The sequence below is a fragment of the Anastrepha obliqua genome, chromosome 4 (genome assembly GCF_027943255.1).
Source record: "Anastrepha obliqua isolate idAnaObli1 chromosome 4, idAnaObli1_1.0, whole genome shotgun sequence".
Lineage (NCBI taxonomy): Eukaryota > Metazoa > Arthropoda > Insecta > Diptera > Tephritidae > Anastrepha > Anastrepha obliqua.
In genome coordinates, this window is record NC_072895.1 from 35,198,084 (window position 1) to 35,268,434 (window position 70,351).

Consider the following 70,351-nt stretch of genomic DNA (forward strand, 5'->3'; position numbering starts at 1 on the left):
TTTGGAAGATCGGCCCGCTTCAAATTTTGGACTAGTTGAATTATGTATGACTTTAAATGAAGATCTTTGCTTAAAATTGCCTAAGCAGAGTTTTAAGATAGGCCAAGTTGTTGAGATCGGCTCCGAATCGAGTCTTTCGGGAATTCGGCAAAACTCTCATTTACAGCTGCAATAATCTCTTCACCGTGGGCAGTGCGTGGTCTATTCTCAATTTTGGCGAGGGTTTGCCGAATAGTGCGGCCTGAGCGCGCGATAAACACTTTTCACAGAGTGTCGATTTTCGCAACACAGTTGTACGATTTGTATGCGTTGTTGAAGCGTAAGTCTTTCCATGGTGAAATTTCAATGAATACTGAAAAAAATTATGTATTTAGTTTGACAGTATTCACGCGTGATCTGTCAAAAAACCTCTATTGGCAAAACCTCCAATCTGATCAGACTTATCGACTGGTGGCGAAGATAGCATACCTATCTTAGTCCATAAACTTCATTTTTGAGATTTTTAACAAAAATTATATTCATTATTAAATAGGCTGACATATTTTATATCACAATTCTAAATACTCGTCTAATGTTACCAACAATAATGTCCTTGCATTGGCAGTGCTTTACATACATGCACATAACGAGAATGGACATGTTAGTTAAATGCAACACTGTTATTTGGACGATAGGAAAGAAGCTTTTACCTACGACATATGTAACTTTAATGGAGTATGCGCAGAAGCGCTGTATATTTCATCCGTCAAAAGCTTTTGGAAAGAAGACAACTGCAAGCAAATATAAGCAAAAAGGAATCAACACTATTCTGTACCCACAAGTATAACAATTCCATACACACATAGCTGCTCTACGTTAAAAAGTCGATTTTTCATACAAAAATTTGTACGGACGAGGAGTGGATGGATGACAAAAGTGAAAATAACGGTAGAAAAGGCCAAAGGACTAGGCACAAATAAACACAAACTAACTAAAAAATAATTCATGTAGCAGTAATAGTTTCAATAAATTTTAAGTCCGATCCGTTGCACAAAAATAGATACTTATTAAAAAAAGAAAAAAAAAAAAAACATATACGTACATACATACATACTTGAAAGTAAAGACGACGAACATCGATACTCGAACAATTCGAAGGCCTAATTATGTGGTGAAGAGCAACTTTAAACTTTAGGTATACTCGTATATATTAGGTTAATCTTATAAGTAAGTAAATCCATTAAGCGGAACCACCGCAGTGGCAAGCTCACATATAACTAGACACATAATGCAAATGATTGCCTTTATCCAGTTAGTGAATTGAAAAGCATGAAAACTGTAAAGTAAGCAGTTCGCTTGGTCGCTCACCCCATTCTGAACGGTGCAACGAACGCGCTGCAGCACTGCACTGAATTGTACGTGGGCGACAATAATTTCTTAAATGCTGGCGCTGATGGCGAACAAATGGTCCTTGTGCATTTCCACACTCACATGGCTGACGTTGCTCTCAGGTAGGGTGTGAAGAAATTCTGTCTCTATGTAATATGAATTTGCAATAATTGTATCGAAATTTCAGTTACCAATTCGGTACGGATAACAAATCTTAAAGTCCCTCACACGTACACTTTAGATCGAAACTCCGAGCCAGATCCGCTGGTGCTGGACTGCGAGTACGAGGTAGAGCCACGTGAAAAGGGATTCGTACTTAAGTGGCTTTTTAACAATCACTCCATTTACCAATGGATACCATCAGTAAAAGGTTTTGCCATGGTAAGCTATGTAAACAACTCTGATGATTCAGATTTTTCAGTTGAAGTACAAAAAAAATATATATTTACTATTTCGAGGAATAATAAGTATCCAATGGTTTAAGCGGGTTAGTTTATTCATTAATATTAAAAAAAAATTAATTTATTAAAAAAATATATATATGTATACATTTACTGTTTCGAGGAATAATAAGTATCCAATAGTTTAAGGAGATTCATATATTCATTAATATTGAATTCCACTACAAACGTGCGTATTTATAAATTTATTTTTATGCAAATCTATTTAACGTAACTATGTGCAATATCTACATAAACTGAATTGACTTAAATTGTTAGCTTTTGCAACACCCAAACTAACGTGGTATTCTCCATGACAAACAAAGCCCCGAAAAACATATATTTTTGAATGTTGCATAAAAATTAAGTATTGCGAATTTTTGTACTCATATTTTCTATTTGCAATTATGTTTGTTTTGGAGTCATCGAATACCCGTCTTAACCCTGCTACTATGTTAGAAAAAAATACACATGTTATGTTCGGGTCTTATTTTGACCCCACATTTTTTTATTGAGAAAATTCAAATTTGTACAGTTTAAAAATATTTTTAAGGCCTGTGATCAATGCAATACGTCGTCGTTAGAGTGGTTGTGTGTCGGTGTAACGGACAAACAGGTTTTTTGCAAGTTATGCACTCAGTAAAGGTCTTTGTTTTCTTTTTCGACGGGCAAAATTTGCACCTTTTCCGTTCAAGGCGCGCATTTTCGTTTTGGAGAAGGCGAATTCGTAGATGGTGATGCACTGTCTTCTTCTCGAATTCTTCGTACCAATGATGCAGAGGCTTCTGCGCGAGGAAGCCGACTACGCCTCTTGATATGTTCTTGAGCTAAAACTTCACCGAGTTCCTCTAAAAATAGGCGCCTTTTGTGCAATTTATTTTTTTGCCATTCAGGATATATTTCGGTCCATATTATAAAAGCGTTTCGAGCAGAAATATCTAGTAAATTAGAAAACACGGCAACTGGCCACCGATTGGCTTTCCTTTTGCACGAATATGTCCAATGTGTCGACTCCACCTTTTGTCGAGTTGTAGTATTCAATTCTTTCCGGAATTTTTTTGGATGATCTTCCAAAATGTTGCTATTATGGTGAAGGGTGCTAAGCAAATAAATCATTCTGCATTTTTTAGGCACATACAAAACTACAGTTTCTTTTTCATGAAAAAAAAATTTATTAAAAGCTTATGCAATTCTTGTGATGTTGCATGAACCGGCAGAAAACGTTTGTTGTTCTTTACTGTGCCAACAATAGAAATTTTCTGCTTTAGCAGTTCTAATGCAAGGTTATGGCTCGTAAAAAAATTATCGGTAATCACATTTCGAAAACGATATGAAGACACTAAGTCTAGAACAACCCGTTCGCCTTGATTCCTTTCAGCATTGTCTCCTACTTTGCCCAAGTATATTTGGAACTGTAAGCAAAATGCGGTGTCAGAATCCGCTGCTATCCACGCTTTCATGCCATATTTCCCAGGTTTGGAATGTATACTTTGAAAGGACATCTACCTCGGAACGGAATAAGCTGTTCGTCAATCGTTATGTTAGCACTTGGAACGTAAAGCAGCTGCAAGTTTTGAGTCCATTGCTCATAAAATGTGCGAATAGGAGCAAGTTTATCTCCTCTTTGTTCTGATCTTCTTCTTTGCCTATCGTCAAATGCTAATATAGTACACGAGAAATATTGCTAAATCGCTCCAAAGACATGATTGCTCTCAAAAACGGACGCCCATGAAACTCGTCCCACAGGGAGTTAAGACTTTCACCGTATGACCGGTAGACTCCTAAAAGATTAATATGTCCGTTATACAATTATAATAGGAATAATAAATAAATAAATACCAATAAGTATAAGAAGTCCCAGGTAAGCATCGAACTCAGTAGCATCTATAGCTTGAAAATTTTCGAAAACAGCACTTCCTTGCAAATTGCTGTAGTGAATTATATCCCTTTTCATAGCTTCTGTAAGGCATACATCAAAAGTATCACGAATTTTTGAAATACGATGAATAACATAAGAAATCACTCCAGGTTTTCCGTGAAGAATATTTTCACTTGCTGCGCGACTTAGACATTGCAAAGAAGGTATTGTTGTCCACTTTATCATCCGATCTTTATCAAAAACTTCTGTGCTATTAGTTACGGTCAATGAAATGAAGGCTTCTGTGCCATTGGAAATGGATTGTTCTGAAGATAAACATTCGTCTTCCTCAAGTACAAAATTAGCATCACAATCATCACTTGCATCGTCTTCAAGGTCACTCAAGAATGCACCAATGTCAGTCATTTGTCCACGCTGACATTATGGCCAAGTAAATACAACAACGAATTTTACCGTATAAATACTAGTATGAATTTAGAAAAAAAGTAGATTATATATTATATACTTACAGTATGTCTAGATTCCATGTTTTATCAAAATCTATCGTCTATAAATTTAGATTTACAATAGCAACTGATCACTACAATATTTAGCACAGAACTGAAAGTATTTGGTTTCGTTGTTATTGAATACAAAAATTATAACTGTAAACGCATTCCAGCATTCACAACAGAGAGGTGTTCCAGACGATGTATTACATTATATATTTACTATTCGTTTTACAAATATGATAGAGGTCATAAAATGACCCGAACATGATATGCGTAAGCACTTGCAATAAACAATTTTCTAAGCCTAAAATGGTGAAAAAACTAATTGAATTCAATATATTTCAACAATTGATGCACTGAGTAGTAAGAACTTTCAAATATATTCCACCAGTTAAAAATACGGTGATGTTATATGTAATTTGGGTCATCAAAAGACCCTAACGTAGTAGCAGGGTTAAACTAAAGTCATATCGCAACATAAACTTCATTGTTTAAGCCATTAAGACTAAAGCCCTATACTTAGTTTTAGTGATTGCATGCTTCAATTAAATGTTTTAAATTTGAACTTATTTAAAGGGCATAATGAAGTCCAAAATAGACACAAAAATATTTACAATGGAAGGCAGTCCCGGTGTCATAACCATAAAGAAGCCAGACTGGAATATGACGGGGGAGTATACGTGCACCGTACAAACATTCGAGTCGACAGATAAGAAAAGTGCTCGCCTTCAAATTATCGGTATGTAATAAGTTCCTCTCATACACATGCATAGGTTTCAAATAAATATGCATAAATGTACATATTGTTGTTACATACACTTTTGGCAGTTCCTGAGTCCGATTTCGTGTTAGAAACGAAAATGGATGGAGAACAAAGTGGCGTAGATATAATGTGCGCGGTGCAAAATGTGTTTCCCCAACCCATACTATCTGTAATGTAAGTGATCTTATATAAATAAAAATTAACTTAATTGTATTTAATTCATATTTCATTTAATTTTTTCACGTTTTGTAGATTTGATACAAAGATAATAGATTCAGTTCTGACACAAACAGATCAGAACTCTAGCGGGCTGTATAGTACGACAGTCAGAACGCGAATTCCACGAGATAAGTTAGAATCGCCTACACCGATCACTTGTGCATTTTTCCTACTTGGCACTAATTACACCAAGAGGAGAGAAACAATTTTCTATGGTAAGTAGAGGTAAGATTTTTTATCACTTTAACGTATTTTTATTTCAATACGAATGTGAACACCGTTGAGCCAATTTTAGTGGAAATATTATCTAGACGCGAGTTAAATTTTGTATACTCTGACAAATTATTGTGCCCTGACCTTAAACTTCACCTAAAATGTATGCAATCGCATGTTCACCTAAATAATATTGTAATGGTGAGTTAATTTGCCTACAATGGTTTTCCAAAGCTCTTATAAAGTGGAGCGGAAGTCTGGAAATATAATAATCTAGTTATAGACATTATTATTATTTGAGTAAAGCAGCCTGGATAAGTAGAGGTGCCTAAGTGCGAAGATTACCAGACAGGTGTAGACCAACCAAAAATAAACTGGGACACTTGTTTGTTCTGACTTCAATTCTGTATAACTGGAAAACGGTTCAATCAAAGTATTGAATTCAGTCTTTTATTATAACAAAAGAAGATAATATAATATTTAAATTACAATATTTGAAAAATTTCCAGTAATGAAAATAATATCTTTATTTTACAACTCCTACATAAAGTGGAACAGTAATGAAAATATGGAATTAAAAAAAAATTTATCTTTGTGCTGTATCCCTTTGCATTAATTACTGCTTGTAGACGTCGCACACTGGGGATTTTTGTACAGAGATGCGGAAAAAAGTATACATCCCAAAAAATATTAACATTTTTACTACTAACGAAGTTGTATATATTTGTGTATGAAAAGAACATGTCTAAAAACTATTTTTTTTTTAAATTAAAAAATAAAAATTTTTTTTAAATTCATAAATTTAAATTTTTTTTTTTTTTTATTAATATAAGCCAGCAAATATTTACGCACAGGATACATGTAAGTTCATAATTCTGAATTACCCTCAAAATGTCAAACCAAAATAAAAAGTGTTTCGTTATCATTATGCACACACTAGAAAGCGTTTAGTTATTATCATTGCCAAAAAATAATCAGTGGCGCCTGGTGGCACCTGCAATTGATTAAAACTGAAAGAGACGTTATTAAGCAACACGTTGATACTAGTTTCTGACCGTAGGTAAATGTAGCTCAACTTGCAGATCCAAGAATATGAAGGAATATGATTTTTTTTTTTTTTTTTTCGTAAAATTAATTATAAATAGATAATCAAATGCTTTACAGCCTTTGTTCTTCCGGCTAAAATATATAAAAATATCGTACCCTAAATGAAAAATAAAAAATTGGAAGTCGACTCAAGCAAAAGGAAAAAAAACCACCTTGGGCTTTGAAGTTTTTTCTTAGTCAGTTCAATACTATAAAAAAATTATACTTTTGACATATCTATAAAAAAAAACTGTAAGTCGGAGTTTAGTAATTCTTTTAAACATTAAACATTGCGTAGGTGGTAAGTTGCAAATTTGACTTTTTTCTGCAAAATCCCCAGTGTGCGTCGTTGCGTGGTGTCTACTGGAGTTTTGATGCCAACTCTTCAAAAATTTTCCCATATCTCTTCAATTGCTGATTTTAGGCAATTTTGCACCACTAATCTGCCATTTCCGCAATTCTTTTCTCATGTGGGTCCACAAGGGCGCAATGGGATTGAGATCTGGGCTCTGATGAGAATGACGCAATACTTCTTTTACATTGTAAAGCAACCATTCCCTTACAATCAGCGCAGTAAACTTTGGATCGTTGTCGTGCATGAAGGTGAAGTTTGCTGGTAACTGTAATATTTCGTCAATTTTGGGAATATGCTCCTTCAATATTTCTAGATCAATTATTTTAGTCATAGTGCCTTCAATAAAACAAAACGAGTCCACTCCATTTGGCCTCATTGCTCCCCAAATCATTACATACATATGTACAGGGTGGCGCACGAATCGTGCTACAAAAACAAAACGTAATAACTTTTTTTCTAATCAATGTATTTAACTTTTTGTTTTTTATTGTATAGATAATTCAATTTTATTTTATGTAACTAATTAGTTTTGAAAATAATAGAACGTAAATGACCTCCATGCTCATTCACGCATATGCGACACCTGATGAGAAATGATGAGAAAATTGTTCATTGCGCACTGAAGGGTTGAAGTCGGGATCGCCTCAATTATTGTTGTGATGGACTGCTTCAATTCAGTCAAATTACTTGGTTTTGCTTTATACACCTCTTGTTTGAGATAACCCCATAAAAAAAAATCTGGTGCAGTGAGGTCAGGTGACCTTGGGGGCCAGCGGAAAGTGGAATTTCTGGATATCAATTTATTTCTAAATTTTCGTTGGAGCTCCTCCATAACCGGTCTGGCTATATGTGCAGTTGCTCCATCTTGCTGGAACCAAATGCTGTTAAAAGGGATACGTCTTCGCCGCAGTTCTGGATAAAAAAACTCCTTCAACATGTTTAAATAACAGTCCCCATTTACAGTCGCTGTTACACCGTTTTCTTCGAAGAAGTATGGCCCGACAATGCACCTTGATGAAACTGCGCACCACACTGTGACTCGTTCTGGGTGCAGTTCCATCTCATGGAGTATTTGCGGATTTGATTGACTCCATATACGGCAATTTTGCTTGTTTACATTGCCGTTTAGATCAAAATGGGCCTCATCAGACATAAACAAGCAATTTATGAAGTTGTTGTCTTCTTCGGCCATTTCAATAATTTTTTGGCAAAATTCCAGGCGAATAGGCAAATCCAGAGGGTTTAATTTGCTTGTGATTTGAACTTTGTACGGAAACAAGTTTAAGTCATCATGAACTATCCGCTGCAATGACCGTCTGCTAACTCCAATTTGCGCCGACAAGTTACGAGTTGAAACTCTTGGATTTGCCTGAATTGACGATGCTACAGCCGCGATTGTGGCTTCGACCCGAACATGGGGATCTCGATGGTACGGTCTGCGTGAGATGCTTCCAGATTCAGCAAACATGTTCACCAGCCTCATAATGGTCCATCTGCTCGGGGGAGTGCCGCCAAACTCCCGCCTAAATTCCCTTTGGACGGAAATGATGGACTGCAAAGCATGGTACCGCTGCACTATCCAAATCCTCTTTTCGGTATCCCAAGCCTCCATTTTTTGTAAATCTAAATACTAATCTGCAAAATAAAAAAAAAAAAGCCGATTACTCACACAGAAAAAAAGTTATTACGTTTTGTTTTTGTAGCACGATTCGTGCGCCACTCTGTATATGCCCGCCACCATATTTCGCAGTACCAAATACATTAGATGGATTAGGCATCTACCTTCATCAGAAAAACCTACGGTCATCATCATCATCATCTCTTCATCAGAAAAACCTGCGGTCATCCGACTCGAATATGTTGAGTTTCGACTCGTCGGGGAAAATACCGTTGATCCAAAATTCATTCGACTTGCTAACGTTTTCTTTAGCATAGTTGAATCTTTTACTTGCATTAATCCTTGAAAGAAGGGGCTTTTTCCTAGGAGTGTACACTCTATATTCGTTACTGTCCAGGAAATTTCTGTTATTTTGTGGGCGACGTTCAATTTTCACGAATTTTGAAGTGATTTGGCAATATTAACTGCAGAAATTTTCGGGTTCTCGTTTATTAAACGCATAATTCTTCTCGTGATCACATTTAAGTCAATTTTAGAAACTCTTCCAGTACCACTTTTTCTAAGAAAATAATGCTTTTCAGTATATTTTTTCAATATATTAAATACTAAACTAACTTTTACAATTCCATTATGAAAAAAAATAACGGACACATTATTTACAAAAATATGCTAAAAAATAAGGGTGTCTCACTTTTTGTTTGACTTTGAAAAACTATGCTATAAAATGCTTAAGTAAACGGAGTTACCGTATATTAAAAAACAATTATGCATATTGGATATTTAAAAATGGAATATATTTAACGCAAGAGATTTCTTAAAAATCTGTGAATAACTTCTTTACTTATATGAATTTGAATTTTTTGAATATTAGTGTCCCAGTTTTTTTTTTTTTTTTGGTTCACTGCTTGTCTATTTTGCACGTTCCTCGTACTAGTTATTTAAAAGCCTGCAATTTCTATTACCAAATACTCCTTGCAAAGGTCTAACATTCACCAAGCTAAACAGCCACAGGATTCGAGTTCCCTGATTAAACGTTCGCGAACTAAGTAAAATTTCAAGGCTTCGAATGTTTTCGCCATAAATACATTTGTATGAAATGATTTTCTCCGACTTCGTTCCTAGCAGATTCCGATTCTGCATAAAATTCTATATTAAGAAAAAAAATCCCCTGAAGCATAGCTCTAAAGCCAATGAAGTGAAAAGGATCTAAAACCAAAATAATTATAATATTGCTATTAACTGTAAAACGAAAATCTTAAAAATAAATTTTTGAAATTTTGTAAAATTTAAGTATTTTTGCTTTTTTTACAAGTTTTAATTCATATTTTCACATATAAAAAATTACGGGCAAAACATTGCAATAATTCGCTTTGTAGCGCTATCTTGGCATTCTTTAAATAAAAAAATAGATAACAAAAATACATTCTTCGTTCCGAAAATTTCAAAATTTATATGAAAAAAATTACATTCATTAAATACTTATATATACATATAAATATAATTGGGGCTTACACCCTTTTTGGGTATTTGGCCGAGCTTCTCCTCTTATTTGAGGCGTGCGTCTTGATGTTGTTCCACAAATGCAGAGACCTAAAGTTTTAAGCCGACTCCGAACGGCAAATGTTTATTATGAGAAGCCATTGATTGCCGAGGGGCGACCCTATTAGAAACATCTTTCTCATTTGCTGTTTCATGCACGGAGATTCGAAACTACACACTTCCGAATGGTAGTCACGCACCAACCTATTCGGCTACGGCTAATTAATATTAATCATTACTTTAGCTTCGTATTAACTAAAGTTAACTCTTTAAATTTGGGGGCTCGAAATTTACTTTCAAGCTATGCCCTTTCTTGGACGTTTATGTAGAATCCAAATCCGCTAGGAGCGATGTTAAAGAACAAAAAAAAGTATCAGCCGTAATCTACTTACCGCTCTCTTTTACTTCAACAGTGTTTAAATCCAGAAAACCAAAACATTGGGAAAAATTTACTGTGCCTTCTTCTTGAACTTACTATGTCTTCTTCCGCAAAAGTAAGAACATATCGCACCCTAAATACAAAAGGGTCACAACTCAAAATGAGCAGATGCTCAAATATGAACGAGACGTTATCAATAAAACGGTCCGCGGATGACATATGGCAAAAATAAATTTTTTGTTTTTTGGTAGGACTGTTATAAGCTTACATGGCAAATTTCAGCGTGATATGTCACATAGTTTGTTTTCTGTGGTACTGTAAATAAGTCAAGCTCGAGTGTGGAAAATTTTGAGTTGTGCCCCTTTTGTATTTAGGGTGCGATATGTATGCATATTTATCTAACGAGTTACCGCTAATAAATTTCGCCATGAATTTTTTAAACAGCGTAAAAGAAGAGCTTGTGGCCATTTCTGCATACGTATCTAAAACATTTTTTTGGATTATGTCACTATTGAGGTAAATGGACGATATAAATAATACTCTTTATATATAACATCGCGTATATGTACAGATTGTTAGATAACTGGTTAATATCTGCTCCAATATGTTGTCCTGATTGTAAAATTATGCGATTTATAGTACAGTTTCGGAGAAAACCCTGTAAAAAAATTTTTTTGTTGTTTGTTATTTTTACAAACTTCATCTTCGGAAGATACTCAGGTGGGAGTCACTCCCGAAAATATTTGAAGGGTTGTAGTTTGTTTATTTCTAACATCTGGAAATATACCTTTATCTGTATTTTAGCAACGCCGATTTTACTCTTCAAATTCATGCAGTAAGTCCTAGGTGAAAAATGAAAATTGATTGATTGATTGATTAATTTCAAAAGTCCTAGGTAGTTGCAGATCTAAAAAAGTGTTTGGGTGAAATTTGCCCCAGTGCGTGGTTCGCACAGAGTACCTTTGCATATACAGTCAACGTCAAAAGAAGGTATACACCATATATTGACAAGTCTAGAACACTATCATCGTCATCAAAATCAATTATGTCATAATCAAATAAACAAATTTTCAGCTTGCTTTTTTTTAGAAGCCGACTCCTACACCACATTACCACATATTGCTCCCAAAGCAAATCACTCCTTATAGAAATAGAATTAAAAACGATAAAAATTCACCTTTGACAAAACTTAGTTTATATAGTTTTCTGAAGTCTAAGATAATTTTCCGATATATTTATTTTAGAACACAAAGCCTATTTCTGATAAAAATTTTCTTATTTTATGTGAACAAAATCCAAGCCTGTTAATTTATTACATGAATAAAATAAATTAACCAATTCATTTTAAATTTATTTCATCTAAATATAAATAAATAAAAATAGAAGTTTATGAATTGGAGTGAAATGTACCCCAGTGTGTCGTTTGCGTAAAAAATATATGTGTGCCTTCCGCAGGTTAAGTGTATGTAGTGAGCTGAAATTAAAGTGATTGAAGAGTTTGCAAAAATGAGCAAAAAAATACTGGAATTGTAAAAATCAATGCTTGTTTACTACTTAGGCCCTGCGGTTCATTTCGGTTCGGCCTTAAGCGGTTTTATACAGTTATATATATTTTAAGACTTAGTATTAGTAAAAAATTTGTAGTAGTCATCTCTGAACTGGATCCTCTGAAATTAAAATAACAAACAGACTTCGTTAAAGTAATGTCAAATGTAGTAATTAATCGAAGGAATAAACAAAATAAATTTTTTTGACAAAATGGCAGTTTCTAAAAAAACAAACCAATTTTTGACCACAATTTCGGCCTTAAATTGTTTATAAAAAAATATTTATCGGTGAGAAAAAATCTTCGATTAATTACTAAAAAATATATTTAAGAAGCTCGTGTTAAAACTTGAGACTAATCAGTTTAGCCGTTTTCGAGACACGTTGGTCACCGGCTTTGAAAAGACAATTTTGAGAAAAACGCATTTAAAGTTTGAAAATCACTTTCAAGCACTATGAAACGCTTTTTCAAATTTGCGTGCAACTTCTACTTCTAATCACCGGAACTTTATTATATTTTCTGTGTGTATTCTTAAATATATGTACATTAAGAAAAAAAAAATCGATTTTATCAAAATTCTAACAGTATATACCGCCTTAAAATTCAATGTTCAGTCGTTGCCTACAAATTTCACAATGGTCCATCATCAAATTATACTATTTTTATAACAAATTCAATAAATATTTTTATTGGGACTTCAGCTGCATTGTCTGTAAATGCACTTTTAGCATTTTTACCGACAACACCAGCTCTATCACACAATAAAAACCTACATAGACAACTATAGAAATAAGAATGTAATAAAGGGTGTTTTTTTTAGAGGTTAGGTTTTCAAGATGAAATAAAACGCATATAATTTAATGTTATGGCCAAGAATTTAGCTTCATTATAAAGATAAGGGTTTGCCATTATGTTTTAAAAATGATTTCGGGCAAGTGGCCGCCGCGGCTGGCTCGAATAAATTCCACCCGAGAGGCCCAATTTTCGACCACTTTTTGCAGCAATTGGGGCCGTATGTCAGCAATAACGCGCCGAATATTCTCTTCCAAGACGTCAATCGTCTCGGGCTTATCTGCGTAGACAAGCGACTTCACATAGCCCAACAAGAAATAATCCAGCGGTGTTATATCGCACGATCTTGGAGGCCACGCCACAGGTCCACGGCGCGAGATAATGCGCTCACCAAAAGTTTCCTTCAATAAATCGATTGTTGCGTTGGCTGTATGGCATGTAGCGCCGTCTTGTTGGAACCAAAGATCGTCCACATCAACATCGTCCAATTCAGGCACGAAAAAGTCATTAATCATGGCTCTATAGCGCTCTCCATTGACTGTAACATTATGGCCAGCTTCATTTTTAAAGAAATATGGACCAATGATTCCCTCTGCCCATAGAGCACACCAAACAGTGACTTTTTGAGGATGTAACGGCGTCTCAGCAATGGTTTGTGGATTATGTTCACTCCAAATGCGACAGTTTTGCTTATTGACATACCCATTCAACCAAAAGTGAGCTTCATTGCTGAACAAAATTTTCTTATGATGCGTCGCGCGAACCGAACCATTATTTTCGTAATAAATTTGCACGATTTGCAAACGTTGTTCAGGTGTAAGTCTATTTATTATGAAATGGCAAACCAAACTGAGCATAAATCAAGTGACAGCTGTCAAAAAGACCATCTACGAAAAAAGTAGTGCCAACTTGAAAACCTAACCTCTAAAAAAACACCCTTTAGATCCCATATATTTTCACATATTTCAGTACTTCTTCCTAAAATGAATGCAGCAGCATCTTCGGCGCTTCCTGGCGCATACCTGTATCCATAAAAAAATTAGTTCCTTGAATGAAATTGAAAGTAAACTCGACCTCGGGTCTACTGATAATAAAATACATAAATAGTACAATTCTGATAGACATTTTTTTTATGAATATTAAAGAATGTATTAATTAAAATATAAAACAAAGCTTATGTACACATAAATTAAAAAAAAAATTCAAATTAATATGTATGTTTATTTTCACTCTATTTCCAGATAAAGCAACAAATATACAACGCAAGTGGACTACTGTTGCCGTAGTAATATCGATTGCATCCTTGACACTGAGCAGTTAGTTTGATAGAACATTTTTGTTCACTTAGGATATTTTTGTTCAGAGTTTTAATGAAAACTGAATTTTGCGGTATTTTCAAAAGTGCTTATTTTGTAAATGCATGTAAATGTCATAACAAAACAAATTAAAAAATTGTATTCATATTTTTATGTATAAGTACGTACGTGTACTGAGCATTAATAAATACGAAAACAAAGGACATAGTTTAGATCAGAAGAAATGTGTTTTTGGCTTTTGGGATTTGATAAAGGTTAAGATTTCAATGTAAAATAAATATTTGGTTTGATTAACGCTCACGCAGTCAGGGCGTATAAGTAAATACGGGCGACTTCTTTTACAACGTATTAAAACTTATTTCCTTTCCAAATTATGATTTAATTATTAAAACTTTGGTCGAACTTCACAGTTTGCTGAAACAAGTTTGGCTTTAAACCCGGTATAATTAATTTTTCAGCATTGAAAATAAGTTTGTACAACCAAAATTAGTTAATTAATTCTACAAAGGCACCCTTAGTTTTTTGTTATCTAGCCAAATTAAAATTTGGTTTTTAACACAGTGCATCTGGAACAAGTAACGCCTATTCCAACTTTCCGTCGTAATATTTGTCCCACCACCAAACAGGTCGTACATACTGAATCTTCCTGTGCGTAGTAACAGTTAAACCGAGTTCATAAATACTTCGGTACAAAATTAGCCAAATCAGTCGATTCCGCGCCGTTCACAGGAAATGAGAGTCTTTAACTTCCCATTGTGGTCTAAATCCTTGTTATATCGCATTTACCCAAGAAGTGAAGCTTCTTAATTATTTTAAGTGCCGAAACTTTTCCGACTATGTCTATCCTGATCATTTATCTGCGTTGTTCATATGAGTTTTCTTTTGTTTGTATGTTTGGGGGGTAAAAGGCAAAACTTTCCTTTACTACCACGATATATTTGAATGGGGGCGGAGAGGGAGGGGGCGTGGCACCACCCACCACGTTCATTAGAAAGAGCAAGGTCACACCAATATAACTGTGAAAGTCTCAACCTCCTAGTGTCCCTATGGAACCCCCAGGAGAAGTTTAAAAATTAGGTTTTTTCCGACCGCATTTGCAGTTTGTACTGAAATACAGTTGAAGAGAAGAGTATATACCAGTCGTCAACCCAGCAAGCATTTAAATTAGATTTTATATTTCATAGGACTTATGAAAACGTTGTTTTATCGTAAAAGTTATGAGTGCCGATGGCGAAAATTTAGGTCAAAAATTGTCCGATTTTGCATTATTTCACTATTTATAAATTTTTTTTTTTTTTGTAAAAATATTTGTTTTTGTAATATACATGTATATTTGAAATCAAAAAAGCGCCCCTATAAATAATAAAAATAACAATAAAAGAATTGTTCCCTTTTGGTTGACTGGGTTTTTCTTAGTTCGCTTTGTTCTTCTCTCTCTCATCGTTCGTTTGACAGTTCGCTCCTCAAATTTATTCTGCACGGTATTACAAACGGGCGGAAGAACATTTGTAATAATAGAATTTGGACTATTATTTAGTAAAAATAGCTTTAAATCGAATCTTAATGTAATAAAAAATGTTTATAAGTGATTTTGTTACTTTTGTTTGTATTTAAATGGAATAAGCGTCTGTAATAGGGCATTTTTTCAAGCTTATTCAAAAAAGACGCATTTTTAACGTTAAATATTGCTATTAATTCTTAATTTTAATTTATAAAAAGTAATATAAATCAAGAGGCTGATATAGTGACTACATTTGCGTGTTATAATTCGGTCCACGCACTTAGACATTTTAAGCAAATATATCGTGGTAGCACAGCAGAATTTACCATATTTCGCAGAGTAAAGTGTTTTTTTTTTTGTTATTAGAAAATGAAGGCCTACCTGTTTACCCTTTAACCACTTTTAGCTAGGATGCTAATTCAATTCGTACGTAATTCGTGAATTGCCCTGTTTCTACGGCGCACTCGTTATTCATTTTGCAGCTCTCCTTTTTGTTGTTGCTCTTTACTTTCCATTAATACTATGATACTTGCCGAGAATATCGGTGATGGGGGGAAAAATCAGGTTAAAATTAAGATTTCGCTTTATTATAAAATATCATAATTAATAAAAAAAATGGCTGGCTCATCCGAAAATTATTTTAAAAAGGAAGCTGATCAGCGCGCTGGCAATCTGTCTCTCAGAATTATTGAGTTCTACCCAAAAAAAATTTTAATAAGATATTTTATAAAAAATTTATAAATTGTTTAGTTCATATAAACGTTTCAAAGGACTAACTTTCTTCCACGTTAGCCTTTCAGAGGTTAATGATTGCTTCACAGTTTTTTATAAGATACAGTTTCTTCAATAGCTGCAACTGCTCCTTATTGAGGTAGAGCAGTTTCTCAGAAAACAATTTGGTCTCCTACACAATTCTTGAGGTGTTTAGCAACGTGCCCGACATACTAATATAATTTTTCACAAAATCTTTTTTTTTTGCCTCCTTTATTAAATTTTAACTCTTTCTGGTTATTATTTAAGGTTTTTTAATTTGGATTTGGTTTACCCTTTCGTTTTGGTTTAACAGCTTATTTCGATAAATTTGATTTTCGATCATTTTTATTACAACTTGGTCTATAAATTTCTTCCCTTTGCCGACATCCATTTCATTTCTCCTTAAATTTGTAATAATATTTATCGATAATAAAGAAAACACAGGGTTGTGCGGATAAAAGTAAATTTCAAATCTAAGATTATTTTGTAATCTCGGATTTCTGTAGAGAAATTTTGTATGGGTAATCTCGCTTTTTTAATCATGAATCGGGAGTTAATCTCGAAAAAGTGAATAATCTAGTTATATGTGACCCTATTATAAGCGAATTTAGATTTAAATTTGGGCTGCCCGAGGACAAATCTTTAATAGAAATAAAAGCCAGAACATTCTGCCGTGACCACGCTTGAGTTGTTTAAGTTTTAAGTGCCGGTTCTTGCTAAATTCTTCACCATGGCTTCCGAACTTTTTAGTACACTTCTGCAATAACTCTTTTATAAGACACTCCCCACCAAACCATGACCATCTGCTGTCATAAAATGTGTTCATCCGCCAACAAAAATATTTTCAAAGCATTTCAGGCGTGATATTGCAACAACTTCTTGGATCTTCGCTATCTTATTTGTTTTAACTGTGGAGTTAAAATATTACCAGTCCACCTTCGAATAGCTGTGATGTAGAGTTCATCATAAATTAACCATGGCATGGGTCTGGGAGACTAGTGTAGCTCTCTAGAAGACTATTCATGGCGACTATTAGGCATATCTAAATTCATGCAAATGACGCAAACCCAGTTTCCGCTATAAGATTACTTCAGTAAGGATAGAGATGAGTGTTACTTCGATCTTTAGTTCCTGGGCGATGCTACGACTACTAACATGCCGGTCAACTTCGATTATTTCTGTGATTTTATCGACATTTTCGGCATAATCGACATTTTCTTTAACATCAAAAATGCCTAAACAGAATCGACGAAACCAAAATTGAACGTAATTAACTGTTACAGTATCGGCACCATAAATACCATTCACATCACCATTTCAGTGACCTGGCTTGCAGTTTCACCTTTATCAAAGAAGAACTGTAAAATGTACCGAATTTTCTCTTTATTGACTTCCATTGTTAAAACCCTGTAACTCACAATTGAATGGAACAAACAAAAAACCGCAAAAAACTTATTTAGTGTGAAATAACGCCTTGACAACTAGCATAAACTTTATTTGTTTAATCGATACTTTACGATATCTACCGAGAAAATAATGGATTTCCTTATCCACAAACTAATATTTATTTTTATTTTATTAAATAAAAATATAGACCTACGTCACTTTCAAAATATACGGCTTATGTATATAGTTGAAAAGCGAAAATATCAACAATATGGCAGCACTTATCAATGTAATTTGTTGGAGGAATTTCGGATGGGTGATTGCATGCGCAACAATCTGGGTATTTTACACTTCCAACCGTTTCCATGGAAGTTTCTTCTTTCTGCCTAAAAGTATGTAAGTAGACAGTTTTCTTAGTTTCCAACGGACGGTAAATTTGTGCATAGCAAAATCGTTAAATAAAAATTTAGAATTTTTAAAGTGATTTTATTTCTAGCGAAGAAATATGTAAAATATAAGTGTTAACGAAGTTTATAATTTTCTCCTATATCAGACTACCAGGCGCAAGTTCAAGGCGAAACTGAAGGGTTTGGCAGAGTTCACAAGGCCAAGAGATGAAATGAACGTCTCCTCGTACCCATTCAGTTTGTGCCTGGTGAAAATAATACAACCAACGACGTCGGTCAAATGGCTTCTGGCGATGCTATCAACTCCATTGACCAGGATCTATCGAGCACATCCAATACTAAAACAGCAGAAAATTCAAATTTTATTAAAGATGGTAATTTACTTGCTTGCATTTTTCGACTTTTACATAGTCACCCAAGGGGCGCTTATGAAATAGATTTCCATGCAATATATATGCGAGTGTGTATGTTTTAAATACACACGTATGTGTGTATGTGTATATCTGCATCCGTTTATATTTGTGAGTGTCACATTACGTATGATTGCAATAAGTGAACTTGGGAGATTTTGTTTTATTATTTATGCTTGAATAACTAATTTCATCGACGAAGATTTAAATGATACGCTAGAAGTTAGGCGCTGAAACTAAAACGTTAAAGGTAAAAGCCAAACTACTCAGAAAACATTCGAGCTCGTAAACTCGTATTTGACGGAAAAAGTCATACTAGTTCGAGAATGACTAGAATTGTACTAATATGTATTTTGAAAAAAAAAATCCTATGTAGCGGAACAACAAATTTAAAGATAAGCAAAAATGGAAGTTTTTTAATTTAGAATAATTTTTTAAATGATAATTTATCAGCTCTTGTTTTTACTGGACAAATTGAATAAAATGTTGTTTTTTAATAATTTCTTGTCATTGTTGGAGTTCCAACGTAGAATACTCATGAATGCATAATATGAAAAAAAAAGAAATGATTACAAGCTTTAGGAATATGTAACATTTTTGAAATATTTTTCGTAAATATTAAAGTTCTTCATAGGTGCATACATATAATGGACGAGTATGCGCATATATACATACATATGTAATAAATAAAAATATATATCATATTAGTAGTAAATAGAAACTATATGCTCGATTGTTTGTATTTAGAGTTTTGTTATAGTTTTTACGAAAGTTTCTTTATTTCGACAGATCCAAATCTTCAATCATCCAGTTCAGATGTAAGTAAATCCATTTCCCTCAACTTTATTGCATAAAATGATTCAAATATTGTCGTCTAGATTAACCAGCACCGCCAATCCCGATATGGCAATAAAGGGGACAAGGAGCGTAAGATTGGTCATCGGCGCGTTGGAGAAGGCGGTGAGATCACCTATAAAAAAATTCAAACTAGTCAGATAATGGGCTCTATTCAGTTGGGCATTCAGCATACTGTAAGTATTTATTTACAATTTTATTTAAATTCGGCAGAAACTTTTATTTCAAATACAATAAATTTTGCGTTCGTATTGTGTCACTAAAATTCGAAAAAAATATGTACATAAATTCCAGCTCGTTAGAACTTAGACTTATACCAGCCATATATAATTTTTACTTTGCAATAGATACTCTATTAAATATGAGTCCTGTGGGGTTCAGTGATGTAAAACTTAAGAAAAAAGATTTGTTAACCTCTCCTAAACTTTGCCCTTTCGACGAATAAAATGTATATTTGAACTTGTTGCTGTTGCTGTAGCAGCATAAACATTTCCCCATACATATACGGGGAACGCTGCTGAAGTGATAGCCCTTGGCCGGATTTAAATCCGTGTCGTTCCGCTTACTCAGAACCGTCTGGCGTGGGAACGGTTTCTTTCAACTCTTAGATTTTGGTTCAATAGACGTAAGAACTGGTTACAAAATAGTTTTTGTTGTTGTTGTTGTTTTTGAGGTGGTTGAGCATTTCTGAGCTGAAATGCTCCTAATTAGTGACCAGCACCGTTTTACTACCACTATCTCGTGTGATGATGATTTTTTTTTTTGTTTTTTTTTCCAAGTCAGATCCATTTAGTGAGGTCCAAGTATAGCAGCAAATCCTTTATCTCGATGTCTGAGAACTCCTTAATTTGCTGTAGGAAAGGCTTACCGAAAGATCGGAGTCGTTCCCCGGCTAGTCCCGGACATTCACATAAATAGTGGAAAAGACTTTCCTTCCCCCTTCCGCTTGACAGCTTCTACAGATAGGATTGAAGGGTAGATTGAGTCTAGCTGCATGATCCCCTACAAAATAGTTTACTACGAGCTTGCTGGGCTTCTCAACACTAGTTAAAATTTCATGAAATTGGCTTCGCATTTTATTTTTCTATTAGGACAGTTTACAAATAAATCCAAATAGCCTGACATCAGAGCAAGTGCGTGCACATATATACATATATATTACATATACAATAAGTTAATGTATTGCCATGGAATGCCAGGTCAAATGCCATGATGCCAGGTCAGGCCCGAAAAAGAATTGCAGGGGGCAGCCGGTTGACAAGTGGTGATCAGCTGAACCACATCCGTTGGAAAATGCGGTGGGTTAACACAATTGCGACGGGATGGTTCTCAGCTGACATTTTGTGGTTAGAATAAAATTAATTTTGTAGTGAAATCTTTTCGTTTGCTATATTTGTGAAGCAACTTGTCCAAGCTCATTGTTGCAAAAACAATTTATTTCTAAATTATTGATATTTTGCGGGCGTTCTTGTGCAAATCGAATATTATTATTAATATGCTGTAAACAAGCAAATTGTCATCAAGTGATCAGAAAAGCAGCCCTGCGTCTTCAACCCGTCGGAGAAAATAGAAATAAATCTAATTATTTGCCGCCGTAAAAATAACCGACGGCAATTTTGAGCAATTTTCATGTTACTAAATGTGCTCTAATTTTGACAGTGGGTACCCGTTACCCGCTGTCCGCTGCAATTCTGTTCAAGCGGTCAGTTGCACTTATTTGTGAAATGCCCCTATCGAAAAAATTAATATTGCAATTCAATCATATCAATCATGTCTACAAAAACACTAACACATTAATTAAATGGGTGTTGCATTTGGTACCCGAATTTACCGCCTGTGTTTATATACTCAGCGACTGAAATTTTGACTTTTCCTCATACTCATTGAACGATGAGTAAGAAAATTATTTCTAGCTTGCCTTAAGAAAAATTTCTTTATAACTATTACAATGAAAGAAATAATCATTAACCCTTTAGTGCGTGAATTAATAAAGAATTGAAAAAAAAAATTGTTTCACGGTCGAAAGAGGTTAGGTTAGGTTGACTTAGCTGGCTGAAAGCCATCACATAGACCTATAGGTTCCTAGTGGTACCAGATGGAGCTTGACCTTTAAGCTTCCTTGTAGTAACTCCTTGTAATAAGCCTGCGCCTTTTGCCAATCTAAGTAACCCCGAGAGACATTCTAACCTCTCATATTGTAGAGCTCCTAAACATTTCATTCGGGTTCTAGCCAATGCAAGGCAAGAGAATAGAAGATGTTAAAGAGTTTCCCCCCTCTTCTAGTTCATTGCAAAATCTGCAGCTTTCATTGTTTGCAATTCCCAGCTTATATACGTGTGCCGCTAACAAATTGTGGCCTGTCAGTATACCTACGATAGTTCTGCTTTCATTTCCTTTTCACGGTGGAAATATGTAGCTGTATTAAATTATCAATAAGACATTTTAAATGAAAATAATAAAAAGGTTTTATTTTTTTTACGGAACCATATATAAAAACTGGCAGTAAATTATAGAAAACAGTTGAAAAGCGAAAAAAATTATAGTCCGTCGAGAAAGATGAGTATAGGAAATATGAAAAAAAAATTGTTTTGTCAAAAAGTACTTACATTTTACTCTGATGTCGTATTTTAAAAAATAATCACTCGCACTTCAATTTTGATTTTTACCCACTTGCACAAAAGTGAGGTTATTTCGAAATGCCAGAAAATCATGGACAATTTTTTTTACGTTTTATTATTGCTAAGTATATATTTGATGGATTAAAATAGTTTGAATTATTTTCTAATAATTAATTTGGAAATAAAATTGAATCACAATTTTTTTTCACCATAGCGGATGGGCACACCTGGTGATCTATCATCCTTGTAAAAGAACGAGCAAGACCCGAAGCAATTATCATTTTGCGTGAATTTCCTGAAAAAAATTACGCTTTCATGACCCAAGAGATTCTAAATAAATTAATTGAATTAATCGCTACACTAAAATTTAATACTGATGGCGTGCATTTAGGCCTTTCACCTCGACAGTAAAATTCCTTGCGTAAGAGCTTAATTTTCAATGTTCCTAATTGAGTACTTCGTTCTTATAATCCATTGTATATTGAAGTTCTCAGACCTGGCCAGACTTTGTGGTCAATTTCTTTTTAACACTTAGCAGTAAGTTTTTAAATTGGCCCATTTTGCTTTGCATCCCTCTTCAGCGTGCTCTGGAAACTTGTCTGCCATGCTTTTTCTCTTAAGGCGGTCTTTATACTCTGGGCATGAGTATTCCCAAATGCACGTTGGGCTTCAATTAAATCGTGCGTAGACTCATTTGCCCAGTGAAAAGCAATATGTAGGTTCTTTCTTTTTTTTGAGGAGGGTGCTGAAACACTTGACGAGCTCAAGATTTTCTATAGCTGCCAAAACTTCATTGTCTGAATCCATTTTTATATAAAAACATTTTTTTTAATATAATAACAATTTCTAAACTTCAATTAACGTTTTCTAAAATGCAATCGATTTATTCTAAAATCAATTTATGCTTGACTCCGATTGACCCTTTATAAAATCCAACTAAAATGTGCAGAAAACCGTTTGGAAAATGTTTTTTATTTTATTTTAATAATCAACGAAACGAATTTTTTCTTCTTAAGCACATAACGGTCAAACTATTTATATAAAAAGCAAAAATGTTTTTTATTTTTTACTTATATATTTTTTTTTTCAGGTCGGAAGCCTGGCATCTAAACCAAAACGTGATCTTTTAATGATGGATTTTTTCGAGATCGAAAGTATAACTTTCCCCCCTGAAGGATCTAGCCTTACGCCAGCCCACCACTACAGTGAATTCAGATATAAAATTTATGCGCCTATTGCATTCCGATATTTTAGGGACTTGTTTGGCATACAACCGGATGACTTTATGGTGAGTAACTTTAATTTGAACAAATACGTTACAGAGCCTCATATGTATGCATGTGTATGTAGGTATAGTATGTGTAAATGCACAATTTGCTCAAAACCTCTACTAACTATAGATGTTATTATAAAAAGCTGTAGCGTCGAATAATTTTATCGTTTATTTGTAGAAAAATTTTAATAAATTCGTTTTTCAAATATAGATGTCCATGTGCTCAGCACCCTTGCGAGAGTTATCCAATCCGGGAGCATCTGGTTCTATTTTTTATTTAACAGCTGATGATGAATTCATTGTAAAAACTGTCCAACACAAAGAGGGAGAGTTTTTACAAAAGCTTTTGCCAGGGTAAGTTTCTAAATATATTTCGGTTTCTTCATCAAATATCATCACATATGCGCATATACATATGTAAGCATATGTATATAGATACTCGCTCTGCATAAATGTGTGTATATATGTGCAAACAGAATTACCAGTTGCTTCCATGTTACAGCTACTATATGAACTTGAATCAAAATCCGCGAACGTTGTTGCCAAAATTTTTTGGTCTTTACTGCCTACAGACGAGCACTAGTAAAAATATTCGATTGGTGGTTATGAATAATTTATTGCCTTCATCCGTTAAAATGCATTTGAAATATGATCTCAAGGGCTCTACATTTAAACGAAAAGCTTCAAAAGGCGAACGTTCTAAAAAATCGCCAACCTACAAAGATCTCGACTTTATGGAACAGCATCCGAACGGCATTTTTTTAGAAGCTGAAACGTATAGCGCACTAATTAAAACAATTCAGCGCGACTGCACGGTGCTGGAATCATTTAAGATAATGGATTATTCGCTGCTACTCGGTGTCCATAACTTAGATCAGGCGAGTAAAGAGAAGAAAATCGAACGCAAAAAATCAAAAATTCCCTTGGACGGAGATTCCGATGTTGAAGACATACAAGACGGTGATGGCGGAGCGGCGGGAGAACGAGATTCCTCAGCGGGCGTAAATCGTAATCGGTAAGTCTTGAGTGCTACAAAAACAAGTGCCATAGACTACTGCTCTAACGAAGGTAGAAATATATATGTGAATGTTATCATAAATGACTTTATTATGCGAAGCAGTTTTTATATATACTTGTGTATGTATTTCTGAAGTCTAAACCTATATACACTCGTGGCCACGCAAACCTTACCACCTGAAAATTAAGCCTTCTACAAACTAGAAAATAATGCTTCATAAATGAAGATTTTTTTTTAACAAAAAATTATTAATTTTCAACTATGAAGTCAATTTTTCTGTTATATTCACGAGTTTAAATTTTTTCAACATCTGAGTAACTTTTAGGGTTTGTTTTCGATACAAAAAAATGATAAATATTTTAGTAAATACTCTAATATGCAGTTGAACCGCTTTTGGTAGCAATAACTGTTTGCACCTGGAGAGGTATTGAAGCAAAGAGGTTTTCAAGAAATTCGTTTGGAATTTCCTGTTCCCATACCTTGTTAAACACTTTTCTCAGTTCTGCCGGAAAGAGTTTAGTCTTTGTTGAGCCAATTTCTTCTTCATCGTGTGTCATAGATGCTCAATTGAGTTTAAGTCGGGTTAATTTCTTGCCCACGCTATATGCGATAGTTTGAAATCTGCAAACATTTTCTGCACCTGTAAGAAACTTAATGGCGACAGATGACACTTTTCTTAACTATAAACATGGAAATATATCGTTGATTCAGAACCGTCTAAAAACTTACCCATTACGTCCGATGATATGGTGCGGAGTCGTCCTGAAAGATGACCTCATAAGTATGCCCACATTGTCGTTCTACGACGGAGACGATGCAATTGGGTAGAACTTGACCATACTTTTGGGCGTTCATTATTCCATCAACAAAGAGTAACCCATCAACAAGAGGACCGTGAAATCGACCACATTACAGTTTTGCACTGCTCTAAAACAAGTTACGGTGCGATTTTGCCCATTCCCACCGAGAAGACTCATTTTTTTAGGAAAAAGTTGTTTTTGCGCGAATTTCCTTGTACTAAAACCATACTCCTGCGCACAGTTCTTGAACGTATTGTTCCTCCAGGTCTTTTTCAATTTATACAGAATTCTTAAGCCAATCCTTTAAGCGAATCATACGATATTTGCAACATATTCTGCGTGAACATATAAATTACATATACACGAATACACCTTCAATAATATTAAAAAAATTGTGGCAGGCTTATTCAGTGCCTCACGGTCTGCCTATCACCTGGAGTAAAAAATAAATTTGTTTATCGGGATCCCGTTAAAACGTAGTGTAGCAACGCAACTCCACTTAATATTACACTTATTCACATATCCTCCCCTGCAGTACAGCATTGTCCTAGTAACAACCTATCCCTAGTGCTACATATTTTTTTGGAGGAAAACTATTATAAGCTATTTCTGACTTTGTGTATTTATTTTCAAATGGCTTTTTATGGTCAATAAATAATAAAAATAAACTTACATTTTACAGGTCAGCAAATCGACAACGTTTAGTGGCACACTCCACAGCTATGGAAAGCATTCAAGCAGAGAGCGAACCAATTGATGACGAAGACGATGTTCCGTGAGTAGAACATTTGAGTTTTTTTTTCTTTTTTGACTGTATTAATAATTTCTTGTATGTATATAAAAATATGTCAACCACAGGCCCGGTGGAATTCCTGCCAGAAGTGAAAAAGGCGAGCGACTACTTCTGTACATCGGTATTATTGATATTTTACAGTCTTACAGATTAAAAAAGAAGCTTGAGCATACTTTCAAGAGTATCATCCACGATGGGGTAAGTTACAATATAACCTCGACCAGCCTAAGTCAAACTTCGATTTCCTTCCAGTGGAAATTACTTGGTATTGTTTAAGCTAGTGATACTTATTATTTCTCGCACCTGTAAATACGCAACTACCAAAAGCAACTTGCGCCATTTGCTGATTACTTTATTCGCCTATCACATGTCAACAATCTCAATCGGCTGATTTTATACTGCAATCGTGCTATTTAATCACAATAGAAAGAGTTTTCATGAGTTCGCATGTCTTACGACCATGCGGAGTGGTAATCCGTCGATAACCTGTAGCGTCCTTAGGATTATCACTGGCCTTAATCAGGCTATTCCCCGATAACATGGAGTCCAGCCGAGCTATTAAGGCAAAATAAAAAGTTCGCAAGTATGGGTAATCAACTCCAAAACCTCTCCTTTCTCCTTTATGCACTCAGACCCCACACTCTCTATAATATACATATGTACAGTCTGTGTCAGAAGAAAAGAACCGGTTTTTTTCTTGTAACTTCAAGATATGTTTCGTTCTGCTTTTTGCTGCGTAATAGTTGCACTCAAGGGCTACAACGCAAGAGCTAACTCAGGTTAGTGTCGTTCAAAACTTTCCCGTAAACGCCACCAAACAAAAGTGAGTGAAAAGTTCGCGAAGCGTTTTGAGGCGGTATTTTTATGCACGCATTCGAAAGGGCCGAAATTATCTTACACCGCGGCTGCAAAAGTGATTAAAAAATCAAAAATGTTTGTTGTGATGTGGAATTAGCGGTATAAAGTGTACAAAAGTGTTGATGACTTTTCCGAACACGGTTTGAAGTGAGTGACGACAAAAAAGCAGGATAAAATGATGGTCCAACATTTTAGCGGGACCCTTCTTTGTGACTACGCCAAGCACGATCAGTTCTTACTAAAAAGGGAATAGATGTGAGTATTAAGACCATCAAACGTCGACTGAAGGAGTCAAACATATCAAAACCACTGCTCTCAGAAAAATACATTGAGAAACAACAAAACAAGAATATAGCGTCACAATATTGGACTGGCCTTCCCAGTCCCCAGACCCCTTGCCGGAAGATCAGTCCATGATTTAAAACAACTCGTGCGTCAAATTCGCAAAATCTAGTCCTGTTTGTCGACGAACTACGCAGAAATGCTGGTTCAAAGCATGAAGAAGATGCCAGGTTATACTTGACAACGATGGAGTAATTGGGACTCGTAGTTTTGTACATACTTTCATTTAAAAAAAAATTGAAATATATATCTTTTATACTTCATGAATAATCGCGGTTTCTTTTTACTGACACAGACTGTATATATATATATTTTCCAATTATTCCTACAAGGAATATAATAAATAAATAAATAATTGGCGCGTACACTTCTGTTAGGTGTTTGGCCGAGCTCCTCCTCCTATTTGTGGTGTGGGTCTTGATGTTGTTCCACAAATGGAGGGACCTACAGTTTAAAGCCGACTCCGAACGGCAGATATTTTTATGAGGAGCTTTTTCATGGCAGAAATACACTCGGAGGTTTGCCATTGCCTGCCGAGGGGCGACCGCTATTAGAAAAAAGTTTTTATTAATTTTGCTTTCACCGAGATTCGAACCAACGACCTCTCTGTGAATTCCGAATGGTAATCACGCACCAACCCATTCAGCTACGGCAGCCGCAAGGAATATAAGACCGTTATAAAACATTCCTATTATATCTATCTAAAGGTAGGGATTTTATCGCTCTCCTGCTCTCGTTTTGGGCTGCAATTTCAATGGATGCTGGGCATCCTGACCTACGACTGCCCTGCGGATTCCATTCGATAGCCATTTTCGTTACGTCGCCCGTTGGTCTACGCAGGACGTGACCAATCCATCGTTATTTTCTTCTCCTAACTTCAAAGTTAATAGCATCTTGTTGCGTTATCTCCCATAGTCGGTTTTTCGTAACGACTTTTTGTATGTCGCTAGCAGTCAAGTTCCCCGACTCACAGCCATTCAGGATTACTGACTTAATATTGGAGTTGAAAATTTGTATTTTGATGCGTGTTGACAAAAGGAAGACCACTAAAGTGGTTGTAATCGCCCAAAAGCTGGCCTTGCTTTGCTATCTAAAGTCTGTGATTAACATCAGCTCGCTCTAGATCCGCTATCTGTGGTAATAATGCTACGCAGGTAGCAGAAGGAGTTAACACCTTCGAGCGGCTGGTTATTTATTGGGAAATAATTGTTATTCGTTGCTTAGATTTGTAGTGTTTTAGTCTTATTAATATTGATTTTGAGGCCATAGCAGGCTGCCACTTCTGCAAGGCGTTGAATTTTTGCTGCCATGCCAGTAAAGCTATACGTAAGCAGGCAGATATCGTCTGCATAGTCAAGGACGCTAATACTGTCATGTAGACCTCAAGCGACACTCTTGTTTCGCGCATTAAATTCGTCATAACCGTTAAAACGCAGCCCTGCCGGACCCCAGTACCCAGTGGGATTTTGTTGCTTCGTGAATTGTTATGTTGTACTCTACAAATGGCTTGTTGGTATAAGCTCTTGAGGATCGATATAAGCTTTGACGGCATTCCTTTAGAGGCCAGTACTTTCCACATTAAATCGTGGACGAGTCATTTGAATGCCTTTTTGACGTCGACAAAACAGAAATATAGCGTCGATCTGTATTCGACTGACTACCCCGACATGATTCCTAAGCTGTTAACGAGGTATATGCCCAACTTTTGTTGTCGGAAGCCACAATGTTCAGGTCTCCGCTCTGGATGTATTTCTACTGCAATTCTTTTGTCAACTATCTGAGCTATTGTTTTGTTTAATGTATTAAATAGAGTAATACCACGCTAATTGCACCTTTCTGTAAGGTCTCCCTTCTTGGGGGTCTTCACAATCACTCCTTCTTTCAGCTCTTCTGGCAGAGATTCGGTTTCCCAATATTTTTAAATGAGCGGCATGTTTATTTGTGCTTGTTGACGGGTCCACTTTCAAAAGTTCAGCTGCGATTCCATCTCTTCTTGGGGACTTGTGGTTTTTTAAGGCAGTAATTTGGTTGTTTCTTGAGCACTCGGAGCACTGGTAACTATGTTACTGTTTTTGGCCTGACTGACTCAATTACAAATGGGCTACGTATACTGTGTTTGTGGGCTAAGCATTTCTTGGCATGTTAGATTCGCGCTGGTACTGATATATCAATAATTTGTCCCATCTGCTTAAACAAACTTATTTGTGTGTCTACATCTATGCATGGGAGATTTTTTTAAATTAGTTTTTTGTTTTTCTAGGACACTGTATCAGTGTGCCGACCATCGTTTTACGCTCAAAGGTTCCAAAATTTTATGGCCAAAACCGTGTTTAGGAAAATACCGTCATGTAAGTTTTTGTATTTGCTTTTTTAGCCAACGGCTTGTGAATGAAATTTTACTGTTTTCTTGCAACAAAAGTGGATCTGCCTGAAATAAAAGGAAATCATAGAAAATTTCGTACGTTGGTAACGAGTTATATTGGTAGGTATCTATAAACACAGTTCTCAATATTAAATGTTGAGCTCAAATTGACTTAAATGTTTTGTTCACTCAGCACTCAAGCACTCTCCCTCAAAGAGAAAAAGCTTGTCAAAGGCAATACAACGGTCTATTGATAATGAGAATGAGAATCGATGTAAGTAAATCATAGAGCACCTCACAATTACACTAACTAATTTTAAAATACTCTTCAAACAGCGGAGTCCGCATTCGATCATCGCCAAACACATGCTTTTCCTTCACATACTTCTCACACTTCCGGCGCCAAGACGCACATACAAGTTAGCAAACCATCACTTGGGCTGCTGTCTTCTAGTGCAGATATGGCCACATCAGCTATATCGACTGCTTCCACAACCACTGCAGCGCGCATGGCGGGTCCGCGGTTGTCTGTTCAGCATTCGGGTGGTGGAGCAGGAAAACCCAAGGTCCCTCCGCCAGTGCCACCAAGAGGTTCGCCTCGGCGCAAGAAAAGTGATGGCCACGACGAGGTGGCCCGTGCAATTTCCAATACAGGTACATATTCCAATGGCAGCCACAACCGAAAGAATATCAGGCAAACAGACACAATGAACCTTCCCGTCAAAAGTATATCACCAAGCACAGAATCAACATTTAAAACAGTAAAAGAACAACAACCAAAAGATTCCAATAGTACTAACACCTTCTTGAAAGTCAATGAAAAACCGCTTCCTCGTTTCGGCGAGCGACGTTCGCCGAGTAACGTACAAGACTGGTTGGAGTTGCATGATTTATTTGACATTGATATGCCACCACCACTGCCACCTCCACCTCAGATACCCTTGTCGGCTTTGAATCGGAAGGCGTCACGCCCTTTTATAAACAATCCAGAGTCGGTACATTCACCAACGAAAAATCGCAAAGCATGCCGCTCAATTGCACCAAGCGATTCTATTAAATCGACATATTCTACTGCGCGCTCAGAGGTGCGTTCCCATAAGTCCTATCGATATAATTTATTACATCGCGTCGACATGTTTCAACGCCAAAACAGTATTATATCCCGCCCTGGACGGCCATCGATTGGATCAATTATTTACGATTTTCCGCCCATTGAGCCGGAACCAATAGAAATGCCACTCACTAATACAACAAATAAACCGAAAACATTTCGCAGATCTCCACAAAAAAATAACAAACATCAGCGAATGTTTCAATATGCTGATATGGCTTTACGAGATGAACGGTTTGAGGTGGATCATGAAGAAAATCTTCTGCAGTCTGTGAACACGTTTGTAGAAGTTAAAAAAGAAATAGAATCAAAATTTAGACCACGTAAATCTCGTCCACCTCCTGCTATTCCAGTCTCAACGGAGAGCCAAAGCGATAACACAGAGGTGTCTAGCACGCAAAAACGGGGCATAAAAGGCGAACGTTAAAATATGTTTACTTGGATTTAAATATATGTAATATAAGCCAGCTTTTCAAATGACTACGCCGTTTAAGATGGAGCGCCTTTGTACTATTGGGCTGCTTGTTCGTCCTAGTTTTCCTCCCTCATAGCATACAAACCGCTTCCTCGCTTTTTATGCATTTAATTACCAATCCTTATGTTCATGTTCAGTTTTTTTATTTCCTTCTATTAACCCATTGTTTTCATGTATCGCTAGGCTCAACACCTTCATGCAGTTCAACGCCTCCACCCGCGTTTGATGATATATCAGAAGACAGTACGAATAGAAATAGTTCGTCGTTTGGTAGAAAATCTCATCACTATCACGAGCGTAAAATGAATGTTGGTCCAGCATTTCGAGGCTCCCAAAAGGACGATATTGTCAGGTAATCTTAATACGCTCTCATGCTTGCCCGCTTGCTTTAATGAATGGCGTTAATTCTGTTTATACGGCATAATTGTTTGCGTTAATCACTCTTATAAAAATATCAAACTTTATTATGTGTTTGTATAATTTATAAGCAGAGCACACCTTAGCATATGTTGAGTTATAATATTATATTTTCGTGAAATTTCTCGTAAATAACATGCAAAATATGCATTTCCATTTTTAATACAACTTTCCAAAATATGTATAAGTTCGGTCGGAATCGGAATTTTCAGAAAAATGTAAATAGGGCAGAACTTTATAATCAAATACCAACACAAGTAGAACCATACTTACTACATCATTTACGGCTTGATTTAACATATAAACGTGCGGATGGAACTCGAAAAACCTATTGCATGGGAGGTTTTAACAAGAAAAATTATAAATGAAAAGGATTTTGTGAGACAGAAGCTGATGTCTTAATGTCAGCACTTTTCTTACTAAGACCTTAAGGCTAGAGCTCCAGATACCCGAATATCCAGCAGTGCGAGTAGTTCGATACTCGCTCGAAACTCGTCCATTGCTGAACTGCTCAAATATTTGTTCGAAATTTTCGATCTTTTGCACACTTTGAGCTGCCAAACAAAGAGTGTCAATTTTGTTTGTCAGCATTTCTTTAATTTTACCAACGATGTTGGACCTGTGTATAAATAATTTATAAAACTAAAAAAATACCAGTCTAACGGTTAGACGCGATAGAAGTGAAACCTTCCGTAAAACAAACTGAGAGAGAATGAGACGAAAGCAGCATTAGGAGCGGGATAATTATAGTTTCATTATAATATTGCTATAAAGTTCATATTTTATTTTCTTCATTTTATTATTATTCATCCTCAATGTTTTCAATTTCAACAAATGATACGAGTGGCTTATGAGAGCTAAAATATGATACAAATGCTTTGGTTTCGATGTTGTCAACATATCTTTGAAATACCGCGTCAATTGTTGTTTTTGATCGCTTTGTCGATTCAGTGCAATTGTTACACATTTTTATTGAGAAAGTCAATTAAAGAAACCGCTGTGTCCAATGCAAAATTTACGTTAAAATCGCCACTTAAAATCATTGGAACTTTATTGTAATCTTTTCTAAGTCTCTGTGGAGTTACAATACGAGCACCGTCATTTTGATTGTGGTATATTGCAACACCGCCTGCAATTGCGGTAAATATTTAAAAATGAAAATATTTACGAATATAAAAATACGGACGCAATACAGCACACGCGGTTGCTATTATGAGCGTCGTAACGCGTATAATACACAGACGTACTAACATACACGCAAACATTCGTAGGACGCTTGATTTGAATTTTTTATACATATGTATGTATGCTATACTATGGCCTAGCCTATGTACGTACATACATATTTGTGTTCTGAACTTCCAGCAAAACAATGCTTATTAATATACACATATGCATCTACATACAACCGCACACACAGGCCACTCACTTTATTCCTGTAAATGCGTATGTCGTCCAAAGCTAAAATTCTATGCCTAGCGTCTACAAGAACAAAATGCATTAATAGGCGCAGGCGTAGCGGCCATCATCCTAGTTGCCATAGCGCTGAACAGTGGCGGCGGCGCCGAACAGTTTCAACTATTGTACTGTGCAACAAAAACTCATCATCAAAAAATTGATTTATAAATTCGAGCTCATAGTTCTAAGAGCAAGTACTTTCATTCATAAAACGAGCCGCCCATATGCTAATTTTCTCGACAATTCGAAAATAGTCAATATTGGAATATTTCGCGAAGAATTATTTGCCAATATTCAATTTTTGTCAAGTCGAGTGCCCGCGGCTCCGTAAATATGTTTGTACCCATATATGTATGTAAATATATGTTTCTAAATGCTCGACAACCGCAGCTGCCTGTTCAAGGTTACTGTACATTAGGCCGGGTCGATTTGTGGGAAGGCAAAAAAATCGCCCATTGCTCTGTGAAAATTATATTCTAGGGATCAGAATAAGAAATTTTGCCGAAGGAACCATACCTCTAAAACGATTTCTGATGTCCCCCAATATGGGTCGAACTTTTTAGTTTCTTTTCTATAACTCACATTCATTCATTTACATACATATGTTCTGACTAAATAAATTTCTTAAGAGAAAAAATAGATAATATTATAAATAAATAAAAATAAAGAAAAAACATAGCCATTTAGCTGATTTTTTCATGTAAAGGCCAAAAATGGTGATATTTTGAAATTGGGGGACATCAGAATTCGTTTTAGAGGTATGGTTCCTTCGGCAAAGTTTCTTATTTTGATCCCTAGAATACGATTTTCATAGAGCAATGAGCGATTTTTAAATCGACCCGCCCTACTGTACATGCAATGCTGTGCCTATGAATGTGCGCTGTGCCTATGAATGCGCGCTGGATTTCTTGAGAAATTTTACCGTATGTTTTGCTGTGGCGAGGCACATATGTACATACACACAACATATATACATACATATATCCGCATATATACATACATATATAAATTCACAAATTTAAATTTGCTTATGCCATCCTTCTGTGTGCCTGGTAATGAAGCATTTTCTATACATACATATATATACGTATATCTTTTTTCTTCTTCTTTTTGGTGTCGCTTTTTTGTTTCATCGAGTCTCAAATCACTCCCAACGATTCTAAAGAGGTTTTCACTTCAAAAAAGCGCTGACAAATAAGTTAAAACAATCGAAAGTATAGCTCGAAAAAACTGCCTATACTCGAAGTCACCCCGTTTTAACGATTTCTTCTGTTATGGAAATAACAGTTTTTGAATTTTTTAGTAAATTTAATGGTCATTAATTGAGGCGTGGCCAAAAATACGAAATTTCTGTTATATGGAATATGTGCATGGTTTTTGAATGATTTCAATAATTTCATAAATCATATTTAAAAATATCAAGGTTCAGCAGAGTTTGAGAAAGTGGTTGTGGTATTAACTCATTTACCAAAAAGTTAGTGGAGCCGCGCTCATGCGCTAGTGTGCCCCGGGTTAAAAAAAAACGTAATTACTTTCTTTTTTACGAGTTTCTGAAAACCAACAACGTAGTATTCCGCCTCTTTGGATAAAGAATGTACATGAAAAAAACTAGTCGATTGTGTGTACTCGTCACTGGGGTAAAATTAACTGTAAATAAAAAATGAGTACACGTATTCATAGTGTTTGTTGTCGTTATTAATTGACGTATTCACTTTTCGTTACTTCTTCGTTTTCTTCACAAAATATGTTCGGTTATGTGTGATTTTGCCTAGAAAATTGTGCGGCCAAATTCAGTGCCATAGCAAAAGCTTTAAATAGTGTGGAAAGTACAGTAATTTAAGTGTTAAAAAAGTTTAATGAAACCTAGTCGATTGAACCGACAGGCGTATTTACTTGTAAAACATTCGGACATAGTGAATAGGCATGAGTTACAGGGTCAAGACAGACTATATGACTCCGAAAAGCAATCGAGTGAAGAGATTTCGAATAACAATAGAAGAAAAGGGATGGAAAAGAGGAATGAAACCTACCCCAAATGCTCTTAATATATTTACCGATGGCTCGAAAATGTCAGACGGAGTAGGAGCAGGGATCTATTGCGCAGAGATAGGCATCAGGCGGCCATTTAAGCTCCCCGACCACTGCAATATCTTTCAAGCAGAAGTCTTTGCTGCTGGTAAGGCTGCGAAAATAGCATTCGCAAAGCCATTAAGCAACTCCCAAATAAATAAATACGTTGACAGCCAAGCAGCGATAAAAGCAATAAACTCATGTGAAATTTCATCTAAAAATGTTCTAAAAAGCAGGAAGCCATAGCTATTGAGTACCCGGACATAAGGGCATTCTAGAGAAGAAAGCAGAACTATCATAGGTATACTGACAGGCCATAATTTGCTAGCGGCACACGATACACCATACAAGATAGAAATTTCAAACAACAATAGCTGCAAATTTTGCAACGAACTGAAAGAGAGGAAAACGCTAGAACACCTTTTATATTATTGCCCTGCGTTAGCTAGAACCAGATTAAAATGCTTAGGAGCTCTACAATATGAGAAGTTAGAACGCCTCTCGGAGTTAAAGCTTCAGAGTTTACTTAGATTCGCAAAATACGCAGACGTATTACAAGATGAAACGTAAAAATCTAGCTCTGGTAACAGTAAGATCAAACAGGTCTACGTGACGCCTTTCAGCCAGCCAACCTAACCTGACCTTGTCGGTTGAACAAAGGCTTGAAAGTGGAAGAAAAAAAAGATGTGTGTCGCAGTCACAAACCAAAGGAGTGGTGTCATTATTTCGAAATAAAATACCAGTCTAACGGTTAGACGCGATAGAAGTGAAACCTTCCGTAAAACAAACTTAGAGAGTGTCTTATGAGTGGCTTAAGATAGCTAAAATATGATACACATGCTTTGGTTTCGATGTTGTCAACATATCTTTGAAATACCGCGTCAATGGTTGTTTTTGATCGTGTTGTCGATTCAGTGCGATTGTTACACATTTTTAAATTGAATGTTGTATTGAGAAAGTCAATTGAAGGAACCGCTGTGTCCAATGCAAAATTTACGTTAAAATCGCCACTTAAAATCATTGTAACTTTATCGTAATCTTTTCTAAGTATCCGCGATACTTCTGGTGTATACTTTATTAAATTTTCGTGAATGAATTCCGTGATGCTATTTTTTTTCTGTCGATATTCACGACACTTTTCTGCATTATTTTTCGGCATAATTGCGGTAAATATTTAAAAATGAAAATATTTACGAATATAAAAATACACACGCGGTTGCTATTATGAGCGTCTCCAGCAAAACCTGCGTGACCGAAACTCTAACACAATTACATTTTTTTGAATGTTACAAACACATATGCACGCATATTTTGCTGGGGCGTGACCGAAACTCTAACACAATTACACATATGCACTCGTATTTGTTTGAAAATCGACTTTTATTTTTGGTTCTCCGTCACCTTTGGAAAATGTGTAAACAGTAAGCAAACTTTATTCAAATATTTTCCCCCATTTTTGCATCAGTAAAATTAAACAAACACCGTAGCCGAATGGGTTGGTGCGTGACTACTATTCAGAATTCACAGAGAGAACGTCAGTTCGAATCTCGGTGAAAACACCAAAATTAAGGAAAACTATTTTTCTAATAGCGCTCACACCTCAGCAGGCAATGGCAAAACACCGAGTGTATTTCTGCCATGAAAAAAAGCTTCTCATAAACATATCATAAAATAAAATAAAATAACTATATAAAAAAAATTTTTTTCTTGTGATTCGAACCAAGGATTTTGGATCGGAAGCTCACATTGCTAGTCGTTCGGCTACCGCGCCATGCTGTCGGCGCTGGCCTAAAAGTTATTTAGTTCGTCGCTATTTTTATATCAACATATAATATAACGCTTCGTAACTAAATAACTTTTAGGCCAGCGCCGACAGCATGGCGCGGTAGCCGAGCGACTAGCAATGTGAGCTTCCGATCCAAAATCCTTGGTTCGAATCACAAGAAAAAATAAAAGTTATTTAGTTCGTCGCTACTTTTATATCAACATATAATATAACGCTTCGTAGCCAAGAGGGTCGCTTTTTTCGTTTCACTTTTTCTCAAATCACTCCCAACGATTCTAAAGAAGTTTTCACTTCAAAAAACACTTGCCTTTCACTTCGAGATGTTACGAAACAGATCCATATGTCAAAATGTTACGCCCAAAAATTGCGCAAAAGGGATGGCTTACGATCGAATGTTATAAAAGGATTGCAGCACTCAATCGAAATGATAAACAAAATAAGAGTTATAAAACACGTGCGCTAAAATTATACAGTCGAGACATTCATAAACATGACTGTGTGGTTTTGGACGATGAAACATACGTCAACGAAGAGAGCAAAAAATGTTGGACAAGCTCCTTAAAACATATTTGGTTTGGCAAGCCATCTGCCAATGAGGTTGAAAAGCCAAAAATCCATTACCACGCGCACTAAAAATCTAGAAATTTATTTGAAGGTGTGTTTGCATAAACGTTTACTGCTATTCATAAAACAACTTAAAGACTCAGTTCTGTTCTGGCCCAATTTAGCGGCGAGTCATTATAGCCGTCTTGCCATGAATTGGTATGAAAATCCTACCAAACTGCCCACACTTGCGACCCATTGAAAAATATTGGGCAATTGTTAAAAGAAAAATGCTAAAAACAATAAAAGAGATTAAAAATGAGCAGCAGATACCGTACCAAAAACTGATGTTCATCGCTTAATGAGAGTAGTCAAATGTAAATTACGCTATTTGGTTTATAACAAAGAGAATTGATATAAGTTTTTTGTAGAATATGGTACGCTTATTAAAGAAGACAATTCTTTTGATAGCTTATACACATTTTATGTTATAATGATTTTCGTCCGACCAATATTTTTCGTGTCCATTCTTTAGTCTTAAAGTCTAATATTTAACTTTCGATCCAGCAGTTTAGCCCAGATTTTTTATTTTCGCAGGCGCAAGTTGTTCAAGTGGTTATTTTTAACGTGGTTTTATTTGTATTGATTTTTTGCCTAAATGCAAGTATAACAAGCAAACTATAACTATCGGTAAAATAATGAATTTTCTATCACTTGCATATTCAATCTATCAACACCGCGTAAAACGAGTACGTTTTTCCTTTTCATTACATGCGTGTACTTAATTAAAGCCTCAATCACATCCACATATTTCTTTAGAGGTTAGTTAATAGTAGGAATAAGGAACAGGTCTAATATGCCTTGTTAGAAAAATATTAAGCCTCTTAATCCAACCTTGACTGGTTAAGTCTAGTCTTCCCCTGCAGTTTATGTGTAGATAAGCATGTAAGTAGCTTCATTTATGCACCTTATGAAATGCAATATAAGTAGATTTAGTGAAAGTTGACCACGCAGACGAGGAGTAATGAGTAATCCCGTTAATAATGTACGATACATACATACAGCTGTTGACAGCTAATTAGAAACGACACTCATTTTAAACACGTATTTTCATAACTTTTTGCCAATTTTATTTAAACATATGATAAACTTAAAAACTAGTGGAAAACAATTTAATCCCAATTTTTTATTAAATATATATATATATATTTTTTTAAAACATGTGAAATGCACGATTTGGATAGGGCAACTAATTAGAAACAGTAATGTATTATCAGATCAACATAAAGATTATGTTAGTATTTGGTTCCATAACCCTTTTGCTTCAACACTGCCTCACATCGATTGCGCATTGATGTAATGAGATTCTGACAGCGCGCCACAGGTATTGCTTGCCATGCCGTTTTTACTTCGGCAAAAAGGACATCCATATTTGGGATATTTTTGGCACTCACGGCTTTTTTAACGTCACCCCAGAGATGCTCTATTGGGTTTAAGTCCGGACTGGATGATGGCCATTCCAAAACATTGTTGGAATTTTCGTCGAAAAACTGTTTCGTCAACTTTGCCGTGTGCTTTGGATCATTATCCTGTTGAAATTTCCATATAACAGGCAAATTTTCCTCAACCCACGGCAACATTACATTTTTTAGTACATCGACGTATTTCTCCTTATTTAAAATTCCATCAATCCTATGGATTGGGCCAACACCATTCCACCAGAAACATCCCCACACCATGATTGATCCTCCACAATGCTTCACTACCCGTGAAACGTAGCGAGGATTGAATTCTTGGTTGATTGACCGTCGAACATACCTTCTACCATCTGGGCCTATGCGATTTATTTTGGTTTCATCGCTCCAAACGATATATTTCCATTGATTTGGAGTCCATGACCAATGGGATCTCGCAAAGACTACTCGCCGTCTCCTTTGTATCTTGGTTAGAAGGGGCTTCTTGCGTGCTGCTCTGCCGTGCAGTCCAGATTCGACCAGACGCCGAGCAATTGTCCTCTTGGATATTTCGAAATTATATTGATCTTGAATTTCCCGTTGGATGTCAGTGAAAGTCTTTTTTGGGTCTCTTTTGGAGATGATTGCTATCTTGCGGTCAATTTCTGCTGAAATTTTCCGGGGCCTTTTCTTACGTGGAACATTGTCAACAGTCTTAAAAAGTTGGATATGCTTTAAGGCGTTAAAAACCATTTTTTTTGGGCATTTGACTTGTTTAGAAATTTCACGTACGACTTTCCAGCTTTACGAAGGTCAAAAATGGAGCTGCGCAGGGCAGGTGTACAGCTGCTGTTTTTTCCCATTACACATCTTGAAGACGAATATTTTAGTTGCTTTTAAACAACCAATTTAAAATATATACACACCAAAAAGTCGATTATATTACTATTAAAATAACACAACTTGCCGAATATGCTTCCATTGAACAACTGTTTCTAAGTACTCGTCTTAGTTTATTTACCTTGAACTAAGTAACCCATGCACTGCGTTGGATAATATTAACGGTACTTCAATTTCACAACTACAAAACTAGACGCATTGGGTAGTAAATAGAGTAACAAAAGCAGTGCAAATGATTTTAAGAGAAAAAATAACGGTAAATTTAAACAGTTTAATATTATGCTCATCAAGCGTTTATCAAAAGGGAGCGTTTCTAATTAGCTGACAACAGCTGTATAATTTAATAATAAAATTACAAAAACCAATAAAAGGGGCACGGCACGGAAACAATTTTAATTTTTATGAAAAAGGGTATACGTTTGCAAAGTCTTTTCTGTGCCGAAAATAATGTTTCAGAAAAACTTTGCAAATTCTCATATTTTAAGAAAGTGTGTATGATATAAAAGAAAAACAAGTCATTACAGTTCGTAAATAAAGTGCTATATAATTGAAAAAATACTCGTTTTCAGATATAATTCCTATTTTTTGATAAGCTCTCTATTAGTTATAAAATTAAATACGATATCTGCGTATTCTCTTTACAGTAACACACACACACATATCTCTGAGACATCCATTTTCATAGGTGACTCATTAAATTATAGACGAATATCTTAGACAATTTCTACAAATTTAACAATAAGAGAACTCGCAATTTGCATATGCATTTGTATGTATGAGCGCTGACATTTGACAGACCCATGTGTAGGTGTATACCCAAGCGATTGTTGTTGATGAGTCTATGAAGTTGCAGAATGCTCATCATACAAAAGCAACCAATCAGCGGTTGATAAATTGAGTTAGGTGTGTGTTGGTATTCAAATGCTCCCAGAATGGAATTCCCTTTCTCATTAAGAGTTGAAAGCAAGGCAAAAGGCGCAAGGCGAACTGCGATGGAGTCCAGGTTTTGTTAACAAAATGGATATTATCTCAAGATCACATTCGGGTTTAGGGAGCTGACTGTTCTGCCATCTGAAGATGCTGAAAATAAATCTCCCTTTTCATAGTAGCTTTGTGCGTGCCACAGTTGTTATTAAATTTAATACAATAAACTGCTGAAAAGCTTATGAGCTTAGCTATTGCCTCTGGGTTGAGTAAAAATTAGCTCAGCCGAATCTATTGCATATACATACATATATAAATACATAGTTGGCGCTTACACCCTTTTCAGGTTTTTGGCGGAGCTCCTTCTCCTAGTGGAGGGACCTACAATTTTAAGCCAACTCTGAGCGACAAATGGTTTCTTATGAGAAGCTTTTTCATGGCAGAAATACACTCGGAGGTTTACCATTGACTGCCGAGTGGCGACCACTATTAGAAAAAATGTTTTTTTATAATTTTTCTGTTTCACGCACGGAAATTCGAACCTACACACTTCCGAATGGTAGTCACGCAACAAGCCATTCGGCTACGGCGGCCGTTACATACATACATACGTATATAAATAATAATTTGCTTTACGAAGTGTGTTTATCGATACTATCATATTTCTATTCAATCGTTTTCAATTGTTGGAAAATGATAAAATCAGCGGTTTTTTGTGCCTATTTTTAAACACAAAAATGTGAACATAACCAGCTTAACTTTTTTTTAATTAAGTGACAATCATCATTGTTGCCCAGTTAATCGAAAACATCATAAAACACCTAATGGAATTTGTTTGCATTCTGGTTAGTTATGCACTTTACTTTTTTAGTTGACCTTTAGAAAAGTAATGCAAGAGCGCACCTTTACAACAGCATTTATTTTATGTACAATTTTAGCATTTCTGAAATACACTTAGACACATATTTGGCTGTAGATACATCATCCAGTAGTCAATATGGATCACGTGGAGGCTTGGCGTGGACACCACCTGCTTCTGGCGAGGGTTCAACGCCCACTTGGACAGAGGGAACACCAAGTTTTACAGATTCAAGCTCTAGTGGTGACATTGGTATAGAAAATACTGAGGGTAAAGTTAAAAGCTGATTTTGAACATTTCTTTTTTACTTTTCCAGAGAGCTTTTCACCCATTAACACATCAAAAATTGACCGACATAAAGCAACTATTGAAGACACACTCAACTCTCTTTCCTCGGAGATGGTTCGATGTCCGTTTGCCTATATTTACTTTTCAATGCTACTATATTTTAATACACTTTTTCCTTACTTACTTTTAGACTAAATAATGCATATTGAGTTGAAAGGGGCAAAGAGTAAACCAAAAAGAGCCAACCACCAGATCTCAGCAAGCGCAAATTCTCATCTCAAAACAAAATAATAAGTCCATGCATATACATACATATGTATGTGCATTAGTATTTATGTATGTACATAAGTTACGAGAGCTAATACATTTATTATGAGTACATAAACTTGGGGATTATTTACAATCTTACCTATCAGTGTTAATAAAATATTAAGGTTGATTATTCCATTTCAAAAATCGTGAGATATTAATTCATAGGTGCATACTACATACATATATCCAAATTATACACGACATTTTGTGAACTGACGAAGTTAGGGTTGGAAATCCATATATAAGTACGTTTATACATATTAGGTACACTACTAAAAATTGCATACATAAATGTACATACATAAAGGCGTGTGTGCTACCTATTATTATTATACTCGTAATACTACATATTTGCCTAACGCCTATTCTCTTATTATTATCTATTATCTATTACCTGTTATTTTTTCTATTTATATTTTTCTTTATTAAAAAATACTTCGAAAAATTTACATACGTATATATGCTATTAAACTACAGGAAGCATATGTAATATACTCTAAAAGAAAGCATGGAAATACTCGTGCGACCGTGAAAAGCCACACCATTGATGTACACACACACACACTTGTATATATTTCATACCACATAGTCATAATGCAATATTTATTTAGTTACGAATAGATATACTTAAATACAGTAAACTTGCATACACTTCTGCATTTAATTAAAAGCTTCTTTAAAAGCCTGAATACGTATGTATGTCTAGTAGTACACGCATGCATACATACATACATACATATACTCGTAAAACAATTAATGAACTGTTTTGATTCTCTTAAGGGCATAAGGAAAACGAGCAATACCTACTTGAATAACCAACAAAAATTAAATATTGAATTCAACTCACATTGTACCATAACTTGAAAGTTCATTATATTGTATTGTATTTCATTTACTTATAATTAAATAATCAATGTGTATACAGAAAATCTTCAAATTCATGATTGTGTTTAATCCTACGTAAAAAATTAGCTATTGTTAAAACATATATAAGTGTTTACATATGAATATATATGTAAATGCCTGAATTACTAAATAATAGATATTTTAAGAGTTCAAAATTGTTTAATTATCCTATTAAATTAAAGCAAAACTACAATCGAAATTTGTTTTAATGCTTTTTTACTACCAAACACTAGACCAGGGCTTCACAAACTATGTCTCTCTCTCTTAGCTTCACAGCCTGTGGTGGACCATAGCTTCAACAACAATCCTCCTCCAAAGTAGGTAGCAAAGTCTTAATAAAAATAAAAAAACAAAAAACGCATGTGAGACGGGGGCGCTGGAGCAAGGATGGGTGACAATAGGTATGTTCATGATTGTTCAAGGGTGAAATGGTTGAATTGCCAGTCTGGCACTCCTCAAGTAGCACTAAAGCGCCGTTGTGATTGTTCATGATTGTTCACAAATTATTAAGCTTTGGTGTTCATGTATCGAAAGAACTTGCAAAGTAGGGGAAAGCGAGAGCGCATTTCATTTTGAGGGGAAATTGCATGTTTTTACTGAATACTGAATACATTTTTGCTTGTAAGAATTTGCAAGTAAGAAAAACTGGTGATCGCAAAGTAAAATACACAGGTATTAAAATTTCCGAATTGAATCTAATTTTAAATAAAAATGGAGAATGTTTGAAAATGGATGAGAGTTTATTTTAAGTCATATTAAATAGGAATCAGCCAATGATATAAAGGTATATACTTCTGAAACGCATTCTCCCGCCACCGTTGTTGCAATCTCCGAAAAAAGGGGGATCAATTTGGAGGTATCGAATTTTAAATTGACATAAAAGAACGGAAATTCAAATTAATTGGGCAATCTTTTTAATTTTTGTGTGGAACCATTTATGACATTTATTTTTAAAAAGTAATCTCTTTCAAATGTTGGTAAACACCAATTTTGAATAACTCGCTGGAGGACTTCGGTCGGTATCTCGTGAATAACTTTAGTAATGTTGGCTTCCAATGACTCAATGGAAGCTGGTTTATCCACTAAGCATTTAGACTTTGCATACCCCACAAATAAAAATCCAAAGGTGTCCAAATGTAACAAACGATCTTGGTGGCCAATCAACTTGTCCGAGACAAGAGATAAATTGGTCACCTAAACGCCGATGCAATAAATCAATTGTTTCACGGGCTGTATGGCAAGTAGCGCCGTCTTGTTGGGAAAATCACAGGCTTCGGTTTCCGGCATCAAAAAGTTGTTTATCATGGCGCGATAGACTCGTCTTTGAAGACATATGTATGTATGTGTCGATGATTCCTCCAGCTTATAGGCCGCACCAAACGGTTGCTTTCAATTGATGTAATTGTGTTGATTTTCGTAGCACAATTTGTAATCGTTGTTGAGGCGTAAGTCTTCCCATAATGAAATGCCAATGAATACCGGTAAAAAATTATGGATTTAGTTTGACAGTATTCACGCGTGATTTGTCAAAAATACCCTATTGGAAAAAGTACCTCTAATATGATCACCCTTTACAAATCGAAAGCATTGAAGATTCATATCTTTTGTGGTTTATACTTGCACTTCTTGGTTATTAACTAGTTTGGCAATATATTTATTCATTTATTAGAATTATATTATAATTATTATATAATACCAAACCTAAAACGAGAACGAGTACTAGCTGCCAGTGCCTACAACTCGATAGTTTCAGTCTGTGTTATTATTAGTTATTCATCTGAAATCATAGTAGTTAAGTTACAATCTTTTAAAAAATTATTTAAAGTAGTTATATTGGTGGCAGAAGCAGTAGCCAGTACAACAGAAGGTTTGCTGGAGTCGAAGTGTTTCTTCCTGATACTTTCTAGGGCGCGACAATCGTTTAAAAGATGGTCAGCTGATGGGTTTTTACCGCAAAACGGGTTGGTTGGTGGGTTGTTGGTTATTTCCTTAAGGGGTTATATACGGTTAGAATTTTCAAAAAATCGTTTTTTTTATTTTATAGGTTTTTAACTTCAAATTAAAGTTTATTAATGAAATATTGAATATTTACAATAAAAAATGAATACAAGAATAAGAATAAATAATAAAAAATGTTGAATAAAGAAATTTGGACAAAGCATTTAATGCAACGGTTGCTCTGCTATAGCCAGCGGTAGTTTCCTGGTAGTTCCCAATGTAATAATTATTGCAATCAGTAGAAGTAACAATGGTCATTAATTCTTAAATAATCTGCACCAAATTTTGATTATTTTGCGGATCGGCCAGCAAGTTTCGTGCAGACAATTTTATTTTTGAAAATACCTTTTCTATAGGCTCTAACATGGAGGAATATGTTGATAGAAAAATTAACGTATGATTAGTGTCACTAATCTTTTCGCGTACTTCCCGAGTTTCATGGATTCTGGCATTGTCCAGAACCAATAATGCTTCTACGATGTTACTTTCAGCAAGTTTATTAAATAATCCATGAAGAAATGTTATAAAAACATTTGAATTTACTGTTGAGTTAGAAATTACTTGAGAATGTATAATACCATTTAAGTTCATGGCTAAAATTAATGAAATATTTCTTCCTCTTGTTGTTGGAACTATTACACGGGCTGAAGTATTAATCCTCGATCGAGCTTTATTTCTGCGGAGATGATAGTTGAAATCGGATTCATCAATAAAAATTATTTTCGCATGTGTTTGTGGAGCATTTTGTGAAAAATTTAAGGCATAATTTTTGCGCTGTTCAATTGTTGATTTGTAGTTTAAATGGTCCAGGTTGATTATGACGGTTTTTAATGTTATTTTTACAGCTTTTAATGCATTAAATACGAGGAATAGGTAAGGTCTCTTCATTTTCTAAATTGCTATCATCAGAATCTTCTTCTTATTCGCCGATAATGACGTTTATTAACCGGACTTCCTGTATTATCTTCATCAGTTACTTCTTCAGGTGATATATTGGTGTTCATTATCATAAACTTATTTAAGGCTTTTAATGATTTTGAATTTCAAATATGTATTTATTTTAAAATAAATAACACAAAATAAAACAAATAAATACACAACAAGAATATAAAAGTTTTATTCTGCGTTTACAGCGATTGCAAAAAAAAGCTTTATTTTGTGATTACTGCAATTGCTAAAATTTAAACAAGTATTTAACCTTATTACCTTAAAATAATAATTAATTATCATATTATATTTCATAAACTTTAATTTGAAATTAAAAATCTTTGATTTGAAATTAAAAAAATTTTATTTGAAATAAAAAAAAATTTATTTGAAATAAAAAAAAAAATTTATTTGAATTTTAAAAAATTTAATTTGAAATTAAACAACTTTAACAATTAACTCCGATTAAAAATAAAAAAAAATAAATAATTGGCGTGTACACTTCTGTTAGGTGTTTGGCCGAGCTCCTCCTCCTATTTGTGGTGTGCGTCTTGATGTTGTTCCACAAATGGAGGGACCTACAGTTTCAAGCCGACTCCGAACGGCAGATATTTTTATGAGGAGCTTTTTCATAGCAGATTTTCACTCGGAGGTTTGCCATTGCCTGCCGAGGGGCGACCGCTATTAGAAAAATTAACTCCGATTAGTCTCAAATTTTAACACGAGCTACTTAAATATATTTTTTAGTAATTAATTTAAGATTTTTTCGCACCGATAAATAATTTTTTTTATAAACAATTTAAAGCCGAAATTTTGGCCAAAAATCGATTTTATTTTTCTTTGAGAAACCGCGATTTTGTCAAAAAAATTTATTTTGCTTATTCCTTCGAATAGTTACTAGATTTAGCATTACTTTAACGAAATCTGTGAGGTTTTTTAATTTCAGAGGATTCAGTTCAGAGATATAGTGGTCTCAGTAAAACGTCTTTTTTGAAAGGAGCTCGCGGAGATCAGCTGTAGCTCCTTTCCAAATAAATATTTTTACTAATACTAAGTAAAACAGGTGAAGTGAAACAAAAATTCATTAATTAAAACAAAAATTAATTAATTATGGTAGATGGGCAACCAAAAAACGATATTTCCAATCAAACTGAAAGCATAATCATTGTTTTTGATTAAAAATATAAAATAAAAGTAAAAAAAAAAAATTATGATTATTTGTGATCAGAAAAATAACAAATCACATAAATAACACTCGAAAAATTTGTTTTTTTTTACCCAAAAATATAACTGGATTCATGATTATATTTTCCGAATAATAAAATAAAACTCAAAAATTTACTATTATTATTTATTTTTAATTTGGAAAGCATGCAGCTAAAATGTAAAATTCAGTTTCGCTGGACTCATTAATTTCTATTTATTTATCTATGTATATTCGATGGTGAACTATATTTCCTTAGTGGCAAATTTTTCCTTATTGATGCATTTTTTCGCTTTCGTTCATGATTGAATTATTTATAATAAAACTTAGTTTAATCAAATGGAGTTGACGTTTAGGCGTTGTCTCAAATTCGCCTTTTGCGTGGTTAATACATAGCAGGTTTCTGTGAATTCAGCAACTTGGTGTCTCAAGTCCTATTTACTTGTTGGGCGAATTTTATGCTTCTCAATTTGCGATTCGCACATGCATTTTATTCCAAAGAAGCCACTTCTTTATTAAAGCAATTGCAGTGCGTGGAATGCTCAATTAACTCGTTGCACCGTCGATGCTGTATAATTATTAGGAAATAAATGCAAAAATTCCGTAAGATATTTTACAACTTCAGCAGGTGTTTTTCAGCTTCAACCTTAAAAGCTTAAGTCTTTATTTACCGATTTTTGTTAAAAGTTTCTATCGAATATGTTACTGTATAATATAAGTATAATATTCTATGCCAGCTAATGCGAATCGTTCATTATAGCCTTTATATCTTCTGCGTCGAGAGTTTCGTACTTCAGCAATGCCTCCGCTAGCGCTTTATGCTCTCTGGTGTGTTTTTTTAATATTGCTTTAGCGCGTTCGTAGCTTTCATTTAAAATTCGCTTTATCTCCAAGTCAACTATTTCCACTGTATTAGGACCCAGCGATTCTGCCGCAATAAGTCCTTTCGCGCTGTCGAATGTACGAAGGCCCACTTTCTCCGACATACCCCAGTCCTTAACCATATGTGTAGCTATAGAAGTAGCTTGTTTTAAGTCACTACTCGCGCCCGATGTGATTTTCTCTGTACCAAATATCAACTCCTCCGCTGCGCGTCCGCCCATCATAGTGTCCATCATGGCTAATAGTTGAGCTTTAGTCACGTGATAGCGTTCCTTTTCAGGTATATACGCTGTGTGACCGAGTGAAGGACCTCGTGGCATAATTGTAACTTTATGTAACGGATGGGACTCCTAAGTTAGTAAAATCAAATTTTAGTGCATGTAGTGGAAGAAATATTCGTATGAACTCGATCACCTTAGTATAATAAGCAACAATAGCGTGGCCACCTTCGTGGTAAGCTGTAATGAGATTTGCCTCTTCGTCTGGCAGTCGAGCTTTTCTTTCGGGTCCCATAAGAACTTTATCTCGTGCACTTTCTAAATGTTTCATTGTTACGGTTTCAGCGCCATCAATAGCGGCCCTAATAAATCAAATATAATGTTGTAATTCTCAACAAACCAAACGAGCGCAGTTACCTTAAAGCTGCTTGGTTGATCATATTCTCCAAATCTGCACCCGTGAAACCGGATGTACCTCTGGCCAACATATCCAAGTCGATTTCATCATGAAGGATTTTCGCCAAATACAGTGTAAGTATCTCCTTTCGGCCAGTAAAATCTGGCGTGGAAACAACGACCTTAAGGAAAATTTAAAATCATATTTTCAATGACCGGCTGATGTACATTACACTCATAAAATTACTTCAACGTCAAAACGGCCTGGACGCAGCAATGCTTGATCTAGGTCATCGCGTCTATTTGTAGCACCCAGCACTATTACGCCTGTATTCTGGTGGAAGCCATCCATTTCAGCTAACAACTGATTAATTGTCTGGTTGGCATACGGATGCAAAACTGAATTCGTTCGCTTCGCCCCTACTGAATCGATTTCGTCAATAAAGATCACACAAGGAGCCCGCTGTTTTGCCGCTTCTGAAGTGTTCACACAATAGAAATTTAGCAATTTTGCATAAGAAGATTAACATTTTTCAAAGCAAAACTTACTAAATAGGTCGCGTACTCGCCTTGCGCCTTGACCAACCAGCACCTCATCGAATTCTGGGCCGGCGGCATGGAAGAATGGTACATTTGCTTCGCCAGCAACAGCTCGTGCGAGCAATGTTTTTCCGGTACCTGGAGGTCCCACTAATAAAACGCCTTTTGGCAATTTTCCTCCCAAATTTGAAAACTTTTCAGGATTTTTGAGAAACTCCACGACCTCTTTTAATTCTTGTTTAGCTTCATCACATCCTTTTACATCGTCAAACGTTACATGTATTTCTTCGGGATCTACTTCTACTTGATTACCCAATTGTATTCTACTTTCAAACGAAAAGAGCGAAATATATGAAAAGATTAGCGTATGCAGGCAATGACGGCTGAGACTCAGTTATAAAATCGCAAAATTAACTGAAGAATATATATGTTGATATATATGTACCTGAACATCGATCCGTTTGACGATGAAAACAAGCTTAGAAAAATGCCAATGAAAACAACAATCACCAAAAGTTGCTGGAAAACCTGTAAATCAAATATTATTTAAACTATTTTTGTTCAATTCAAATTTTACAGGCTTATTAAATGAATATTTGCACAAAACCGGAATTTACTGCGTTAAAACTTTTACAATTTGACAGAAAGAGGTAGTAGATTAAAACAACAAAAGATGAAATAAGTAAATAATATAATGAATAAATAATTATATAAACAAATAATAATAATAAAAATAATATAATGATTAAATAATTATATAAACAAATAATAATAATAAAAATAACATTTCTGAAATTACCAAAAAAAAAATAATATATAGCGTCCATTATTGAATTTAACTTAAATAAATGTATTTAGAAACAGAACAAAAACATAATCTATATTAAAATTTTTTTACCCATTTTTTTGTTTTTTTGACCGATGTTATACTCACTTTTAGGTATTTCATGGTTTTTCCAGATTTTGGAGACTCGTCGGAGTTTGCAGCAGCCAAGTAACCTTCTGCGAAAGCTATTTTGATGTTGTCCACCTTAAAAATTTTTTATAATAGATAATCAATACACAGCAGACAGCATTGCTTACCTCATTTTTCTTTTGTCCTTGTTCACCACTTTTTTGAAGCAACTTTTTAATAGTATCAGCTTGTGCATGAGACAAATCTGTCTCTAGTTTTTGTGGATGACCTCCAAAAGCTGTCTTCAGCCGAGAGAAGATTGTGGGGTTTCTCTTCATTTCAGCCGCAATAGAACGGTCGGTTTTGAAATGGCGCGATAGCTCGCTACAAAAGATAAGACATGAGTTTTTGAAGAAGAAAATTCGATATTTCTTTCATACATTTGTTGGCCAATAAGCGGGGAAAGTAAGTGGGAATTCTTCGGACCACAGGCACTGAACGTAATGCCAATCAAATGTTTGGCACGCTTCCGCATTGGCAAGCCCACATCCACACTTACACTTATACCTTTCGCAGTAATTGTGGCTTTCGTCCTGGATAATATATCGTTTATACGCAGCGGGTTGAAGAAGGCTTGAGAACTTGCGTTGTGCTCAATGATGCGTCTCACATTGCGGGGGCACTTGTTTATAAGTTGTGATAAATCCCTCAATACATCGAATTGGTAGGATCTGCAGCAAATATGATCAGATATTAGCAATTTATTAAAGAAGTGTTCATAGAAAATTAACGACTTATTGATACGTATACCAGCGTCAATATAGCGCAAAACAATTAAGGCCTCATACGTATTATTTCTGACTACTTGAGTAAGTTGAATAACAGTACCTATTATGGACACCGATGAACCGAACTGAACTTTAAGTAAGTAACTACAATGATTTACATTCTATTTTAATGCAATGCCGTTAGGCAGTTTGCAAGTGAAGCATTTGCCAAGAATTCATTTAAAGAATCCATTTTTGCCTTCATTACATCAGCTTTTTCTCATACACAAATTTACTATATTTTATATTTTCAAACAAAAGTCTAGTCCGGTTATCATATGCTCATTTTTCCTGAATGAGCATAAAAAATATCTTAACAATGCGGGCCTATTAACGGCTTGATGTTGGATAGCTTACGTTGCTTCTCCTATCCTTTTCCTTTCACCAGCTGTTCTCGTCCTAGCAATGTAACGGTTATGTGTCGGCTTACGCCCCAAGTTTCCCAAATGTGAATACGCACAAAACATTATTATTTTCTTGTAAATGTAATATTTTCTCCAACCAGAAGCTAGAAGGATCAAGACAGATTTTATGCGATGACAACCAAAATGTCATAATCGAAATTGACCACATCCAACCGCGGGTTGATACCAGCACGACATCTCTGTCTCGATTGCAACCGTGGCGACAATCGCGTTATCGTTTATCGCGAGGTGTTATTATTTTAATTCTTCCTTCCTTTGTTGATATCTGAAAATCAACAACTTACTTCAAATTTGGAACAGATATTTGTATTGGATTTTTAAAAAATGAGAAAATATAGCTTGGACGAATGGCGCAGTGCTTGTTCATGTGATTGAAAACCAATCATTTCAATTATACTTAAAGTGCTGCAAAACAGTCGATGTTTTTAATTGGTATGCGGGCGGGCGAACGACGCAATATTTTTTATTTTTCGCTTGTCATTTGTAAACTTCATTAGTATACATTTCATCATGGAACGCTACACACTTGAGCAGCGATTGCAAATCGTGCAAATTTTTTATGAAAATAATCGTTCTGTTGCTGCTACTTTAAGAGCATTACGGCCATTTTACGGTCCCTTTAGCAAGCCGTCCCGTTTTGGGGTTATGTGAAGTCATTGGTCTACAGTAACAAGCCGGCGACGATTTGTGAGCTCAGAGCCAATATTGAACGTGAAATTGCTGGAATGCACGCGGTGGTCATGCAAAAGAAATCGAATTTCATACTTAAATGTATATGTTCAAACTCGATAATAAAATAAAGATTAGTTAAAAAAGTCAAACCGTTTGTGTTTTATTCAAAAAAGTTCAAAAGTTGAAGCGCTCTTACTGAAAAACCCTATATAAAAATCTCTATCCAAGGGTAATAAGCCAGTTTTCCCCATTCGTCACCTCATCGAGAACTCGGCATTCGAATTTTGTTCGCATAGTCGTCGGCAACGAAGTAACATAAGCTGGAGTTGTGTTAATTTTGTTCGTATATCACTAACCCAGTCTTTGTTCTTTTGTAAACAAACCGCTGTCATGACCTCGGTTACGTCAGCCAATCACCTCTTCTTTCAAACTCGTTAAGAACCATTTAACGGTCTGATCTTAGCCTCACCTTCTGAATTCTGTTCACCATGCGCTTTACCATGTCAAATATGGTGAATCTCTTACTAGCGTGGTTAAAATACGAGAACCCCTATGTTATCCATGACCTAAAAATTGGCATGCAACAGAAACGTACATTTCGTGCCGAGGAAATTTTGGGCAGCAAAAATTATTCATCACAAAAACAAGTGATCTTAAAGTAATTGGTTAAACTTTTTGTGAACAAACAAATTAATTTTTTGAAACTTATAGTCAATAACGATTAAATGCAAAATTCATCTACAAATAACGTGAATATAACAGGTGGCGCAAAATTAATCAATTATGGAAAGATTTATAATATTTGCTAATATCGTCCTACGGCAATCATATTTGACACTTGTGAGCTAGACAGCTGCAGCATACAAACAGACAAGCAATAGAGTATGTAAGGGTCAAAATAAAGATTTCCGTCATTCAAAATATATAAAAAGTTGAATGGTTAATTTTGCGCCAGCCGATTAATTTTGCGCCACCCTTTATAAGTATATATATGGCTTTTTTGGGCAACAAAACAAATTTTAAAGCTGATATCTCTTCTTCTACTTGTTTTTGCAAGTGATAGCAAATTTTGCGTTCGTTAACTTTTTCAATTTTTCTGCTCTTTAGAGAGAGCTTTGGCTAACGCTCGTATGGCTAGTTTTGTTATCGGATCAATTATTCTGTTAAGTAAATGTGAAAGGATTATCGATAAAATGTATGTTCTTTGTGTGATTCCTATGACATTTCTAGACGAGCTCGCAGATGAAACTGTTTACAGTGTACTCAAATTAGACACCACGTGTGTCAAAACCACCTTTATTTACTGTCAAAAGTTGTTTTGTTTTTCATCTGCAGCTTTTAAATTAAGGAATTTTAGAAAGAGCGCTTCTAACATGGAGTTAAGTGAATCGGTAAAAGATGAACAAAATGCAGAAGGCAACGCTGTGGAACAACCAAGCCGAAAGCGTAGAAACCCATTTCTTACAAGTAAAGAAGATAAGGAGCGTCGGCAAAAGAAGAAGGCTCGAATCGTTGTTAGAAACATTAGCTATAAAGCGAACGAAGATTTACTGTCGAAACATTTTAGTCAGTGGGGCAATGTTGAAGAACTAAATCTTCTAAAGCGCCCAGATGGCAAATTAGTCGGTTGTGCATTTGTACAGTACAGCAGTGTAAATCAGGCGTCTAAAGCGATTTTAAGAGGTAATAAGCAAGATTTCTTGGGACGACCAATATACGTTGATTGGGCTTTGGGCAAAGATGAGTATATTAAAAAAAATGTCAAAGAGGAGCCCGATGAGAAGAAACCCAAAAAAGAACCAAAAGAAGAAGATGACATCAAATTAGATGATACTTTAAAAGAAGAGGTGAGATACTGTTACATTTGCTTGCACAAAACTTGAAATTAATTGATTCACATAAATATGGATATGTTGCAGGACCAAGATAGCGAATCACAAGAAGATGATGATGAAAGTGATGCGGACGAAAGCGCAGATGACGATAAAATCGTTTCCAATTCAGATGAGGATGAAAAGAAATCAAAATATAAATTAGAAATAGGAAAAGTTGGAAAAGAGACACATATATCAAATGACGTTCAGGATGGATGTACGATCTTCATAAAAAATGTTCCCTTTGATGCCGAAAATAATGATTTGCGTAAAATATTCCGAAAATTCGGCCTGTTGCATTATGCAATTATAAATCGGGAGCCGATTTCAGGCCATTCAAAAGGAACAGCTTTTGTCAAGTTCAAGAATAAAGAATCGGCTGATCTTTGTCTACAATCTGGAGGTGAAATCTCTCTTATGGATCAGCTGCTCGAACCATATCCGGCGTTAAGTAGAGATGAGGTTCGAAATCATGAAAAGATGAAATCTAACAAAGATGTGGTGAAAGATTCTCGCAACTTATATTTAGCTAGAGAAGGTTTAATTATGGCCAATTCGAAGTCTGCTGAAGGAGTTTCCGCATCGGATATGTCGAAACGGCACAAGCTAGAACAAATAAAAACTCAGGTGCTAAAAAATCTGAATAGGTATGCGTGCCGCTGTTTTCACACTGCATATTTGAAGATTACTTATATTTCACTTTGTTTCAGATTTGTTTCACGAAATCGCTTGTCCATTCATAATTTGCCTCTTAATTATGATAATGAAAAACTGAAGCGCATGGTTATTACATATACGGACTTTAGGCCGCATGAGTGCAGAGTTATGCGGGAGAATAAAATTACACCAGAGCACCCGCAAGGAAAGTCCAAAGGCTTTGGATTTATGTCATTTAGCACACATCAAGAAGCTTTGGCTGCGCTGCGAAAGCTTAACAATAATCCCTCAGTTTTCGGAAACCAACATGTTAGTTTATTTTTAGCTTTGATTTTAATAAGTAATTGAAACACGAGATTATAATTACTTTTATATTTTATTGATTTAGAGACCTATTGTCGCCTTCAGTATTGAGGATCGAGCAGTGGAAAAAGTCAAGGAGAATCGCAAACAAAAATCCAAAATTAACAACCCTACATTCAAGGAAAAATTGGAAAAAAGGAAAGAACAGAGACGACTTAAAAGGCAAGGAAAATTGGCTAAAAATAACAATAAAATTCCTTATACCGATGACAAGGAGAAACTAAAGAAACATTTAAAAAAATTAGAAGAATCACGTGCTGCTAAAGCTAATGCTCAAGCCAAAAACCCAGCCATAGAAGAACTTGATAACTTTGTAGGTACGGCGTCGAAGCCCGGCTCAAACATACGCCTGCGATCAAACAAAAAAATTGCCGAACAGGCGCAGGAGCATCGAAAAAATGTTAAAGCAAATAAACGTAAGGAGAAGGCTAAGAAAATTCGGCAAATACATTTAGCTGAGCGTAAAGCGATAGATAGACCAAAACAAGGGAGAAAAGAAGAACGCGACGACTTGGAACATCTGGTAACAAAATATAAACGTATGATAGATAGTCAAGCTAATGTGGGAGGCACCGGAGAGAATCTGGAAAAGGAGTTGAAAGCACCAAAGCGAACTAAATGGTACACGGAATAATGATTTTTCCTCACTTTATTTAGTTGTTATTTGTGTATATATGGAAACTCAATAAAAAGGTCAAGTTGTGAATTTAATTTACAATTATTAAAGTCTCCCCTTGTCCCTGAAGAATACTGCTTTAACTTCGCTTAAAAAAAGACACCGATATTGGTGATACCGCATCATTATTTAAAGTACATTTTATATATTTCCAGAATTTTCTTTTTTTTTTTTGAAAGAGTTAAGTTAGGTTATAGTTACCCAGAAAGTGGGCCCACTTGGACGAAAAATTTAAGTTCATCCGTTGTGATACCATTGCAAAAGAAAAGAGGTGAAGGGAACCGATAGGACGAAAGGAGAGGGTGGGGGAAGGAGAAAAGGTTGAATATTTGTGGATTACGAACGGCGACTGATTTGCGGTTGTGTTAGGCGCTGATGAAGTTCATACGATTTTTGATATCAAGGTCTGCATACAAGCGTTTACTTCAATTGGAAAAACACTCGCGTACTCATACAATCTTTTTTTATTGATTATATAGTTTGAAAGAAAATAACAGTAATATTTCAAACAATATTTGTACGTTTGCCCAATATGCGCAAAATACAGTATGGAAATAAATATGTACATACGTTTATTTATTTATGGACAGGCGAGTATTTCCATTAATTACGAGTAAAGGCTTCTATAGACACTTTTGTCTTTATAAAACTCTTCACATGCAATATAAGCGGTTTCTTTGGAGAAAATTTAGGAGCTTTGACTCACTATGAAAAAACCTCCTTGACTATAACTTCGTTCTGCAAAAGTGGTCTACTTATAATATAGTCACTTTTCACTGCCAAAAATGCTGTTGGACATTTTGACTTAAAAAAAACCAACACCAAACGACGCTCTAACAAAATTACAAGAATGGGTAAGAAGGCATTTATCTAAATATGAGCATCTCCATATTCACTAAAATAATATTTACTTCTAGTTAGACCGTGCGAAAGGTCAAAATTATCCCGTTATGCAAATAGTCGATACTCAGAGTAGCGAATTATTTTTTGCAATGCTCATCTATTTATTGTCGGTGGTCATTGATTTCGAAAGATAATATTCTTCACTGGGAAAGATTCAAACCACTTTATGATCTATTTAAAAGTTCTCTTCACCGTATTGTTGAAGGAAGTTTCCAATTACTGCTAAAGGATGGCTGCTGCTTAGATGACCTCTACTTGAACGTAATGGAAGCAATCAAAATATTTACTGCAGCCAAGATAACGGCAAATAAAATTATTTGTATATCAGCAAAGTAATTCTCGAAGTAGACTCTTCATTATGTGGAAATGAAAGCCATGTTTGGAGACCAAATGATGTTGATGTTGAGTCCCATAATTAATTTATACATATGCACATTAAAATGTTTCACTCAATTTCGCACTGTATTTTCTAAAAGCATTACAACTTCAAATATACAGATATGCTTTGCTTTTCCGATTATTTTATTATTTACATATGCAATTTATTCCAGCCAGTGGAAACGAGCTCCATACTTGGCTGGTGGCCTGGGGTAATCATCCGGTAGACCAGGTGTAGCGTCGGGGTATACTTTCTTTTCGGGTTTAGGAGGTGCCTCGCGAGTGGTTGAATGAATCTATATAAAATAAAAATTTGCCCCTTTTAGCAATAAAAATTTTATATTATTAAATATTATATTCACCTTTGCTCGAGTGAAATACCCGTAGTCTGGGCGCTCAATACCTAAATTATCAGATATACATTTGTCAAACACGCCTTGAGTTTTTCGGCAACTATGTGTAAAAAAAACTGTTAATGATCATATATTCATATGTTTATGTTTATTGCAAAGCCATTTTCGAAACTCACTGTCCAAACGCCATATTACCACTACTTTTATCCAAACAAGTAGCATATTGCAAGAATTCTTCGTGGCACGTCTTTTTCACTTTCCGGAAGAAATCCAAAGCACAGCTTGTTACGGCTTTTCCTTCATTTATGCATGCCCGCGGATCATCTAGCTCTTGCCGACACAACATAAACTCCTGCAAAAGAAATGTTTTTTATAGTTAAATTTGACTATTAAATTCCATAGGTTGAAGGCCCGATCAGCTGTTTGGAAACAAACGCGTTGAGGTTAGACTTTTTGGAGAAAATTATATAACTAAATATAAGGGTAATGTGTACTAAAATTACATTTCCCATTATAATAAGGAAGACGAAAGTTCCGTTTAGTTTGCATACTGTGAAACTTACATTATTCTGATTTTCGCACTGCTTTCCCAAATGGAATGCACCAGCTTTGAGTGATGAAGTCGACAAATTCAACTCCTGCACCGTCAGCTCTTCATCCGTAGGCAAAGTGATATCATTAGTAATAACCATAGTGGGTGTTCAAGGCAGAGATACGTTATATGCGGCCTATAATTTTCTAATGATGTTTATAAAGGCATAAATAGCAAAACCAATATTTGCTTATTATTAGTCTGTCGAGCAGACTTCAAAACACTGCTTCAGGGTTGTGCATGTTCGATATATTTTCACTTATCGATAATTACTACACATTATCTGGGGTCTCCACGGGCCAACCCTTTGTTGAAGCGTGCCAGTTAGTAGTCAGAAGTAGTCAGTACAAATCATGAAAGAAGGAATAATGAGATGGCACCTATCGAGGTCCCGTTACTTTGCTCTCAGCGAATTTGACAACGAGTTACGTGATTTTAGCTCCAGTATGGCCAGATTACCATTTTCGTATTTTGATTTAAATTTTTTTTTGTTACTTAGTCTGAGAGTTTTAGTTCTTTCTTCATGACGTTTTTCTAGCCTGTTCTAATTAAAAGCAATGTATCTAATTTTCTAAAATATACTTTTTTTTTAAATTAGTTCAATAATTCACTTAGTTTTATTTAGCTTTACTTTTTTTAACATCTGGTGGCATCGCCCGCGATTGCAGGTGTTGTTGGTGTTCTTCTGCTTCCGGCAGTCAAATTTCCCTCTCGCTACTGCAGTATTGCCTACCTTTGGATATAAAAGCGCACTAAAATTCCCATTCAAAGAAAATAACACAACAAATTTTTATTGAATCATTTAGAGAACTTTGTATGCGTGACAAATTGTCTTTAGAATGTGTGTGTTTTTTTTAATGTGTTGTGCTTATGTACAATTTAATTTATAAGTTATTTTTGTCAAGCGAGACTCTTTTGTTAAGGGAACGACTTATTTGCTATATTTGAGGTTATGTAACTAGATAAAGTACTCTTTTTGTAAAAATGTCAGTATGGTTTCATTAGTATTTTCTGGTATTTTGTTGCTTATTTTTATAATGAATACACCTCTTGATGCCCTATGTGCCACTAAGGATTGATGGCCGGAAGAAACGATTACACCTCTATGGTTTTAATCCGCATTCAGTAAATTCAAACGCCTTTTAAAATGTGTAGAAAGTTTTCAATCTTAAGAAGAGTTGAGAGAGGGACATTTAATATTCTTCCATAACCTTAAAAGGAGCAAAAAATTAAATTCACACTTTCAAAATATCAAATTTTATAAAAAGCAACTAATTTTCATTAGCACTAAAATCTTCTCAGAGTGGCCTTTTTTAACCTTCTTTTGTATAATAAAACAGTTTTTTTTTAACCTAAAGTTTCGGTAGCTTTAAATTAAAAAAAAAAGAAACAAACACGAAACTTCAAAATTTTCGCATTTTCGGTATAAAAAAGCACTAAATTTATTGCGAAGAGCAAATGGTTGGCAACACTGCACAACTCAGCAAGCGTGACGTCACGTACTCTCTGATGGGCGCAATATTCTTTCTATCATTCTTGAGTACAAATTGCTAGAGTGATGATGCATCAGAGAGGCTATGATCATTTGAAATTTTCGATATATTTTTTCGCATTATATCGGCTGTTTTTTTTAAGTTTCGGATCTTAAAATGATAATACGAAGTAGAAATGTTGTTGAAATTAATTTTTATTATAATCTGGTAGAAAATTGCATGGCATTTATATTTTGAATATGATTTTCGGCATAGAGCGCCGCGGCTGCGAATTACATTGTCCATTCGACCAATTTTGGATTAATTTTTCCAATAAATATTGCATTAAATCGATTGCTAAGCACGCTGCACGGAGAGTTGTGGTGCTCACATTTGCCAACGTAAACGTGCGTATCAGCAGAAACTAATTAGAGTCCCGTGCAAATTACTTATTTCTCACCACCGCTCCGTTCCGTAGGATCGTAGATCGTTGTTTCATCGTGTCAGCTGATACGGGCGTACGTTTACGTTGGCGAATGTGAGCATCGTTACACCGTCTTGTTGAAACCAAATGTCGTCAGATAATTAATTTTTGGAAGCAAAAATTCCATATCGCCATTCACCATATCAGCAGCTTCTTCCTCATTTCGAAAGAAATAATACTGCTGTAACATTGCTGCCAGATACAAGCAAAACCAATTGAATACGAATAGAATTAAAGCTATAAAGGAACGTCATAGCCGAATGGACTGGTATATGACTAGTACGTGATTATGAAACATCATATGCTGGAACATTTTTTTCTACAGCGGTGTCCCGCGGCAGGCAATGGAAAACCTTTCAGTATAAGCTCCTCACAAAAAAACTGTATATCTACGTATGTATATAAATATAAGATATATATATAAGCCATTATATCATATTTGGTATTTTCACACATTTATTATCTTTATTGCTTTTTTTATATTGCTTTCGTCTAGTGGTGTTATTGTTGACTTAACCAAAATTGGATAAATATTGATCAATTTCGTCATCTTTGAAATAGAATAATTTGGAACTATAAGTTTTCTTAGGGCGGAATTCCCACTTTTGGAATATGGGAGACGCCCTCCTTATATCTCTTCAATACATGGGACATAAATGTAGAATTTATCCATAACCATTAATGCACAAATTTAATCTTTATTCTTTTATTTATTCTTTTCCGCGCACTTTTTCTAAAGAAGTTAATATTTTACGATTATGCTGGTACGGTCTGTGGATCGGACTTGGTGTTACAATTATTGAAAGCCCATTCATAACGTGTGTGGGCTCATTTATCAGGTTGTCGGTACGACAGAATTGAGGCAAAAAAAATCGACAAAATATCGATGATTTGGTTGTACCGCTATGTGTTCATATTTGCATGCTTGCTAAAAACAATAAAGTATGCAGAACAATCCTTTTAGGCAGAAACCTGGATTTCGTGGTAATCACAAGGAGCACCCATCTGGAGGGAACTGGAAAAAAGGCAGCTCGAATCGTGCACGTGATAAAAAGGGAGAAGAATGGGGTGTAAAGAAATTTACTCCCGTCATCCGCACTCAAGCGGCAACACCTTGGTCGGCCTTCAAAAACGAAATAATGCAGAAACAGCAGGAGGAAAGGAATGCGGCGAAGACTCTCAACATGGAAAGTGAAGAAGCTAAGCAATTTTTAAAGAAGAGGGAGGAGAATTTTCGACGAATACAAATAGCTGAATCCAAGAACGAAGATGTAAAGTGGGAGGACTTCAGTGATGATTTAGATTTTAATGCACAAAACACCGGAAAACATGATAATCCAGCACCAAGCACCAAGAAAAAGTGTCAAACAAAAACAAAGAAAACGAGTAAAGCCGATAAACCGGCGAAATTCATTCCTCTAGTAGATAAAAGTTTGCTTAAAAATTTCGACAGCAAAAAGCTTTCTTTTCGACAGAATAACAGCATCCGCAAAGCAATTACAAAAACTACTTTCTTAGCTCGAGGAGCTACGCTTGAATCAGTAGTCGAAGACCTGAAAAGAAGAGGAATTACACGGAAAAAGCCAGCAAGAAAGTAGTGAACACCACTATTTTATATTTAAACTATGTAGCAAACAATACATTGAATTTTTATTTTTATTTAATTATTTTGCAATTTACTTACATATGTTTCCAACAAAGTCAGGTCCATTGGATCTGCCAATTAAATATTGAAAGCCAAAAAAAGAAATGTGTATACTGGGAAAATATGAAAAAGGAGACATTTTTGTAAATTATAGGGCTTTCTAATAAGAGTGTATCGAAATGGAAGAAAACCAGCTCTGTGTGAGGAATTACAAAGATATTTATTTTACTACTATTTCTCCCAACATACCCTCAAGCTCAAATACATGGAATTCACGATGAATGCATGGATCAATTATTTATTTCTACAATTAGGATTTTACAATATTGATAATAAAATGAGCATCACCATCGATTTTATAAAAAAGCTTGACATTTTTTCTCGATCACAAATATTCTAACAATAACCATAATTTCACATACGTTCTAGCTGCTATTAATAAATGCTCATGTACAATTACTTACGAGTAATTTATAATTTAGAGCCACCAGACCCAGATTTGGCCAATTGCATATCTATGGATGGAGGATTGACCAGTTTTCTAATGGCATTGAATTTGGGATTGTTTTTGTCACGCAGCAAATTAAAAATAATGCTCTCACTGGTTGTAATCACACAGCCAGCGCTCCGCAAACGATCCAAAGCCAAGTCACGATCCTGATTCAAGCGTGACGTGCAGCAATCAGCCACAATGTAAACATTAATCCCGTTATTTAAGAAATCGATTGCTGTTTGCTCTACACAAACATGAGACTGAAACAAAGGAAATTATTTTTATTATTGCATACTTGTATTATATAATATAAGTGACTGCCCTTTGGCGCTTTCTTAACAAAAAAAGTTCGTTTTTGAGTGGCGAATACATCTCTTAAATAAAAATTTGCCCCCTTGGTTATTAAGCGAGTTGAATATTGTATACAACTATTTGGATTTTTTTAATTACATATCCTTCTTTCACTAAATTAATTCATTAACATTAAACGGTTAAAAAAATTGATGCTTTTTTTTGACTAAAGTGTATAATACATACATATAAAAATGTTTGAATGAAATTGAATGTACTGAAGAACTTCACGGAATCGCACAACAAAAAACAAAAATATTATTAAATTTCTCAAGTGAAGTAAATTTTGGAAAAATTCAATACGAAAGGTCGAAAATTCGATGTTTTTGTTTTAAACTACTGCATTTTTTGTAATTTTCTATATTTTCAGCTCATTTAATAGTAAATATGTAAATAATGCATCTCTTGCTTTCAGATGACTGCTTTGCAGCTCATAACTTGAATCTTTCCGATTAAAAATACTGAACAAAATTATATCAATGTTTCAAGCAATTCAAATCATTTCGTCCATCTCAAAAAACTCACTTAAAAGGCTTAAAAATCAATGTTTTTGTCTCCCTTAAGGGGGGAAGTCCATGTAGAATCCTCAAAATCGGCCTTTTTTAATACATATTTTTAAAGGTGATAAAATAATTATATTATTTTGAAGCTTTAACATAACTTTATTTAACCTATCGAGAGTACAAACATTTTTTTTTTCATTTGGCGGCTCAGGATCATTTCTTGTCGGCTGCCTACGGCGCGAGGTCCCAAAACTGCTCTATTACTCTTAATCTATCGATCTAAAACAATGAACCTATCAAATTAAAAATCAAGTATAAAATTAATTATTAAATAAGCCTTTGAAAAAAGTCAGAATTTAGGGCTATTTTATTGACATTTTTAGCCCCCAAAAAGTAATTTATCAAAGCGAAATATCTGAAATTTTAGGTTTATCCTTCCGTGCAGAGTGGCCTCACCAAACTTCAAACAAATCGGTCGATAACTTTTTGAGTTACAACACGAGCAGTTTTTAAAAATAGTTTAGAGATAAATGAGTTTAAAGTTTGAGGTACAGGAGCGCGCGGACCGCTCTCTACACAGTTAATGGGCTATAGAGGCTATATTAGGAATTTCCGCAAGAAAATTTCACTGTATATTCTTAAGATTCTTTCGAAATATACTTTCGAAATATCGAAAAAAACAATCGATTTTTTGAAAATTTTACATGGACTTCCCCCTTAATGATATAGACGTAAGCTTGTATAACTCTGGTAAATTTCAACCTCTAAAGCTTTTCATAATCATTAGACTGGGGCTAAAGAAATGTGTTGTTTAGGATGCAGATAGAAGCAGTGTCCTGTTCCGACTGTTCAGTTGGTAATACGCGCCGTTAACATTAAACATCAACATACCTCTAATCCATAGAGTACAACATCGCAAGGTCTCTCGCCGTATATTGCTTTAATTTTATTTTCCATTTCCGGAACAAGCATACTAAACTGTGTTTTAGTTATAACAGCTTCAGCATGTGCGATGTCCAACTCGCAAACGGTGTTGCCCAACTTTTCCGGGTATTGCTCCGATACTATTAATGGAATTTGAAATTCCTTACCGGCCTTCGTCTGAAAACATTGTAATAAATGTATAGAGTTTACATTAAATATTCATATCCACATAATCTATAGAAAATATGGAAAAGTTCTAAAACATAGATTGTTTAACTATTGTATAAAATAACAAGACTGATTTCTTTACGTTGATAGTAACAGCACTAAAACCATTTTAAAGAAGCGAAATAACAAATAGACATCCAAGGGCAATGTTCAAATTAGGCAATTCATTTTGATGTGCATTTGGACTTCACTTACTAACTTATCCGCATTTTTCAACAAGCCTTCGAATAACGGAATGACTGGGCGAAATTTCTCCTGAATGTCACATAGCAGAAACAGAGTTTTCTTCGGATTGAGAAACCGGAGACGATGCGCCATTTAGCCAAATAATTTTACCCCGAAAGAGTTCTGCTAATACTATTCATTTAATAGTTATTAAAATGCGGATTTTAATATTGTAGTTTGCAAGTACCGACTGTTAGGGTTAAAGTTCAATCAACCAAGTTAAGGCTATTTGTGTAACTTATTTGTAAATTCGGTAAATTTGCAGATTGTTATTTACACAGCTTTGTGCAATAAAAAATATGAAAAAATGTTCCACATCAGCTGTTGTATTTGTGTTTGCTTCCTCTTGCAAAACGTTTATTCACAATTTTATGTATTTTTAATTTCTTAACAGGGTGTTTCCGCTAGCGATTACATATCGCAAGTGATCTGAAATTTTTTTATATCAGAGTCGGATTTAACAGAGGTATTTTAACGTAGACATTTCATGGAATAACTTTTCAGTTAAAAAACTGGTTGACAAAGTCTTTGTTTATGTGCACTACTTTTATTAATTTTAATGTATCGTTTGATGTATTTTAAGTTTGCCATCATCCTTGGTAGAACTCTACTCTACACGAAATGTCAAATTGAATTGCAGCTTCAGAATTGATTTTAGCGTACTCATAAAAAAAAAAAAATAAAGAATTGGCGCGTACACTTCTGTTAGGTGTTTGGCCGATTTGTGGCGTGCGTCTTGATGTTTTTCCACAAATAGATGGCTTACTCATAATGTAATAATAGGGGCCGTTCATAAATCTCGTGTCCCGAATTTCAAAAAAAAAAAATGCCGCCCCCCCCCCCCCCCCACCCTCTCCCCTTGTGCCTCTCTGTGACAAATCTTTACACAACTCCTGAAAGACACATGATAATTCATGATATAACCGAGACCTAATATCAAGTGTGCCAGTCCGTTCGATGTACGTACTTTTGAATTTTTTTTTACTTTCATATATGATTTTAATCCATTTTACCTTTAGATGCTGAATTGTTACAGGTTTTTCAATATGTGTATACAACAAAAAGATACACAAATTTAAAAGGCTGTATTCTTCAATCCTCATCATCAGCAATGCTCAGAAAATAGTTTATTTCTGTGAAAGTGAATTCATCCGCTCTAAGGTGCTGGCGCACTGCAGGCGCGCTTTGCCTGCTGTACTTGCTTTGCTTGGGTTTGAAAACTTGTATGGCTAAATGGGCGCTTTGAACGCTGTCATAGCAATCAGATGATTCGTAAAATGAAGCAGAGATGTTAGCCATATTCAATAGTAGGTAATACATTTTTGAATCCTGATGTTAACTAGAAACTGTAAAAAGATATTGCGAATTTTTCTTTTAATAATACAAATGTATAAGATAAGACCAAAATTAAGAAAACGTTTTTTCTAATAGCGGTCGCCTCTCGGCAGGCAATGGGAAACCTCCGAGTGTATTTTTGCCATGAAAAAATTCCTCATAAAAATATCTGCCGTTCGGAATCGGCTTGAAACTGTAGGTCTCTTCATTTGTGGAACAACATCAAGACGCACGCCACAAATAGGAGGAGGAGCTCAACCAAACACCCCAAAAGGGCGTACGCGCCAATTATACCTACGTACATACATACATACATAAGATAAGACGCCAACCACATCGACGACGAAAGTTTGCGCGAATTATATTATATTTAGATCGACCAAAGCATGAGCACTTTCAGCTTTGCGCAAGCTTACAAGAGATGAGGAAGAATTCAAGAATGATATACCCACATATGTATGCATCTATGCTTTTCAATGGCATTTATTAAAATTTCTTCACATTTTTGAAAAGCAAATGCATGTAAATAAACCATCTCTCTAATATGCCTAAAATTCACAAATGAAGCTAAACCAAATCGAAATAAATGAAAGACAGGAGTGTTCAATTCCTAATTTCCAAAGCGCTACAAATAGAATATTGAGCTATTTGAAACTTCACCATACCTTAAGCGCGTCAAGCAAAGGTACCATTTGGTCTTGTTCATATATTTTGGTACTGTTCTATTCATTTTTGAAAGTTATCGAAGCCAATTAAGCAAAGCCAGCCTACATAGGGCCAGCAACTTTAGAACTAATCAGCTTACTTTGACAATCTGAAAGCCTAAAGAAAAAACAAAATACATGTAAATCCTTTTTTTGTACAGGGTTGGCCATATTAAACTGACCCATGCGATTATTAAAAAAATATGGAAAAAGAAACATTTTTTTGTGTTTCATTGTGAAAAACATTTAATTTAGTTCAAGGAGATTCGTTTACATCACTTTTTGAATATGATATCGCGCAAGTGGTCGCCCTTAGCTCGTATAGCGTAATGTGCCCGTTTTTCGGCGTTTTCCATAGTTTTGGCCTGCGTCTCGGCCGATATGGCGGCTATTTCCCGTCGGATATTGGCCTTAAGTGCGCCTAGTGTCTTTGGCTTGTTGACGTAAACCTTAGATTTCAAATTACAGTAAAAAGTTATAGGGTTACTCAATGGGTCAGTTTAATATGGCCAACCCTGTACTACTGTTATCAACTTGAATATATTCACCTTGTTACGAACTGTTACAAATTTAACAAGGAAGGGGAAATTCAGAGAGTAAAATGGCATTTAATTTTGAGGAGAAGTTGAAAATTCTTGCTGGAAAAATGTTTACCAGCAAAAATTTACAAGCAAGAAAAAAAGCTGGTTTAGCATATGGTTGCATTTTTCTCAACAAAGCTGCCGAGTGCGAAAAAATTCTAAATTCACGAAGATGCCTACAAGAATGAGCGAATTAGAAAAAGAATTATGTAAATATATTTTTATGCGAATTATATAGTTAATTGCAATAAAGTACCCGCCAAAAAAATTCGTCCAAGGAGTCATTAATTTGGCTGTTATAAATTTGCGCGCAAAATTTAACATGCAACCGCAGCAATCAACTGTCATTGAAACTTGCAAGTTTCTACAAATTTTGCGTTAGCCTAAAAATTTGCAAATATCCCTGCACTTCAAAATTCTCGTTGCTGATAATTCACGCTATACTTTATAAAGTTGAATAAAGCAGAACTTTAAGCAACTTTTATGTTAACTGTTTTTTTGCGATCTAAGGGATGGTTAATTTTGACATTATGAAGTAATGCTTATGATTTCGTTAGTAATGGCTGCCAATAATAGTCAGTCACACCGAATTAAAGAAGTTAAATTAAACTAAGAGCACAATGCTTTAAATAGTGATCGATGTTTTAAAAACTCAATATTGGTATTTTTGAGATTTTAATGATGTCAGAAAGAGTCAAAAGGTGGGTGTAAGAGCAAAACAGTTTGCTTTACCATAATATAATGCACATAAAAGAAAGTTGAAAGCGCAAGGCTCTGTTTGGAAGCATTGTAACATATCTATTTAAGAAGATCGGGACAATTTGTGGTTATCAAATCATAGGATACCATAAGTGATTTACCAGTTATTCTATTTTCAAGCGATTTCAAATCAAAAAGCTTACAACGAGCACTGAACTAACAAATTTACGTTGTACTCTTTCGATCCTATTACCAAAAGAGCTACAAATTGATATTACCGAAGGGTACCCAAGTTTTGAACGAACCTTAGTAAAGGAGTTCTTAAAATTGTTTGTATCTCTGCGCAGAATTGTTAAGTTACTCTCGTATAAGTATTCGGGATTATGATTAACCAAAGTGAACCCCGAGTTAAACGCAATATCCTGATCAATAAAGCCTCGACTGGTGGTGAGCGGGGGGTTTAAAATTATATAGGTTGCGTGAATGGAATTGGAAGTTTTTAAAAAAGATATATCAAATCAATTATGATAAATTATTTCTACGACTTCAAGATTTTTTAAATCAATTTGTATCCCCCTGTGGGACAGGGGTTAGAATATACCCGCAGTAAGGCATGCTTGTCGTTAAAGGCTACTAAAATCCAATCATCCATTCACTTTTCTTAAGAAGACCAATGGCTTGGTTGTGGAATTTTGCTCTAGTCTCTGCCATCCTCTTGCGTGAGGGTCAGTGAAGGCAATACATATGATATTAATACCTAATGTTGTGTAAAACCAACAGTTTTCAGAAATCGCTGCAGAATTAGTGACACTTAAACGATCACAAACGAAGCTGATGAGTAATAGGGATTTAGTAGTGAAAAAAAGCTTTCCTTTAATGATTACATCATAAAGTTTGGAATAAACTGTCAACTTTGAGACTTCATTCCTACTTCCCCCCTTAAAAACTTGAGTAAGGGATGCTAAATTCCAACGAGTTATAAACGAGCCGGCCGATAAGGAAAGATTACTCGAATATATGTATGTATGTATATACAAATTTTGTAAATAAAAACTGAAAACTCATAATTTGCCCTTTGTGATAAAGTGAAATGCACTACTCAAATCACCTTAAATTACAGCGTCAACTAATCTGTGACAAGCTCAGCCACTTATGACGACATCTGTAGCAGTTCAACGAACTAATAAAGTGCGCACACGAATGGAAATCATCCGTAGCAGCAGTCATTAGAAGTAGCAAACAAACTGTAACCATACACATTCGTACGTGCAGCTTCGCCTATTTCAGAAATGCGGAAGCGTCGACATGCAATTCGCCATAGGCAAACTTTGTGAACACTTTGTTTACCTCCAAGATAAAGGCGCAAGGCAGGTCGTTTTGCAAAATCTTAGTTCAAAAAATATGTTTTGAATAATATCCGCTACAGAATGAATGCATTCGATTCAAATATCGTACGAAATGCAGAGAGATGCCACAATGAATGTGTTGCCGTATACTAAAAATTACAAAATAGAAGATTGAGCCTTAACCGTCCCGCCACCTTTTTTGTTTGAGTTTGACAGTCAACTAATTGGAGGTGATGTCAAAAATTAAAAGAAAAAACACAAAACCACTTCTCCTTTATTAACATATTTCGGTCCACACCTTTTTCACTTAGGCAACTCCTGATTACTTATACTATTGAAATGTGGACGCTCAGTGTATTTACTTTCGTGTACTTAGTGACTGAAGAGATCAACATTATCAAAGTGCTTTTGGTCAATAATTTTTGAAAGAAAAAAATCGATTCACTCCTTCAAGGCCACAATCTGTATAATTACCAATGTAATTTGTAATGTTTAAATTTGGTTCACATGTTTGGTCATTATAATCAAAACTTGTATGGTCGTTAAATAAAGCCAACTAAACTGCATTCAGTAGAATTGTTATTGTTTTGACTGCCGCTAAGCGTGACCTTTGAGCTGCTTTAATGTTCCATGACATTAATGATTTCACCCTTGAATTTCCTCAAAGTTTTTTCTTGGTATTACTTGGAAAATTAATATTCTCTAACACCTTTTAATGCCAAGTTGAAAAGTTTTTAAATACTAAAAAGCTGCACAGGCTCTTTAGATTCTCTTTACGAAGTCAGCTCTGATTCGGTTTCGCAGGCAATCGATATTCACTTAACAGCGATCGTTTTGTTTCAGGTTGAAACATTTAAAAAGTACTTTCAAAAAATGCAAAGCTTCAAAAAACCCTGATCATTATAAATAGCATTTAGATACATTTAGGAAAATCGATAAAGTCCTGCACAATAGATATATTTGATATGAGATTTTTAGCATAATAATAAAAGTAGTCCTAAAGAAGACTGAAATTTTATTAAATCAAAAATACAAAAAAAAACAAAAAAAAAAAAATAAATGCGCAGAAGACACATACAATTTTTTTCAGCATTTTTTACAGTCAGTTTTGTGTCGGATACGAATAACGATTTAAATAAGGTCTTTCTGATTCTTCTTGGTCCCTTGAAGCATTACACAGGGCTACATGGTTATTTTTTGTTTTTAATATGAGACTGGTTTGCGATATATTATATTTTAGTGTGCTTAACACGATTCTGCGTCCGAAAGTATCCTTTACCCACGTGGTTTTGGGTGTTTTTCTCTTCCTTTGCACAAAAATCCGACTTGAAAGAAACGTAAACTTATATTAAAATTAAGACTTGAATTTCGAACTAAATATAATAACCATAACACAAGGGCTGAAAATCCCGGGCCTAACAAAGAAAACACGTTTTTTTATTCAAAGCTTTGTATTAGCTCTACATATTCATCAACGTAATTTCCATCGAGAACAACGCAATATTCCAACGCCGCTCTAACATTTCAATACCACTTTCGTAGAACGATGTCTTTGCAGAAATGTTTTCTGGTGTTACCGCTTCGTCCACTGTGCATGTGTTTTATGTAAGTAAAAAAAAATAGTTTTTACTTTTTACTTTAACCCTTTAAGGTCCAGTAATTACGGTCGTACTGCATCAAACACAACACTTTGAATTT

The 70,351-nt window shown here is 35.1% G+C and overlaps 7 protein-coding genes across 12 annotated transcripts; 4 read left to right on the forward strand and 3 right to left on the reverse strand.

The window, feature by feature from the left end:
- Nucleotides 1-804: 804 nt before the first annotated feature.
- LOC129244765 (uncharacterized) lies at nt 805-14,219 on the forward strand. Of its 3 annotated transcripts, none has more exons than XM_054882590.1 (7): nt 805-1,206; nt 1,292-1,490; nt 1,556-1,749; nt 4,755-4,917; nt 5,007-5,115; nt 5,194-5,375; nt 13,930-14,219. In XM_054882590.1, the coding sequence occupies exons 2-7, from the start codon at nt 1,421-1,423 to the stop codon at nt 14,007-14,009; spliced, it is 798 nt and encodes a 265-aa protein (XP_054738565.1). In that variant the 5' UTR covers nt 805-1,206; nt 1,292-1,420; the 3' UTR covers nt 14,010-14,219. The 3 variants fall into 3 exon arrangements, with proteins under 3 accessions (XP_054738565.1, XP_054738566.1, XP_054738567.1); XM_054882591.1 differs by having other exon boundaries at nt 805-1,174; XM_054882592.1 differs by having other exon boundaries at nt 5,194-5,385; nt 13,930-14,012.
- A 3,834-nt stretch (nt 14,220-18,053) lies between these two features.
- On the forward strand, nt 18,054-43,082 carry LOC129245877 (phosphatidylinositol 4-phosphate 5-kinase type-1 alpha). 3 transcript variants are annotated; one of them, XM_054884308.1, is made up of 17 exons: nt 18,054-18,074; nt 18,198-18,425; nt 19,251-19,279; nt 19,340-19,492; nt 23,025-23,222; nt 23,419-23,561; nt 23,710-24,222; nt 25,708-25,800; nt 25,884-26,016; nt 29,279-29,366; nt 29,438-29,500; nt 29,574-29,654; nt 29,717-30,034; nt 31,150-31,318; nt 41,457-41,629; nt 41,694-41,786; nt 41,856-43,082. In XM_054884308.1, exons 2-17 carry the CDS (start codon nt 18,332-18,334, stop codon nt 41,858-41,860), a joined length of 2,346 nt encoding a protein of 781 aa, XP_054740283.1. In that variant the 5' UTR covers nt 18,054-18,074; nt 18,198-18,331; the 3' UTR covers nt 41,861-43,082. The 3 variants fall into 3 exon arrangements, with proteins under 3 accessions (XP_054740283.1, XP_054740282.1, XP_054740284.1); XM_054884307.1 differs by lacking the exon at nt 18,054-18,074 and having other exon boundaries at nt 18,081-18,425; XM_054884309.1 differs by lacking the exons at nt 18,054-18,074; nt 41,694-41,786; nt 41,856-43,082 and having other exon boundaries at nt 18,081-18,425; nt 41,495-41,588.
- A 4,559-nt stretch (nt 43,083-47,641) lies between these two features.
- On the reverse strand, nt 47,642-51,518 carry LOC129245083 (ATP-dependent zinc metalloprotease YME1L). 2 transcript variants are annotated; one of them, XM_054883054.1, is made up of 10 exons: nt 51,128-51,518; nt 50,384-50,674; nt 50,132-50,327; nt 49,983-50,078; nt 49,494-49,576; nt 49,058-49,374; nt 48,756-48,985; nt 48,530-48,690; nt 48,309-48,474; nt 47,642-48,244 (listed from the first exon to the last, which is right to left on the reverse strand). In XM_054883054.1, exons 1-10 carry the CDS (start codon nt 51,235-51,237, stop codon nt 47,750-47,752), a joined length of 2,145 nt encoding a protein of 714 aa, XP_054739029.1. In that variant the 5' UTR covers nt 51,238-51,518; the 3' UTR covers nt 47,642-47,749. The 2 variants fall into 2 exon arrangements, with proteins under 2 accessions (XP_054739029.1, XP_054739030.1); XM_054883055.1 differs by having other exon boundaries at nt 49,058-49,371; nt 51,128-51,517.
- A 1,590-nt stretch (nt 51,519-53,108) lies between these two features.
- LOC129245724 (RNA-binding protein 28) lies at nt 53,109-55,472 on the forward strand. The gene is made up of 4 exons (XM_054884066.1): nt 53,109-53,714; nt 53,787-54,388; nt 54,452-54,707; nt 54,787-55,472. Exons 1-4 carry the CDS (start codon nt 53,241-53,243, stop codon nt 55,393-55,395), a joined length of 1,941 nt encoding a protein of 646 aa, XP_054740041.1. The 5' UTR covers nt 53,109-53,240; the 3' UTR covers nt 55,396-55,472.
- Nucleotides 55,473-56,775: 1,303 nt separating this feature from the next.
- LOC129244605 (NADH dehydrogenase [ubiquinone] 1 alpha subcomplex subunit 8) lies at nt 56,776-57,899 on the reverse strand. Its single transcript, XM_054882328.1, has 4 exons — nt 57,635-57,899; nt 57,248-57,423; nt 57,081-57,171; nt 56,776-57,014 (listed from the first exon to the last, which is right to left on the reverse strand). The coding sequence occupies exons 1-4, from the start codon at nt 57,761-57,763 to the stop codon at nt 56,883-56,885; spliced, it is 528 nt and encodes a 175-aa protein (XP_054738303.1). The 5' UTR covers nt 57,764-57,899; the 3' UTR covers nt 56,776-56,882.
- Nucleotides 57,900-60,515: 2,616 nt separating this feature from the next.
- On the forward strand, nt 60,516-61,283 carry LOC129245394 (uncharacterized). Its single transcript, XM_054883520.1, has one exon. It carries the CDS (start codon nt 60,564-60,566, stop codon nt 61,215-61,217), a length of 654 nt encoding a protein of 217 aa, XP_054739495.1. The 5' UTR covers nt 60,516-60,563; the 3' UTR covers nt 61,218-61,283.
- Nucleotides 61,284-61,461: 178 nt separating this feature from the next.
- Nucleotides 61,462-64,309, reverse strand: LOC129245395 (isochorismatase domain-containing protein 1). The gene is made up of 3 exons (XM_054883521.1): nt 63,959-64,309; nt 63,503-63,712; nt 61,462-62,017 (listed from the first exon to the last, which is right to left on the reverse strand). The coding sequence occupies exons 1-3, from the start codon at nt 64,079-64,081 to the stop codon at nt 61,736-61,738; spliced, it is 615 nt and encodes a 204-aa protein (XP_054739496.1). The 5' UTR covers nt 64,082-64,309; the 3' UTR covers nt 61,462-61,735.
- Nucleotides 64,310-70,351: the final 6,042 nt, after the last annotated feature.

What these genes read in the sequence shown, in the direction of transcription:
- LOC129245724 (XM_054884066.1), top strand. Translation starts at nt 53,241, where the DNA reads ATGGAGTTAAGTGAATCGGTAAAAGATGAACAAAATGCAGAAGGCAAC. An exon ending in ATGATACTTTAAAAGAAGAG is followed by an intron (nt 53,715 to 53,786) that starts GTGAGATACTGT and finishes GATATGTTGCAG; the next exon opens with GACCAAGATAGCGAATCACA. An exon ending in CAGTTTTCGGAAACCAACAT is followed by an intron (nt 54,708 to 54,786) that starts GTTAGTTTATTT and finishes TTATTGATTTAG; the next exon opens with AGACCTATTGTCGCCTTCAG.
- LOC129245395 (XM_054883521.1), bottom strand. Translation starts at nt 64,081, where the DNA reads ATGGCGCATCGTCTCCGGTTTCTCAATCCGAAGAAAACTCTGTTTCTG. An exon ending in TGAAAAATGCGGATAAGTTA is followed by an intron (nt 63,713 to 63,958) that starts GTAAGTGAAGTC and finishes CAATGTTTTCAG; the next exon opens with ACGAAGGCCGGTAAGGAATT. An exon ending in TTGTACTCTATGGATTAGAG is followed by an intron (nt 62,018 to 63,502) that starts GTATGTTGATGT and finishes CCTTTGTTTCAG; the next exon opens with TCTCATGTTTGTGTAGAGCA.
- LOC129244765 (XM_054882590.1), top strand. Translation starts at nt 1,421, where the DNA reads ATGCTGGCGCTGATGGCGAACAAATGGTCCTTGTGCATTTCCACACTC. An exon ending in CAGTAAAAGGTTTTGCCATG is followed by an intron (nt 1,750 to 4,754) that starts GTAAGCTATGTA and finishes ACTTATTTAAAG; the next exon opens with GGCATAATGAAGTCCAAAAT. An exon ending in CAACCCATACTATCTGTAAT is followed by an intron (nt 5,116 to 5,193) that starts GTAAGTGATCTT and finishes CACGTTTTGTAG; the next exon opens with ATTTGATACAAAGATAATAG.
- LOC129245083 (XM_054883054.1), bottom strand. Translation starts at nt 51,237, where the DNA reads ATGTTTTGTGCGTATTCACATTTGGGAAACTTGGGGCGTAAGCCGACA. An exon ending in TCAAACGGATCGATGTTCAG is followed by an intron (nt 49,375 to 49,493) that starts GTACATATATAT and finishes TTCGTTTGAAAG; the next exon opens with TAGAATACAATTGGGTAATC. An exon ending in GCGAGTACGCGACCTATTTA is followed by an intron (nt 48,986 to 49,057) that starts GTAAGTTTTGCT and finishes TGAACACTTCAG; the next exon opens with AAGCGGCAAAACAGCGGGCT.
- LOC129245394 (XM_054883520.1), top strand. Translation starts at nt 60,564, where the DNA reads ATGCAGAACAATCCTTTTAGGCAGAAACCTGGATTTCGTGGTAATCAC.
- LOC129244605 (XM_054882328.1), bottom strand. Translation starts at nt 57,763, where the DNA reads ATGGTTATTACTAATGATATCACTTTGCCTACGGATGAAGAGCTGACG. An exon ending in AGTGCGAAAATCAGAATAAT is followed by an intron (nt 57,424 to 57,634) that starts GTAAGTTTCACA and finishes TTTCTTTTGCAG; the next exon opens with GAGTTTATGTTGTGTCGGCA. An exon ending in GGTAATATGGCGTTTGGACA is followed by an intron (nt 57,172 to 57,247) that starts GTGAGTTTCGAA and finishes TTTTACACATAG; the next exon opens with TTGCCGAAAAACTCAAGGCG.
- LOC129245877 (XM_054884308.1), top strand. Translation starts at nt 18,332, where the DNA reads ATGGCTTCTGGCGATGCTATCAACTCCATTGACCAGGATCTATCGAGC. An exon ending in GTTGGTAACGAGTTATATTG is followed by an intron (nt 29,501 to 29,573) that starts GTAGGTATCTAT and finishes TTGTTCACTCAG; the next exon opens with CACTCAAGCACTCTCCCTCA. An exon ending in CAAAAGGACGATATTGTCAG is followed by an intron (nt 31,319 to 41,456) that starts GTAATCTTAATA and finishes GTACAATTTTAG; the next exon opens with CATTTCTGAAATACACTTAG.